This window comes from Hordeum vulgare, chromosome 5H (assembly GCF_904849725.1).
Source record: "Hordeum vulgare subsp. vulgare chromosome 5H, MorexV3_pseudomolecules_assembly, whole genome shotgun sequence".
Lineage (NCBI taxonomy): Eukaryota > Viridiplantae > Streptophyta > Magnoliopsida > Poales > Poaceae > Hordeum > Hordeum vulgare.
This window is the reverse complement of record NC_058522.1, coordinates 559,070,886-559,142,974: the sequence shown is the minus strand read 5'-3', so window position 1 is coordinate 559,142,974 and position 72,089 is coordinate 559,070,886. Positions and strand designations below refer to the sequence as shown.

The 72,089-nt window shown below is 47.2% G+C and overlaps 1 protein-coding gene across 1 annotated transcript; it reads left to right on the top strand.

Annotated features, from left to right (window-relative positions):
* The first annotated feature begins 47,053 nt into the window (after positions 1-47,053).
* On the top strand, positions 47,054-50,939 carry LOC123397299 (protein transport protein SEC31-like). Its single transcript, XM_045091906.1, has 3 exons — positions 47,054-48,047; positions 48,488-48,777; positions 50,505-50,939. The coding sequence occupies exons 1-3, from the start codon at positions 47,054-47,056 to the stop codon at positions 50,739-50,741; spliced, it is 1,521 nt and encodes a 506-aa protein (XP_044947841.1). The 3' UTR covers positions 50,742-50,939.
* Positions 50,940-72,089: the final 21,150 nt, after the last annotated feature.

The following is a 72,089-nucleotide window of genomic DNA, read 5'->3' as shown; positions in this document are numbered from 1 at the left end:
CCGGACATCTTCACCGACATCGTCGAGCCGGGCAGGTACGTCCACCCTGTTGCGACACCAAATCTAACCCGCCCGGTCTTTGTTGGTTTCACACAGGGATCTGAGGAACCAGAACGATCGATGACTCAGGAGACCACGCCAGTCAACACTGATGACGAGTCATCCATGGGCGACTCAGATTCAATTCAGTCTCTACATGGGGGCTGCCTCGGAGGCGTGTCACTAGCAATGGACCCTGAGGTTCTCGACCGAACCCGCCGTCAGATCGCCGTTTACATGGCAGGGGCGACTCGGCCCTCACCAAACCCGGCAGGCAACGACGGGACTGGCGAAACATCCAGAAGCCCGGCTGCGATCTTGGTGGATTTGGCGGCAGAGATAACAAGGCTCATGGCGACCCCTGTAACAGCAAAAAACCAGGACACGATAAACGCCGAGTTAAGAAAGCTAAGAGATGGGGTGGCAAAGGCCCAGCGAGACGCTGAGGTAGAAGCCGCCAGAATCGAAACCCGGCAAGCTCAAATCACCGCTGAGGCAGCTCGCCTGAACACCGAAAACTGGCGGCTCGAGAGGCATCAGCGCACATCTGACGTCGTCCATCAGCGGAGGCACCAGGGGCGTTTACCCCTGATCTCAACCCGACCCGCCTATTCGACACTCCACGTAATCCTGGAGCAGGAGACGCTCGAGGAGGAGGGCCGGGCCAGCCGCCAAACCTGCCGCTTCAGCCAGCTGTTGATCGCGTCCCTCGATTCCAAACACCTCGAGGTCACTTTTCCAACCCGGTGGACAACGTCCTTGCCGCGAATCGCCATTTAGAGTCCCTTCCGATTCATGGCAACACCCCGGCTGAAATAGAAGCAAGGAACGCCATTGAGATGTTGAAGATGGCGTGGTTCAAAATGCCCAGTTCTCGCACAGCCTCGATCGGCTACACTCCACCCCCCAAGCAAGCCGCACCAGGAGCCGGCCAGAGGACCAGCCCGCCATAACCAGCAGACCGCGACCCTTTCCCCAGGTCAACTCGCCTGATCACCGGGACCCGTCGGGTCGGGATCACCCGGACATCCAAACTGGCCCAGCGCTGCTTGTTGGAGGCGGCAGGCAGGTAGGGGTGCCATGCTTGGCCCCCGCCCTTCGCAACGTGCGAATGTCGAAGGATTTTAAGGGACCAAGAAAGGTGCCTAACTACACCCCGAACCTTGAGCCAGCATCATGGGTTGAGAGTTACGAAATCACCATGGACATGCTGGGTGTCAGTGAAGCAATCTGCGCCAGGTACTTCACAATGATGCTCGAGGGAACGGCGAGTACTTGGTTAAAAAACCTGCCCCCCAACTCCATCCAGACTTGGGCTGAATTGAAAGAGCGTTTCATCAAAAACTTCTGAGGAACTTGCGAGCGCCCGATGACAATAGTCGATTTACAGCACTGCGTTCACCGCCCTGATGAGTCGGCTCACCACTAGACGCGGCGGGTCGCGGAAATCATTCACTCGTCGGACGGTATCACGGCGGCTCAGGCTGTGCTGATCTTGGAGCAAAACTGCCACTATGAGCCCTTGGTACAGAAGTTGGGACGACTCAAGCGAAAAGTCCAGGATATGGGGGAGCTAACGGACACCCTCACTAGGTACGTCGAGGCGGACGACACTAAAGATCCAGGAGAAGATGGCGGCAAGGCCAACTCGCCAAGGAAAGGCAAGTCATCCAAAAATCATACCCGGTTTCAGGGACGCGCCCGCCATAATCACGGAGGGAACGGCAAGAGAAGGCAGCAAGAAGAATCCTCGGACTTAGTTGCCAACACCAATGCCAACAACGGCAACCAGCGCCAGAAGAAGAGGGGTTACAGTGGCAAAAAGCCGCGCAATTATAAGGAGATACTCAAGGGCCCTTGCCCGCGCCACGCCATGGCGGATGGACCGACGACTCACTCCTGGGAGGACTGTTACGTAATGCGGGAATTTCGGGCGGAGGCGATCAAAAAAGGGCAAGGCGGTGACCCGGACCAACAGCAGGAACAGTTCGGTGCACCTAACCAACGCCAGAACCCGTTCGGCGGCTTCCCCAAACTAGGGGCTCAGGGCGGCTCACAGCCAAGCAGCGACCAATATCTAGTGCATAACCAACGGCGGTATAATCTGTCGGGAGTTTTTCAACAGCCACCCCCGCAGGGACAAGATGATAATGGTGGGTTCCGCAACAATCCCAAACAATTAAGCAACGGGCAATACCACGTCTTCACCACCAATGCCTGTAGGCGTGATAAAAAGGTGAATCATCGAGCGTACAGTGTATCAGAGCCGGCACTCCCTAGGTACCTCCACTGGTCCGAGCAGATTATATCGTGGAGCAGGGAGGATCACCCACCCAGAGTTGACAACCCCGGCGACTTAGCGTTGGTCGTGGCTCCTCAAGTCAGGGGATATACCTTATCGAAGGTATTGATGGATGGTGGTAGCAGCATCAACATATTATACTTCAACACTTTTCGAAGGATGAACCTGCTGGAGAAATATTTAATGCCTTCAACCACGGTATTCCACGAAATTGTCCCAGGTAAATCGGCATATCCCATAGGTCGGGTTAAACTCACAGTTGCGTTTGGAACAACATCCAATTACAGGAGTGAGTCGCTTATGTTTGAGGTGGTCAAGTTAAAGAGCCCCTATCATGCGTTGTTTGGGCGACCGGCTTACGCCCGTTTCATGGCTCGCCCTTGCTATGTTTACCTTAAACTCAAGATGCCCGGTCCTAAGGGACCCATCACGGTTGATGGTGACAGGAGGATCGCAAGAGAGTGTGAAGAAGGGGATGCGGCTTACGCAGAAGTCGCTTGCGCTGCAGAAGAGCTGAAATATCACCAGGCCAATGTTGATCCGGCTGATATGTCACCTCTAAAGAAGCCAACAACAGACGCCGAGCCGCCCCTCAAGTTCAAACCAACAGACGACACTAAGATAGTGGATTTCGTTCCTGGCGACTCAACCAAGCAGTTCACTATCGGGGCGGGTCTGGACCCCAAATAGGAAAGCGTGCTCATCGAATTCATCCGTGAAAATCGGGACATCTTCGCATGGAAACCTTCTGACATGCCTGGTGTACCGAGAGAATTCGCTAAGCACCATCTTAATGTTGACCCAAAAGCAAAACCGATTCAGCAATATCTTCGCAGGTTCAATGAGGAACGACGCAAGGCAATCGGGGAAGAAGTCGCCCGTCTTTTGGCCGTCGGGTTCATCGTAGAGGTCTTCCACCCCAAATGGCTGGCTAACCCGGTCCTGGTGCTCTAGAAGAACGACACCTTCCGCATGTGCATTGATTACACAGATCTTAACACAGCCTGTCCAAAGGACCCTTTCGCCCTTCCCCGTATCGATCAAATCATTGATTCAGTGGCGGGCTGCGAGCGTTTGTGTTTCCTGGACGCTTATTCTGGGTATCACCAAATCAAGATGGCTGTGGAAGATCAGGAGAAGACAATTTTTATAACCCCCTTCGGGGCTTTTTGCTATGTGTCCATGCCATTTGGGCTCAAAAGCGTCGGGGCGACTTACCAGCGCTGCATCCAAAATTGTCTCCGTGGCCAAATCGGACGCAACATCCATGCTTACGTTGACGACATTGTGGTCAAAACTCATAGGAAGGAGACGCTCTTGGAAGATTTAAGGGAAACTTTTGACAATCTGCGGGTGTACCAGATGAAGCTTAATCCCACCAAGTGTGTCTTTGGCGTTCCCGCAGGAAAGTTGTTGGGTTTCGTGGTGTTTGAGCGTGGCATTGAAGCCAACCCGGACAAAATCGAGGCGATTACTTCGCTTGGGAAACCAACAAATATCAATCATTTCAACGAATGGTGGGTTGTATCGCGAGTTTAAGTCGCTTCATAAGCCGCCTAGGAGAAAAAGCTATTCCCCTTTATCAGTTGCTTAAGAAATCTGACCGTTTTGTTTGGACAGACGAGGCCAATGAAGCTTTTGAAGCCTTGAAGCAGCAGCTGGTCAACCCGCCGGTTTTGGCCGCCCCGATTGAAAAGAGCCTATGCTTCTGTACGTTGCGGCAAACTCCAAGGCGGTGAGCGTGGTAGTGGTCGTCGAAAGGAAGGAAGAAGGGAAGGAATATCCGGTGCAACGCCCGGTGTATTTCATTAGTGAGGTGCTAACCCTCTCCAAGCAACGATACCCGCACTGGCAGAAGTTGGTCTATGGGGTCTTTATGGCGAGTCGAAAGCTCAAACACTATTTCCAAGAGCATCCCATCACGGTGGTTAGCTCCGCTCCTCTCGGAGACATCATCCAAAACCGAGAGGCGACAGGGCGAATCGCCAAATGGTCGATCGAACTTGGGCCGCACCACGTGCGATACACCCCTCGCACGGCTATCAAGTCTAAGGCCTTGGTTGATTTCGTCAACGATTGGACCGAATTACAGATTTTGGAAGACATGCCCGACCTCACGTACTGGACTATTTACTTTGACGGGTCTAGGCAATTGGAAGGCTCGGGGGCGGGCGTGGTGTTGATTTCGCCCCAAGGAGACAAATTCTGCTATGTTCTCCGACTCATGTTTCCATGCACCAACAACGCTGCAGAATACAAAGCCTTGCTTCATGGTTTGTGACTCGCCAAAGAGATGAATCTCACATGGGTCAGATGTCTCGGCGATTCTGATCTGGTGGCTCAGCAAGTTTCAGGTACTTGGGATTCTCGGGACCCCCTGATGGCGGCTTACAGAAGGGTTGTGTCTGATGTGGCGGGTCATTTCCATGGCTATCAAGTTGATCATATCGACCGACGCCTTAACGAAGCAACTGATGCCCTTTCGCGTCTCGGCTCACAACGTAAGCCGGTTCCTCCCAATGTTTTTCTAGATATTTTGCATAATCCTTCCGTAAGGTTGCCCTCAGAAGAGGAGTTGGCAATACCAGACCCTGAGTCCCAGTTCGTGGCGGCTCTCCGTGTTACACCGGATTGGGTTCTTCCGTATCTGGCATATCTCGCCCGAGGCGAGTTACCTTCGGATGAAGTGCTGGCTCGCCAAATTGTTCGTCGAAGCAAATCCATGGTCATCATCAATGGCGAATTATATAAGCGAAGCACTTCTGGGGTATTCCAACGATGCGTTTCTTCCGAAGAAGGATGCGTGATTCTGAACGACGTCCATGCCGGAGATTGTGGGCATCATGCCGGGTCACGTTCCCTGGTTTCGAAGGCGTTCCGTCATGGTTTCTTTTGGTTGACGACTCATGCAGATGCAGAAGAAATAGTTCGTTGATGTGATGGTTGCCAGCGTTACGGACGACACGCTCATGTGCCGGCTCAAGAACTAAGGATGATACCTATTACTTGGCCTTTCGCGGTTTGGGGGCTAGATATGGTTGGCCCCTTTAAGATGTCGTCCAACAAAAAAACTCATCTGCTGGTGGCGGCTGATAAATTTACCAAGTGGATCGAAGCAGAACCTGTTGGTGCTTGTGATGCGGAGACAGCGGTCAAGTTCTTGAAAAAACGGATCTTCCGGTTTGGATATCCACACAACATTATTACAGATAATGGTACTAATCTATCACAAGGTGCGATGCAGGAGTTTTGCCATCGTGAGCACATCCGGCTTGATGTGTCTGCAGTGGCTCATCCACAATCTAATGGGCAGGCCGAACGGGCGAATCAGGAAGTATTGCGAGGAATCAAACCCCGACTTATGGTTCCCCTGGAACGCACCCCAGGGTGTTGGGTTGAGGAGTTGCCTTCAGTACTATGGAGCATCCGGACCACCCCAAACCATTCTACGGGTTTTACTCCCTTCTTCCTGGTATACGGAGCAGAAGCTGTTCTTCTCACTGACATTAGGCATGACTCGCCCAGAATTGCTGCTTATGTGGAACAGGACAACGAATTGGCGCGTCAACATTCTTTGGACGCTTTGGAGGAAGCACGCGACTTGGCTGCCGCCCGATCGGCGATCTATCAGCAGGACTTGCGGCGTTACCACAGCCGCCGGGTCAAGAGCCGAACCTTTCAGGAGGGCGACTTAGTGCATCGATTGATCCAAGATTGCAGTGGCATGCATAAATTATCACCACGATGGGAAGGACCGTTTGTTGTCAGCAAAAGACTTCGCAACGGGTCATACTATCTGGTGGATCTTCGGCCTGATCGGCCAACCACGGAGGCTGAGTCAACTCCCCCGTGGAACATAGCCCACTTGCGGCCTTATTACACTTGAGCTATTAGCTCTGCTTTTTGTAAGTTTTTCATTTTTTATGAAGCAATAAAATTGATGCCCACAAACTTGGGGGCTTTCCTGCTATTTCATTTTATTGAAAGTATGGATATTTTATTTTGCTCCTCAACAAGTCGCCCAAGCATGGACGCTATCCATACCAGAGAGCATAAGTCGCCATGATGCACTTATTACAAAACTGGGTATCGATAAGCCAAAGAGGATCAAAGTCGCTACAAGCGCGCGATTCAAACATAAGCGCCTTATATGATTCTGTGGATTAGGCCGCTTACTTGGGGATAATCTGTTCCCAAGTCGTTTTGTGGTAATAGCGTATACGCTTCTACAATCCTATGACCGGTCTTTCCCCTAATCATAGGTCACTTGGGGGCTTCCTCTCACTGAGATCAGCCTTACTACCCATTTGGCCTAAGGAAAATTACCGCATTACAAATAGTTATACTGGACTATGTGTTGGCCGAATCGCCATATGGACCCATGTACTCTTGGCGAGTTACTCCGCTTTATGGACCCTGAACTCGCCTTGGTTAAAACATGTTTGGTACCGGCTAGCGCCCCACATGGAAAATAGAGAAACCATTGGTTCACTGAACGTGCTTCACTGAAGCTTGACTCGTGCCTGATCAGCCGGTCTAAATACTTGAGCTTTTTATACAAAAAGTCTCCCTTGGGTAGCACTTGAGTTTATATAACTCGTCCTATCCTGTCGCGACTTGAATGAGCTGACGCAATTCTTATCTTTTACCTTCCTGGCACTGCCACAAGGTTTTTCAATTTTTTCCGACTCACCTTAACATCTGGAGTCGGTTATTATTTTATCATCCATTACTCACTGAGGTGGTTTTGATGTATGTTTTTAAGCCTAACAGGTTGATGATCGAAATCATTATTGCCATGACGGATCAAGCATCATAAAACGCCCTGAGGGCGGGTCAAGCATCATAAAACGCCTTGAGGGCGGGTTAAGCATCATAAGGCGCCTTGAGGGCGACACAAGGGTTTTAAAGACATCTCAAGACAGGTTTGTTTTCTACGAATGACTTATTACATGGCTCTGATGGCCAAATCCATGAAGGATTACTCTGCTGGTGTCCCCGGGTCAGCCTGCTTTGAACTTTGACCGACTTCAATTTGCAAGTCGCCCAATACCCAGTTACACTTGGATAAGGCGGCAAATTCATCTTCATCATTCAGAACTGATGAGAGATCCACCTCCAAATCAAAAGGGTTCTTGGGTCGATGCGGAGTCAAGCTGGTCGTCACAAAGGTTGGCGGATTAACTTCCTTATTCTTGTCATCGTAGGCATCCTGATACTTTGATAAATCCAAGCTTGCTGCAAGCTGAGTCGCCGCCAAGCGGGATTCTTTGACAACGCGCTGGTAGTCCTCTTGAGCAAATTCTGACCCATCGTCCTTGAGCTGGGGAAAGCCTGCTGCTACTTCTTCGGGTTTTAATTCTGGAGCATACGCCAAGCACCGACTCAACGAAGTCAGCACCCCTTTTCGGGCAGCTGACCGGGTTAGCTCGCCGATCTGAGGCGGAAGGGTAGATAAGCATCCAAGCATCTTTTTGATTGATGTTATGGGTTCCTTGGCATCCATCACTGCTTTCACTGTCAGCACGCTTCCGGTATACAGTTGCTCTGTTAATGTGTAAATCGCCTTCAGCATCAGGACGCAGTAATTCTTCATGCTAAGTTATTTATTTATTTAAGGGATAATGATGGTCAGTAACTTCTTCATGCTAAGTTATTTATTTACAAAGTGCAAGGTCAGGGTCTTGTTTCTTACCAAAGATAGCTTGTGCCATGTTGGAGATATGTTGCTTTAAGCCGGCTAGCTCTTGTTGCACGGTATCCAATTTAGCTTCAGCTTTTTCTGCTCGCTTTACCATGGCGTCTTGATCAGCTTGAGCCTTTTTGAGGGCGGCTTTCAGCTTCTCCATCTCAGATAAGATTATTTGATATTTTTCTTCTGATTTTGCCCGTGCATCTTGCTGATCGGCTAAATTTTTCTTTAAGTCGCCAAATGCTAACTCAGCTTGGGCAAGAGATTCCTGTCAAAATATATTATCAAGGGGCAAGTCTCAGAATTATTGCAAGCAACATCTCTGACACTTGGGGGCTAATGTATAATTTTTTAGAAAAAATGATACAGTATCAAGACCCAGCTCGTCTTTCAACAAGACGACCCAGCCCTTGGGGGTTACAGGTCGAAAGATTTCTTCTACTATCAAGACCCGGCTCATCTTTTCACAGATGACCCGGCCCTTGGGGGTTACAGGTCAAAAGATTTCTTCTACTATCAAGACCCGGCTCATCTTTTCAGAGATGACCCAGCCCTTGGGGGTTACAGGTCGAAAGATTTCTTCTACTATCAAGATCCGGCTCATCTTTTCACAGATGACCCGGCCCTTGGGGGTTACAGGTCAAAAGATTTCTTCTACTATCAAGACCCGGCTCATCTTTTCACAAATGACCCGACCCTTGGGGGTTACGGGTCGAAAGATTTCTTCTACTATCAAGACACGGCTCATCTTTTCACAGATGACCCGGTCCTTGGGGGTTAACGAGGATAATATAGTATGCAGTAAGACGTACCTCATGTCTGTTCTTCATCATAAGGAGTAGGCTTTTTTCCATTTCATAGCTCGCCTCCAGGCGACTTGCAAAACCGGAGCAGAGTTCTTTAAATTTAAGATTTTCATATTGTGATAGCTTAGCCTTGGAAATTTCATGTCCAACAGAAGGTTGAGCTGATGATGATACGTGCTTCGACAAAACTGCTGAAGCCGGCTTAGAAACGCGAGTGCCAGTGATGATCACATCATCTGGATCTTCTGCCGTTTTCAACAGACTCGGCGGATTGGGCGTTTCCATGCCTTCCTTGGGCGAATTCGGGAGATCCGCTTGACCTTCAGATTTATCCTTGGCCGGATTATCCTGAATCGGCGCCAGTTTTTCAATAAGCTCCGGAGCTGTAGTGGAAGTTGACCCGCCAGTTTTCCTCTTCTTTGCTTGAGCCCTAAAAGAAAAGGGGGTGCGCTTAAAAACAGACATGATCATCATCAGAACAATGTAAGTATTATAAGAACTTACCCTGGAACGCGGATCATCGGTGGAAGGGGTGACATTACTGAGTCGCCTGACGAAGGAGGGGAATTCTGCAAAAATAACACCTCAAGATGTGAGCGAGTTATAAACATGATCCAAAAGGAAAACGAAAGGAGATGCTACTAAAAGGATACCTCATTCTGCCTCTTCTTAGTTTTCGTTGGTAACCCGGACACCAAGTCTCCAGAATGACTCCGAGTTTTCCGATTGGAAGCATTTTGCCTTTTCTTCAAAAGGAAATTAGGATCCAAACAAGCATTTGGGTGAGACATGGGAACTTTCCCACAAATCCGCCTGGCCGGCTTAGGCGGAGGAGAAGATGAGTCGGAGGAAACATAAATTACCTCTACGAAGTCTTCCTGGCTTTCGTTGTCCTCATTCTACACAAGAGATACGGAGGCGTAAACACAAAACTATAACAATGAATGGCGAGTCAAAGAAGGTAGAATTTTACCTCTGAAGGTACATCGCCAACTTGGGATTCATCTGCGTCAGACGGTTCAGTAACGGCGGCTTTGCCTTTGCCCTTGGATTTCTTCTTTGGGGGCGGCTTGGCTTGCTTCAGGGCCATCTTTTTTGGCCTCTTGGACCATAATTTGTCGCCTTTCTGAAATGGCATTTTTATTATGAGAATCATAATCCAAGTAAGTCGGAAGGAATAAAGTAAAGGCGGGTTAAGTTATTTACCTTTGGCGCCGGGTTGATCTTGCAAAATGACTTAAGACCTATTTGACCACACTTGGCCAATGGCTCGCCGGTCAACTTCTTGATGATGGATACAATGTCGTTTTCTGTCAGTGCTGTACGGAAGTAGCACTGGGAATGGTCCAAGGTGCCATCAAACTCACACATTAGGCCATCTCGGCGACTTAAGGGGAGGATGCGCCATTCAACCCAGCAGCGGATCAAATCGATGCCAGTAAGACCGTTCACTACTGGAATTGAGAAACTTGCCATCTGCCATGCCTTTGCCGTCTGCTGACGCATGGCAAAGATCCTCTTTGCCGTCAGCTGGCACAAAGCAGACGGCAAAGAGGTTGCTGATGGCAAAGGTTTTATTTGCCGTCGGACACCTCTTTGCCGTCTGCTGACGCATGGCAAAGGCCCCACAGGCGGACGGCAAAGAGAACCCAGACGGCAAAGGGGCGCCACCCTAACGGCCGAAGCCCGCCCCACCCCACCCACCCCTTTGCCATCTGCCTCCCAGCTTCTACAGACGGTAAAGGGGGGCTCCCCCTAACGGCACCCAGCCCCCACCCCCGCTCCCCTAACGGCACGCTCCACCCCCCTCCCCTTGATCTCCTGCCTCTCTCGCGCGCGCCCCTGCCCACTACAGCGCCGCCGCCACCACCCCCTTCACTGCTTCGGCCCACCGCCGCCGCCCACGACCGGAGCTCCCCGCTCCCCTCCTCCCCGCGTCCCTCCTCCCTGTAGCCCTCCTCCCCGTGGCCCTCCTCCCCGCCGTCCACGACCGGAGCTCCCCGCTCCCCTCCTCCCCGCAAAGGGGTGCCACCCCCACGGCCGGAGCTCGCCCTCCCCTCCTCCCCGCGCACGTCCTCCCCACGCCCCTCCTCCCCGCCGCCCAGGGCCGGAGCTCGCCCTCCCCTCCTCCCACTGCAGGTAAGTTTTTTTTTCTTTTTTTCTTTATTTCCTGTTTTTTCTTTTAAACTAGTAGATAGTATATATATAGACATATAGCGTGTCAGTTAAATGACACTTTTGATTTTACATACACAATAGATAGTATATAGTATAGACATATAGTGTGTCATTTATTTAGGCTTCACATGTCATGTTTAGGCTTCACATGACATGTTTAGGCTTCACATGACACATAGTGTGTCATTTATTTAGGCTTCACATGTCATGTTTAGGCTTCACATGACATATAGTGTGTCTGTTAAATTGGATAGTTAGTTTTTTTCCGTTTTTATGTGAAATTAGATAGTTAGTTTATTAGGTAGAAAAAGTAGATAGAGAAGAAAACAATAGATAGAAAAAAAACTTAGAAGAAAATAAGAGAATAATAAACTAGAAGAAAAAGGAAGAAGAAGAAGAAGAAGAAGAAGAAGAAGAAGAAAGAGGAAAGGAGGAGAAAGATAAAAGAAAGAAGAAGAAGAGGAGGAGGAGGAGGAGGAGGAGAAAGAAGAAGAATAATAATAATATGATGATCAAGAAGAAGAAGAAGAGGAGAGAGGAGAAGAAGAAAGAAAAGGACCCCGACCCCCGGCCCATGACCCCCGACGCCTGACGCCACCAACCCCCGACCCTCGACCCCCGACCTCCGACGCCACTGAGACCCGACTCCCGACCCCCGACGCCCGACACCACTGACCCCCGACCCCGACTCCCGACCCCCGACTCCACTAACCCCCGACCCCCGATGCCCGACGCCATTGACCCTCGACTACAGAAGCCACTGACCCTCGACCCTCGACCCCCGACGCCCGACGCCACTGACCCTCGACTCCCGACGCCACTGACCCTCGACCCCCGACCCCCGACGCCCCTGACCCTCGACCCCCGCCCCCCTACCCCCGACCCCCGACACCATTGACCCCCAACCCCCGACACCTCTTCGGCCTCTTGTTGACCAAAGAGACCCCAACCCTCGACGCCAGTGATCCTCGACCCCCGACAACACTAACCCCCGACCACCGACACAACTAACCCCCGACCACCGACGCCACCGACACCCGACACCACCGACTATCGACGCCACCGACACCTGACACCACCGACCATCGACGCCACTAAGCCGACGGGGTCATAATTTTGTAAATTATGAGTTAGGTCACATATTTTCCGATTATGTTAATTATAAAAACATCATATTTGTGTTGATCGGCTGAATTTCAATGTGCAGTTGTTCGACGACCTCCACGTGCGTTGGACGAGCTCCGCCCTTGCGTTTGTTGGTGAGCACAAATGACTTCTCCTCCTACCCGCTTAATTTGCTCTGTCCCGGTCTTCGTGCCGATGAAACTTGCTAGCTATAGGTTTCTTCAATCATGAGTATGCGTGACCAGTATGCGTCTCCCGTTCGAAAGGGCGACATCTATAAATATGCATTTCTTTGCATATTTATAACCGCCATCCTTTCGAATTGTCCAACATTATCCATGGACAGCCCGAGTATGTGTAGATTGGGTTTGTTTTCCCGTATGCTGTGCTCCGGATCCGATGCGGAATTTCGTCAGTGCCTCCCCTGTTGTTCTCCGGGTACACATCCTCTCTGCTTATTGCCGAGACGTGTATCAGGAGAACAGCGGGGAGGTGCTGCCAAAATTCTGCGTCGCATCTGGAGCAGAGCATGGGAAAACGAACCCAGTCTACACATACTTGGGTGGGATTAGGACCTATCTTTACCTATTAGCGTGTAGGTTGCATGGACGTAATAAAACTGACAAACTTGATTAGCGTATGAATATAGATGATGAATTATATATTTATTTCTTGTGCCCCCATAGGTAGCTAGGCAACATGAGTGATCATGCTTGGATGTACACTAGTGACCCTAATCAGAAAGACATGACCCATGAATGGTTAACAAAAACCAGGGTGTTTGTGAGAGTCGCATTTGCAAATGGCCAGCATAAAACATGGTGCCCCTGTCCCAACTGCGACAACTGGAAAAAGCAGACAGAGTTTCAAATGGGTAAACACCTGCAGAAGTGGGGTTTTACGTCTAATTATACGGTGTGGACTTTTCATGGTGAGTCTGACCAACGTGCCAGAGCTGAGGTGATTCGTCATCGCACCGACGAGCATGGTACCGGGATTGAAGACATGGTGCAAGACTTTGATGATGCTCGTGATTCGGACGATGAGATGGAGGAATCAACAAAGGCCTTCTATGAAATGCTGGAGTCTTCAAAACATCCTCTCCACGAGCAGACTGAGCTTTGTCAGCTGGATGCCATCTGTTGGGGCATAGTTTATGCCTAAGTAATTTTGGTGATTGATGACAGTACCGTACAGGACTAACCGTGTGTGTCAAGGTTTCAGATAACACACATCAACGGCACAAGAAGACACGTCTCCTCTCTCATGGAACGGAAGCACGACGCTCTCTACGATTCTCTTTATTTGAGTCATAGGAAAGCTGTACTATTAAGAGGGGATCCGTAGTGGAAAGGTTTGGGTGGAATCTATCTTTACACACGCACACTTCACATTCTCCCTTTCCTTTATCTTTGGAGCGGCCCTCGCCTATTTGTCTTTAGCTCTCTGCAAAATGGTCCCCAGCGGTAGTACCGCTGGTTCCAGCGGTAGTACCGCTAGCTGGCGGTAGTACCGCCCCTGGTCAGCGGCAGTACCGCTCCAGGTGCTTTGTTCCACCTACCTAGCGGTAGTTCGTGGACGGACCCTTTTGCGAAGACTTTCTCGGTGGTAGTAGTGTTTGTGCACTACCAAGGGGCCAGCGGTAGTACCGCTGGTGTCAGCGGTAGTACCGCTGGAGGCCCAGCGGTAGTACCGCTGCATCCAGCAGTAGTACCGCCAGGCGGCGGTAGTACCGCTCCTGCTCAGCGGTAGTACCGCTGGAGCTCGGGCAGAGAGTGGGAAAACGGTCTGAATTTTCCCCCCACTATATAAATGGTTCTTCTAGCTGAGGAACCCTATCTCTTACCTCTCTAAGCTCCATTGTTGCTACAAGCTCAAAAGTGCCCGATCTCTCTCCCTAGCCAATCAAACTTGTTGATTCTTTAGGGATTGGTTGAGAAGGCCTAGATCCACACTTCCACCAAGAGAAAAGTTGATTCCCCCACCAATCCCTTGCGGATCTTGTTACTCTTGGGTGTTTGAGCATCCTAGATGGTTGAGGTCACCTCGAATCCATATTCCATTGTGGTGAAGCTTCGTGGTTTAGTTGGGAGCCTCCAAGCTTTGTGTGGAGTTGCCCCAACCTTGTTTGTAAAGGTTCGGTCGCCGCCTTCAAGGGCACCTATAGTGGAATCACGTTACCTTGCATCGTGCGAGGGCGTGAGGAGAATACGGTGGCCTTAGTGGCTTTTTGGGGAGCATTGTGCCTCCACACCGCTGCAACGGAGACGTACTTCCTGTCAAAGGGAAGGAACTTCGGTAACACATCCTCGTCTCCATCGGTTCCACTTGTGGTTATCTCTATCCTTTACTTTGTATTTGCTTATGCTTGTGACTATATCTTAGTAGTCTTAATAGCTCTCGTTGTTAGCTTCTATAGGGTTCATCTCATTGTCATATTATTTGTGAACCCGTATAGTGTTTACCTTAACTTGCTAAGATTAATTAAAAAGTGGTTGTTGTCTATTCACCCCCCCTCTAGCCAACCATATCGATCCTTTCAATTGGTATCAGAGCCACGTCTCTTTATTAAGGGTTTAACCACTCGAAGTGTATGGAAGGCGGAGAGGAAGTTAACCATGGGCAACCCGAGGACATGGACTTGACTTCGGTCACAAGGGAGGACTTGAATACGGCTATGGCAACCCTCAAGACGTCCTTGACGAGCGAAGTCAAAACCATGCTTAAAGAATTAATTGAGGGTCTTAAAAGTTCACCCGAACCGGCTTTAGTGGTTAAACCCACCATTTCCGATTCAGAGGCCAACTCCTCTAAGGAAGCGGCTAAAGGTATGCGACCCGCTTCACCTCACGAAAAGGATGGGACTGGAACATATGCCTCAGTTCCACCTCCCATGGCCTATGGAAGACCCGTTCTCGCACCTCGTCTTAATCCTGTTGGTCCTCCTCCTAAACTTGTGAAAGGTGACTTTGCTAACTGGGTATTTTCTATTAAGTCTCATTTGAATCACAGCTCAACAAACTTGTGGAGAATTATCGAGCAAGGATATTATCCCCATGACCCAAGCAACCTCACTCCAAGAGAAGATGCAGACAATCAATATAATCACTCTGCGTTGTTTATTCTCCAGTCTGCTGTGCCACCTGAAGATCTTCCCCACTTACGTCCCTTCACATTGGCCAAGGATTGTTGGGAGCATATTATGGTGCTGTACAAGGGAAGCTCAAGTATTCAACGATCCAACTATGAAGTGATACTTGATAAGGCCGATGAGTTTGTGATGAAGGAATACGAGGACCCTCGTGATCTCTATCGGAGGGTGACTGCTATTGCTGTGGCACTAAAGGATCATAGGAGTAAGGATGTGTATGATACATGGGTCAAGCGCAAGTTTCTCAAAGCCATCATGCCTTTCAATAAAGCCATGTCATCTGTCATTCGTCAGCGGCCAAACTTCCACTCCTTGTCTTCCAGTGAAGTGTTGGATGAGTTTATTGCAATGTCAATCATGAACGAAACAGCCGACAATGCACTGGCTCGTGTTCGATCAAAGACAACTTCACCCAACCTTGCGTTGAAAGCAAGAGCAATGCTTGAAGAAGAAGAAGAAAATGAGGAAGAAGAGAGCTGCCCTGAAGACACAAAGTATGCTTATCATGAGCACATGGCTCTTGCATCAAGGCAATTCCGGGGAAATAAAAGGAACTCAAGACCCACCTTCACCAAGAACAACTCGAGTGGATTCAAACCCAAACAACGAGTAAGGACATGTTATAACTGTGGCAACATGAGTCACTTCGTGGCAGAATGTCCCTATGAGAAAAGGGAAGACAACGGAGGCAAGCTCATTCGCAAAGACAAAACCAAATCATTTCCAATCAAGAACAACTTTGTGAAGAAACCTCACCCAAAAGGGATGGTGGCCCTGGAGGAGTATCCTTCTGACGATGATGGTGATGATGATGATACAGTGGCAACGGCAACTGTTGCTATTGCCACTACCTCTTCCCAGAAGGTGTCTCTCTTCAACGCCCCCAACGAGAACCACATCACCAAGTGCCTCATGGCAAAAGGTACCAATCAGGTAACTCCCATCATTAAGACTAACATTGCTTCTGCTCCTTCATTGTTAAATTGTGTAGAAGATAGTGATGTTGGAGAACTTAATGAGCATGATCTTGATAAGTTTCTGTGCACTATTAAGGGAGAACCCAAGAAGCACTTTGTTGCTCTCTTGGAACAACTGGGTGAGGCCACTGACCTCATTGAGTCTCATGAGGAGACCATCTCCGAGCTTCAGGGACATAGTCGTGACTATGCCGATGAAATTGCCGAATTATCTAGTGCCCTAGGAGAAGAGCGCACTCTTCGTTTGGCTCTTGAGGAGTCATATAACGATGACTGCGCTAAAATGCAAAAGAAACTAGATCATGATGTTGTTCTTACTCACATGCTTAAATCTGAAAAGTATGCTCTTGAGGTTGGCCGTGACAGACTCAAAGAAGAGTTTGACATACTTGACAAGGCCCACAAAGCCTTGAAAGGTGTTCATTTCTCTCTGAAAGAGTCTCATGATCAACTCCAAGCAAAACTTACCAAGGAGATGTTGGAATTATGCCCTAGAGGCAATAATAAATATAGTTATTATTATAATTCCTGTATCAAGATAATAGTTTATTATCCATGCTATAATTGTATTGAATGAAGACTCATTTACATGTGTGGATACATAGACAAAACACCGTCCCTAGCATGCCTCTAGTTGGCTAGCCAGTTGATCGATGATAGTCAGTGTCTTCTGATTATGAACAAGGTGTTGTTGCTTGATAACTGGATCACGTCATTGGGAGAATCACGTGATGGACTAGACCCAAACTAATAGACGTAGCATGTTGATCGTGTCATTTTGTTGCTACTGTTTTCTGCGTGTCAAGTATTTATTCCTATGACCATGAGATCATATAACTCACTGACACCAGAGGAATGATTTGTGTGTATCAAACGTCGCAACGTAACTGGGTTACTATAAAGATGCTCTACAGGTATCTCCGAAGGTCTTAGTTGAGTTAGTATGGATCAAGATTGGGATTTGTCACTCCGTGTGACGGAGAGGTATCTCGGGGCCCACTCGGTAATACAACATCACACACAAGCCTTGCAATCAATGTAACTTAGTGTAAGTTGCGAGATCTTGTATTACGGAACGAGTAAAGAGATTTGCCGGTAAACGAGATTGAAATAGGTATGCGGATACTGACGATCGAATCTCGAGCAAGTAACATACCGAAGGACAAGGGGAATGACATACGGGATTATACGAATCCTTGGCACTAAGGTTCAAACGATAAGATCTTCGTAGAATATGTAGGATCCAATATGGGCATCCAGGTCCCGCTATTGGATATTGACCGAGGAGTCTCTCGGGTCATGTCTACATAGTTCACGAACCCGCAGGGTCTGCACACTTAAGGTTCGACGTTGTTTTATGCGTATTTGAGTCATATGGTTGGTTACCGAATGTTGTTCGGAGTCCCGGATGAGATCACGGACGTCACGAGGGTTTCCGGAATGGTCCGTAAACGAAGATTGATATATAGGATGACCTCATTTGATTACCGGAAGGTTTTCGGAGTTACCGGGAATGTACCGGGAATGACGAATGGGTTCCGGGAGTTCACCGGGGGGGGGGGCAACCCACCCCGGGGAAGCCCATAGGCCTTTGGGGAGACACACCAGCCCTTAGTGGGCTGGTGGGACAGCCCACAAGTGCCCTATGCGCCAAGGAGAAGAAAATCAAGAGAGAAAGAAAAAAAAAAGGGAGGAGGTGGGAAGGAAGGGGGACTCCCTCCCACCAAACCTAGTCCAACTCGGTTTGGGGGGAGAGTCCTCCCCCTTGGACTCGGCCGACCCCCTTGGGGCTCCTTGAGCCCCAAGGCAAGGTCCCCTCCCTCCCACCTATATATACGGAGGTTTTAGGGCTGATTTGAGACGATTTTCCCACGGCAGCCCGACCACATACCTCCACGGTTTTTCCTCTAGATCGCGTTTCTGCGGAGCTCGGGCGGAGCCCTGCTGAGACAAGGTCATCACCAACCTCCGGAGCGCCGTCACGCTGCCGGAGAACTCTTCTACCTCTCCGTCTCTCTTGCTGGATCAAGAAGGCCGAGATCATCGTCGAGCTGTACGTGTGCTGAACGCGGAGGTGCCGTCCGTTCGGTACTAGATCGTGGGACTGATCGCGGGATTGTTCGCGGGGCGGATCGAGGGACGTGAGGACGTTCCACTACATCAACCGCGTTCTCTAACGCTTCTGCTGTACGGTCTACAAGGGTATGTAGATCACTCATCCCCTCTCGTAGATGGACATCACCATGATAGGTCTTCGTGCGCGTAGGAAATTTTTTGTTTCCCATGCAACGTTCCCCAACAGGAGATCTCTACTTGTCCTCCCTTTGTGTTAATTGATAATACTTGTGCAACTAACCCCTGTTGTGAGCATGTTCATCTTGTGGAGGAAAATGCCAAGTTAAAGGAGAAACTTGAGAAGGGCCTTGTGGCATGCAGACAAGGTGAGAAGAGTCTGAACGATCTCTTGAGCACTCAAAAGGGTGTTGTAGGAAAGGAAGGACTTGGACTTACCTCCAAGTCAAAAGGTAAAAGGAAGAACAAGAACAAACGATCTCTCACCCTCATGGACATCTTTGTCAAAGAGGGTGAGGGGACTCAGAAGGTGAACAGGAACAAGGTGGACTATGGGAACCCCAAGAAGGGCAAAACCGTTCCTACTAACACAGCCGGCAAACTCAATTCTTCTTATGTTCTATGTTGTGCTAGTGATGGGCATGTTTATGCCAAATTTGTTGGTTCCTACGATGAAGATATTGAATGGGCTATCTGGGTTCCTAAGACCCTTGTCTCTAACATGAAAGGACCCATTAAAAAATGGGTACCTAAAACCAAGCCTTGATCTATTGCAGGAGTTTGCTTCCGGTGGGGTGTCATGGTTGCTCGATAGTGGAGCAACAAATCATATGACCGGAAGCAAGGACTTAGTGGTGGATGTGCATCCTTCTCCATCTATGCCCACCCATGTCCAATTCGCCGATGCATCCTCGTCAAAGGTATTGGGATTTGGTAAGGTGGTCGTCTCTCAAGATTTATCTATTGAGAAGGTCATGCTTGTTGAGTCACTTGCCTACAATTTACTTTCGGTTCGTCAACTTGCAATCATGGGTTTTTCCACATTCTTTAATACTGACACTGTGGTCCTCCTAAGGAGCAAGACTCTTAAAGTAGCCTATGTTGGACATGTCGAAAATGGTCTCTATGTGGTGAACTTCTCAAAGCGACCCACTAAGACTGCGACATGTTTAATGGCTAAAGTTGACGTGGGCTGGCTTTGGCATCGCCGTTTAGCTCATGTCAATATGAGATCTTTGCAAAGTCTTCTGACAGGGGACCATGTTCGTGGACTAACAAATGTGAGCTTTGCTAAAGATCGTGTTTGTAGTGCTTGCGTTGAAGGAAAGATTCATGAAACTGCTCATCGTCCAACGATTCTTATCTACACTAAGAGGCCATTGGAACTTCTCCATATGGATCTGTTTGGTCCTCCAACATTTGATAGTCTTGGAGGCAGAAAATATTGCTTAGTTATTGTTGACGACTACTCAAGATATACCTGGGTATATTTCTTTAAAAGGAAGAGTGGAACTCAACAAACGGTCATCAACTTTGCTAATGAAGCGCAACGTCAACATGAAGCAAAGATCTTGATGATTAGGAGTGACAACGGCACCGAGTTCAAGAACTACACCCTAGATGAGTTTCTAGGTGATGAGGGAATAAAGCACCAATATTATGCACCATATACCCCTCAGCAAAACGGCGTGGCAGAAAGGAAGAACCAGACCTTGATAGACGCTGCAAGAACAATGATGGCAGAATTCAAATCTCCATACAACTTCTGGGCAGAGGCCATCAACACAGCATGTCATGTGTCCAATCGGCTCTACATCCGCAAAGGCTTGAACAAGACTCCGTATGAGATTCTAACTGGAAACAAACCCAATCTCAAGTACTTCCGAGTATTCGGTTGTAAGTGTTTCATTCTCAAAAAGGGAGCTCGGTTAGCTAAATTTGATTCTAGAGCGCATGAGGGTATCTTTGTTGGTTATGCTACAAACTCTCATGCTTACCGTGTCCTCAACAAGTCCACCGGACTAATTGAGGAGACGTGTAACGTAGAGTTTGACGAAAATAATGGCTCCCAAGTGGAGCAAAGTGGTCTTTGTGATATAGGTGATGAAAGTCCTCCCAAAGCCATAAGAAGAATGGGGATTGGTCAAATACTCCCCATTGAGGAACCCCTTGTGGCCGAAGGAGAAGGACAATGCTCTACTCAAGTGGAGCCATCACCCCCACAAGCCCCACACGCTTCCGATGAACAAAGAGAAGACTCTCAACAAGCTGATCAAGCTCACGGTCAAGATCAATTGCCTAACAATGGTAATGTGCCCCATGATATTCAAGCACTACCCCAAGTCCCCGAACCTACTCATGATCAAGATCAAGTGCAACCCCGAGATCCAGAACAAGTAGAAGCACAAGATCAAGATCAAGAGCAACCACTAATACAAGATCAAACTAGTGAACCTGCTCAAGTCGAAGGACAAGATGATCAGGAGACTGTCTCACAATTCCCGTCTGGAGCTCCAACAACCGGCTCAAGACGCAAGGGCAAACAAAAGAAACAAGTCGATGCTCCCCCGTTATCTAATGAAGAACTCTTGGAGCGTCGAGCAGCCAAGAATGTGAACAAGCTGAGAGTCAAGTCACATCTTATGAAGAATGTTCTTGGCAATTTAAAAAGGGGAGTATCCACTCGTCAACAGCTCTGGAATTATTGTGAGCATCACGCGTTTGTCTCGTATTGTGAACCTCAACAGGTAGAGGAAGCGCTCGATGATGAGGATTGGCTTATGGCCATGCACGAAGAACTTAACAACTTCGAGCGCAACCAAGTCTGGGATTTAGTGCCTCGGCGAACGGAGGAACATAATGTCATCGGGACCAAATGGATATTCAAGAACAAGCAAGATGCCAATGGAACTGTGATTCGAAACAAGGCAAGATTGGTGGCTCAAGGCTACTCCCAAGTCGAGGGTATCGACCACGGTGAAACCTTTGCCCCTGTTGCTCGTCTAGAATCTATTCGCATGTTACTTGCATTTGCTTCTCATCATAACTTCAAATTACAGCAAATGGATGTGAAAAGTGCATTTCTTAATGGTCCTTTGAATGAGTTGGTCTATGTCAAACAACCCCCGGGATTCGAACATCCCAAGCTCCCCAATCATGTGTACAAACTCAATAAGGCACTCTATGGCCTTAAACAAGCCCCACGCGCGTGGTATGAGTATCTTACTGAGTTGTTACAAGATCGTGGGTTTGAAATTGGGAAGATTGATCCCACTCTTTTTACTAAGAGGGTTAAAGGGGATTTGTTCATATGCCAACTATATGTTGATGATATTATCTTTGGCTCCCCTAACATTTCATTCAATGAAGAATTTGCTGCACTAATGACTGAGAAGTTTGAGATGTCCATGATGGGAGAGTTGAAGTTCTTCCTCGGGTTCGAGATTAGACAAGGTCTAGAAGGGACATTCATCAAACAAGCCAAGTACACTCAAGACATGCTCAAACGGTTCGAGCTCGAAGATGTCAAACCGGTCAAGTTCCTCATGCCAACCAGATGCAAGCTTGACAGTGATCCCAATGGTAAAGCAGTGGATCAAAAGGTATACCGCTCCATGATTGGATCCCTCCTTTACCTCTGTGCATCTAGACCGGATATTATGTTGAGTGTAGGGATATGTGCACGGTTTCAATCCGCACCAAAAGAAAGTCATTACATGGCTGTCAAACGAATCTTTCGATATTTGGTTCATACCCCAAACTTTGGCCTCTGGTATCCCAAAGGAGCAAACTTCAATCTTGTTGGCTATTCTGACTCAGATTGGGCTGGAGATTGTGTGGAGAGGAAGTCAACGTCTGGAGGATGCCAATTCCTTGGTCGCTCTTTGGTAAGTTGGTCTTCAAAGAAGCAGAACTGCGTCTCCTTATCATCCACCGAAGCTGAGTATGTGGCAGCTACAAGTTGTTGTGCACAATTGCTATGGATGAGGCAAAATTTAAAGGATTATGGTGTCAATTGTGACAAAGTGCCTCTTCTATGTGACAATCAAAGCGCCATCAAGATTTCCCTCAACCCAGTGCAACATAGCAAAACCAAACATATTGATATTCGTCATCACTTCATTCGTGAACATATCAAGCTAGGTGATATTGAGGTTCACTTCATCCACACTGAAGAGCAACTTGCAGATATTTTCACTAAGCCTCTAGATGAAGCAAGGTTCCGGGAGTTAAGGCATGAGCTAAATATCATTGATTCAAGTAATGTGGATTGAAACTAGGCTCATTGCACCTCACTTTGCATTTCATCTTGGTCTAGATGTAGGCATGGACATAGGGGGAGTGTTGTTCTCTCAATGAACTTTCCCTCCCCCCATTATGCGTCAATCAATCTAGTCTTTCACTTTAGCCATTGTCAAATGGCACTTGTGCTTCAAAGACGAGCATTGGTCATGAACCCAAGGATAATTCTTCGCGGTGTCATACCATTGTCTCAAACATAGGTGGCCTCGGCCACCGCCCCTCCATCCTTTCTTGCGCATAGAAGAAAGGATATACAATGACAAGTCAGTATATTTTCTTGAATGCTATCTCTTTTTACTCACTTGTCATGTGCCCAAGTTCATCCCTTCTCCTTAGCCGTGTTGGAACATTTACAACGGTACTACCGCCAGGGTAGCGGTACTACCGCGAGGACCCCAGCGGTACTACCGCCAGGACCCCAGCGGTACTACCGCCAGGATTCACATCTAAACACGACCGGCTAGGAAATTTCTAGGGTTTCAAGGGGGGAGGGGTGGTACTACCGCCAGGGGGAGCGGTACTACCGCTGCACCCCAGCGGTACTACCGCGCGGCCAGCGGTACTACCGCCAGGACCCCAGCGGTACTACCGCTGGCCCGTACCCCTTGGGCTATATAAAGGGAGGGGGAGCCCGATTTTCTCATCTGTTTCTTCTTCCTCGTGGCTCCTCCCTCCCCTAGCCCGAAAACTCCCTGGTTGGATCTCTCTTCGTGGAGCTCCTTCTCCTCGTTGGTTTGGAAGGGTTGCTTGATCTCTTCTTCCTCCTCCAAGAGCCATGAATCCCGGTAAAGCTCCTCCCTTCTTCTATTTGGTTGATGTTCGTGTTCTAGGGTTAGGAGCATTGGGGATTGGATCCATATCTTTGATCTTATGGCTAGTTCTTGGATGGCATGAAGGAGATATTTGAGGGGAGTATAGGTCCTATGGTTTGTTGTTGATCTTGTTGCCATGCCCTAGGATTTACTCGTTTTAGATCTAGCACTTGAACTTTTGGATTAGATCTAAAACATGCTCTCTCTTGCCTAGGCATGTACTTATTTCGTGTTTCTAAGTGTTCCTCATGACAAGTAGGGCTGGGGTGTAGGTCTTAGTGTTCATAATCAGCCCATGCCCTCGAATACGATTTTTATCTGTCAGATCTGAAAGTCAAACCCCCAGCGGTACTGCCGCCAGGGGTAGCGGTACTACCGCTAGGACCCCAGCGGTACTACCGCCAGGGGTAGCGGTACTACTGCTATGACCCCGAGCGGTACAACCGCCAGGGGTAGCGGTACTACCGCTAGGCCCCAGCGGTACTACCGCCAGGGGTGGCGGTACTACCGCCATGAACATTCACTATGTATTTTTCTGTGTTTTGTGCTTAGCAATGAGTGTTCACTTGTTTTGCGTTTTCAAGATTCATTGCCTTGACTCTTCTTGTCGCCTCTTTTTCGCTATGTGTTCTGTGTCACAGGTGGCTCTTCTCGCCGTTCGAACCCCCCACGGGACACGCGGTCCAAACAGTATTGCAACCAAGAGGCGCCCGAGGGGTCTGCCACCTCGGGTCTACCACCAAAGAAGAAGTCCTTCAAGAAGGTCGCTCACAAGGATAAGAGGGTAAATGTCCGAACAATGTCCCCCAAGGACTTTCTGCAGTTTCGCACCAAGAACCACTATCTCAACGAGAGGGATGTGATCAAGGATGTTGACCATGTCTGGGCAAAGGACCAGTGTAGGATCTATCGTGATGTTATTGCTCATTTCAAGAAGAACTATGTCTCTGTTCAGTGGATTGACCTGACACATCTTCAGCGGAACATGGACTACTTTGGTGATGCCCTCTCTCTGGTTGACAAACTGGGCATCAAGGACATCATCACCTTCAAGACGGATTTTGATCCCACTGCAGTTGCTCAGTTTTATGTCACAGTCCATTTCTCTCCTGATGCAGAGCGTTCCATGGTATGGATGACTGGGTCAAAGAAGATGACAGGTACCTGGCACGAGTTCATGTAATTCCTTCACATTGACTTCCAGGGTGCTGACACTCCTCTTGGGCTGCGTCCTCATGCTGCAGCCCCCGCCGATAGGGCTCCCGCAAAGGACAGACTGCAGAAACTGTATCTGAGGAAGGGGGTGCTTCCCAAGCACCTGGACATCATGCATCGGATCTTTCGCAACACCCTCTTCCCTCGTAGTGGTAACTTCGATGAGGTCCATGGCTCCTTGGCTGAGATGCTGCTACTTTGTGAGGAGGCTATGTCTCAGGAGTCTGCTCAGCTGGATATTTCTGATGTGATGTTCATGGAGCTCTGGAACTGCATCATCATGTGTAAGGTTCCCATCTACGGGCCTTACCTGTTCGCATACATTCGTCATAAGTGGCAAGAGGCTTTTCCGGAGGAGCTGCTCTATGCTCAGTCTGACTACATTGTGCACGACCCGATCAGGCTTCGCGTCAAGGACAAATGGGCCAACCCATCTACTTCCTCTCAGCACATGGATACTGATACAGAGACTGCTGCTGACAGAGGAACCGCCTCTCAATCCCGCTCGTCTGCCATGCCATCTTGGGCTATCAAACTGCAGGACAAGATGAAGACTCTTTTCTGTATGCAGGCCAAGGGACAGTACCAGACACACGTGGCTCAGAAGGAGAGCCGCCAGAGGCATAAGCGTGTTCTCAGGACCCTGGATGTGGACATCTCCAGCGGCTCAGAGGACGACATCACTCCTGAGGCTACTTGGATGCAGGCTCAAGGGTACCAGTGGTCTGGCGATGAGGCGGAAGAGGAGGAGCAGACCGATCAGGAGGGGACAGATGAGTCTGGTGATGCTGAAGATGAGGAGTAGCTACCTGTGGCATTAGGTGTGCCCCTTTTTGGTTTCTTGTGCCAAAGGGGGAGAGAGTCTAGGATTTGCTTTCATATTCGAACCTTGCATTGCTTTGCTTTATTTCGTGTGGTTTGCTTCGAACTTGGTTTGCTTCTAGTTTGCTATCTTTTGAGAGACATGAACTTATGTGAGATTTATTTCCATCATATGTTGTGAGTCATATGCCCCGTATTGTCATATATCTCTATCGTTTTGTTCTCATATTATTCTCTGTGCAAATCCGGTATTGTCATCAATCCACCAAAAAGGGGGAGATTGTTGGGGCATAGTTTATGCCTAAGTAATTTTGGTGATTGATGACAGTACCGTACAGGACTAACCGTGTGTGTCAAGGTTTCCGATAACACACATCAACGGCACAAGACGACACGTCTCCTCTCTCATGGAACGGAAGCACGACGCTCTCTACGATTCTCTTTATTTGAGTCATAGGAAAGCCGTACTATTAAGAGGGGATCCGTAGTGGAAAGGTTTGGGTGGAATCTAACTTTACACACGCACACTTCACATTCTCCCTTTCCTTTATCTTTGGAGCGGCCCTCGGCTATTTGTCTTTAGCTCTCTGCAAAATGGTCCCCAACGTTAGTACCGCTGGTTCCAGCGGTAGTACTGCTGGACTGCTAGTGGTAGTACAACTGCAGCCAGCAGTAGTACCGCTAGCTGGCGGTAGTACCGCCCCTGGTCAGCGGTAGTACCGCTCCAGGTGCTTTGTTCCACCTACCTAGCGGTAGTTCGTGGACGGACCCTTTTGTGAAGACTTTCTCGGCGGTAGTAGTGTTTGTGCACTACCAAGGGGCCAGCGGTAGTACCGCTGGTGTCAACGGTAGTACCGCTAGAGGCCCAGCGGTAGTACCGCTGCATCCAGCGGTAGTACCGCCAGGCGGCGGTAGTACCGCTCCTGCTCAGCGGTAGTACCGCTGGAGCTCGGGCAGAGAGTGGGAAAACGGTCTGAATTCCCCCCCCCTATATAAAGGGTTCTTCTAGCTGAGGAACCCTATCTCTTACCTCTCTAAGCTCCATTGTTGCTCCACAAGCTCAAAAGTGCCCGATCTCTCTCCCTAGCCAATCAAACTTGTTGATTCTTTAGGGATTGGTTGAGAAGGCCTAGATCCACACTTCCACCAAGAGAAAAGTTGATTCCCCCACCAATCCCTTGCGGATCTTGTTACTCTTGGGTGTTGGAGCATCCTAGACGGTTGAGGTCACCTCGAAGCCATATTCCATTGTGGTGAAGCTTCGTGGTTTAGTTGGGAGCCTCCAAGCTTTGTGCGGAGTTGCCCCAACCTTGTTTGTAAAGGTTCGGTCGCCGCCTTCAAGGGCACCTATAGTGGAATTACGGTACCTTGCATCGTGCGAGGGCGTGATGAGAATACGGTGGCCTTAGTGGCTTTTTGGGGAGCATTGTGCCTCCACACCGCTCCAACGGAGACGTACTTCCTGTCAAAGAGAAGGAACTTCGGTAACACATCCTCGTCTCCATCGGTTCCACTTGTGGTTATCTCTATCCTTTACTTTGTATTTGCTTATGCTTGTGACTATATCTTAGTAGTCTTAATAGCTCTCGTTGTTAGCTTCTATAGGGTTCATCTCATTGTCATATTATTTGTGAACCCGTATAGTGTTTACCTTAACTTGCTAAGATTAATTAAAAAGTGGTCGTTGTCTATTCACCCCCCCCCCTCTAGCCAACCATATCGATCCTTTCACCATCACACAAGTAATGGCTCTGAAGGCTCAATTCAACCTAGGCGGAGAATGCTACGACGCGATGATGGCGATATTTGGACGCTTTCTACCCAAAGGCCATGTAGTGCCTGCAAACCTGTACCAGTCAGAGAAAATCCTCCGTGTACTTAAGATGCCCTGTGAGAAGATACATGCCTGTGAGAATGGATGTGCCTTATTTAGGCTTGAGTATGCGGCCTTGAACTATTGCCCCATTTGCAATTCTTCCACGTATATTGTGGTAGACAACAACATGGGTGAGAAGAATCAGACCAAAATCCCCATTAGTGTTCTTCGATATCTGCCAATCGTACCAATACTTCAACGTCTTTTCATGGTCGAAGAGACAGCCAGACAGATCACATGGCACAAATTGGACAAAAGAACCGAACTAGATGCGGATGGGAACAAGATGTTGGTACACACTTCAGATGGTTTTGCGTGGAGGCACTTCGATGCATTACATAAGGATAAATCGGAAGATCCAAGGCAACCTAGAGTTGCCATCAACACGGATGGGTTCAATGTGTATGGTATGACGGCAGCACATTACAGTTGTTAGCCTGTATTTGTCATTCCACTAAAATTGCCACCCGGAGAGATTATGAAAAGAAAGAACATTTTCCTGACGTTGATAATTCCAGGGCCCAACTATCCGGGGAAGAATATGAATGTGTACATGCAATCGCTTAAGGATGAGTTGCAAGAAGCCTGGGATAATGGGATCAAGACCTACGACGCGGCTACCAAAACAAATTTCAAAATGCATGTGTGGTACATGTACTCGACGCATGATTATCTGGCGTTTGCGCTATTCGCTGGCTGGTGTGTGCATGGAAGGTTCCCGTGCACCACATGCAAGGCAGCTCTTCAGTTCCGTTGGCTGCAGGCTGGTCGCAAGTATTCTTGCTTCGACATGCATAGACAATTCCTGGATCCTGACCATAAGTTCAGAAAAGACAAGAAGAATTTCATCAAAGGTAGAGTTGTCAAAAACACTCCACCAGCTGCGTTGACAGGCCAACAGACCCTTGATCAGTTAAACGCTCTCGAGCCTGATCCTTTGCGTCCAGGATACTTCAAAGGGTAACGGAACACGCCTGGACTCACAAGTCATGCTTATGGGATCTCCCTTACTTCAAAGACCTCCTTTGCCCACACAACATTGACGTGATGCACACTGAAAAGAATATTGCGGAGGCCATTTTTGGGACATTGTTCCGTATAGAGGGGAAGTCAAAAGTTAATCCTAAGGCTAGAATCGACCTGGAGGCTCTATGTGATAGACCGTTGCAAAACTTGCGACAACGGAAAGGAAAGCAAAGCATAGCGAAGCCAAAGGCATGGTTCAATCTTGAAAGGCCAGCTATGAGGGAAATGCTATTGTGGGTGAAAATGCGGTTGATGTTCCCCGATGGGTATGCTGTGAATCTAAAGAGGGGAGCGAGTCTTGAGAAATTGAAAATATTTGGGCTCAAGAGTCATGATTGGCACATATGGATTGAGCGGGTAATGCCGGTGATGTTGCGTTGCTTTATCCCTGAGCATGAATGGCTAGTACTGGCAGAGCTGAGCTATTTCTTCCGTTCTCTTTGTGTGAAAGAACTATCGCCTGGCGTGCTAGATGAAATGGAAGAGTTAGCGCCGAAGTTGATCTGCAAATTAGAAAAGATCTTTCCACCGGGCTTCTTTAATCCAATGCAACATTTGATTTTGCATCTCCCGACCGAGGCAAGAAGACGCTTCGAGCTAAGTGTAAAAATGAACGTAGAATTGAAGCATCGATGGCCGAGGCATTCATTACTGAGGAGGCGGCAAACTTCGTGACATCACACTACGAAGCCAAAAATCATCATTTGCATAACCCTAAGCCTCGGTACAATGATGGCGATCGAGAAAAAGTTCGATCCAACCTCAGCCTATTCAAAGGTAAGCTCGCACCATCCGGTGCTTCGAAAGGGAAATCGTTGGATGTCGAAGAATGGCGGACCATTTCATTGTATATCTTCACCAACCTAACAGAAGTGCGGCTGTACATCGAGTAAGTTCTCGGTAATTTATTGTTCCGCAACTTCTAATTGCTTTGAACTACTCTTATTCCCGGATATTTGATATAGTCGATACATTGCCGAATTCTCGGATGGAGCGGTCATCGAAAAGGATTCCGTCGAAGAGTATGAGCTTCTCGCAAAGCATGGAGGCGACTATCCCGGTTTCATCTCTTGGTTCAAACAAAGGGTAATTTATTACCATTAAGGGCCCATTTGATTTATTGGTCTAATTTGCGGCTAATGCATCCATTCTTTCGTTTTAAACTTGTAGGCTGATGCAGAGTCTATGGACGCCGAGTTGAGACAAGTCGCTAATGGTTTTGACTATAAGGTCCGTTCATTTGACAAATACAACATCAACGGGTATCACTTTCGTACCTTTGGCAAAGAGCTATCTATGCCCAACCTAAAGACTACAAATTGTTCTGTCTCTGCTATCGGCGAAGGAGACACCGAGTATTATGGAAGAGTTGAAGCAATTTATGAACTTCTATTCTATGGTGAATACCCACCGACCGTCGTAGTCTTCAAATGTTATTGGTTTGAGCCGAGGGAGACTAGAAGGACTCATGAACATATAGGACTAGTTGAAATCAACCAAAACACCCACTTAGATGTTCCCGATGTCTATATTACGGCTCAACAGGCGACACAAGTTTTCTATCTACCGTGGGCCTGCCAAACTGATCCAAATCTCAAAGGTTGGGATGTCGTTTATGAAGTGCCACCACATTTTAGACCACCTACCCTCAATGAAGAGGATTACGAACCTCACATTAACCCAGACACATATGAAGGAGAATTCTTCCAAGAAACACGTATGTCCAAGAAACGTTTCAAGAACCGCTCTACTTCACCCCAGAACATTGAAGTAGACAGCGACAGTGAATCCGTCTTAACCCCTGAGCCCGAACAGGAAGAGCTGGAAGAAGAAGAGGTTACTGCTGCGGATGACCTGTCACTTCTTGACCGATTACATAATGGTGGCCTTCCACATGTTCTTCGTGATAGTGATGATGATGATGCATTTATTGGTGATAGTGATGATCATGATGCATTTATTGACCCCGAAGCATATATAGACGAGTACGATTGTTATTAGTTCATGTCAGGTATTCAACTATTATACTATATATAAATTTTGAGTTCATTTAGGTATTCAATTTTTATTAGTCATGTTGGTATTTATAACGATGATACACTTAAATTATATACATTTTATTACTCCTGTTGGTATTTATGTTGTACTAATTTCATTTACTCTTTGTCATGACACGTGTTGAAAGATGGTGGGAAAGGGTCAAAAGCACTCCGCGGCTGCTTCTTCGTCGGCGGGTGATGGGATGGGTACTTCCATTCCTGCCTCGCCTCTTCGGAGAGTGTTGCTCTCTACTTTGCAAGGAGCACCCCCCGTGAGAGGAGGTCGACCCCCCGCGAAGCCGAGAGGCACTAAAGGTACACGTTGTATTCATGTTGGTATTTATGTTGTACTCATGTTGTATGCATATTGGTATTTATATACATTTTATTACTCATGTTGGTATTTATGTTGTACTAAAGGTACACGTGGCCGCGGGAGAGGTAGGGCTACACGGTCTCCGCCACCACCCCAAGCTGATTCACCTGAGCACATGACTTCTAGGGTGGATTCGTCTGAGATGGAGGCTACACGGTCTCCGGTTCACGAGCCTCGGGTCGACGAGCCTCAGGTCGACGAGCCTTCGAGCCACGAGACTCGTGTCCTAGAGGCTTCCTTCCAGGCGACTCCGGAGCAAAGCAGGGATGAGGGTACGCCCCAAGAGACCCAGTGGGATACCTGGCCTGAGGCAAGTGGCCATGCTGGTAGCGACGAGGAGCTGGGTGAGGGGGCTACCGTCTACCAGCGTGGTAGTTCGGGGCTCCCGCTCGTGCCAGCGACCCCCAAGCAGAGGTGGTCGACTAGGCCAAATGGGGACAAGTAAGTTAGTTTACTCTTATTTAACCTTTTTCCTTCGTGTTTTCTCAAATATCTAATGTTTTGGCTTTAATTTGTCATACTGTAGGGGTTGGATTGTTGCCAAGGGTGTCCGCAAGCCCAACAACGTCCTTGCTGTTCTTTGCCATCAAAACTTCTGAGGGTTTGTTACGTTGCCCGGTCGGGAGCGAGAGGTAGGAATGACCTGGGAGCACTACTTGGGTGCCCCGGCCCTGCCGGAGGTGGAGATCGACGGTGTTTTGTGTGACACGAGGGGGACATGGTGATCCGAAAGTTCTGGGTAATTTCACTTTCACACAATTATAAATCAACCATAGCTATTTATTGTACTAATCGGTGTTGTCTCATTTGCAGACCTACTACAGGTGTGAGGAGGGATACGAGGAGGACGCGACAAAGGTTATCGAAACCGAATGTCGCCGCCTACTTCAAAACTTTCGGCACGAGGCTCGGGTGCAGACTGTTCGAGACTACTATGCCACACGGCGTATTAGGCTTGACAAGGTGAAGTGTCGTGATGCTAAGATGGAGAAGGAGCATTACATGAAGGTAATTACATATTATTAAGGCTTTGTAGTTAGTTTCCTTAATTTGGTTCTTACGCGCTCAAATTTCTCTTTATTAACTTAGGTGCCCCCGAGATGGTGTGTGGATAAGATGGATTGTTGGGAGGCCTTGGTGGATCAGTGGTGCTCCGAAACGTGGGAGGCCAGCCACAACAACGCCAAGGAGAGGCGTGGCAAAATGGTTGGCGTGCCACACCATCAAGGGAGTGTCAACTTAATCCAATTTGGCGAGAACTGGGTATGTGGTTTGCTTCATGCCTCATGCAATTCATTCTTAATGCTATCTTGAGCCCTTTACCAATACAATTTTGCTCTCTCTCTCTTTTAGGCGCGTCACAATAAGACGGAGGCGCCACAGATGTACGACCTGTATGCGATGGCCCATACTGCCTCGTACAAGAAGGTCAAGGCATTCTCTGAGTCTGACCTCGAGCATCCAGAAAACTTCACCAACATCTCCTCCCACGACAAGCTCGTGAAGTACAGAGATCACAGGAAGGCGAGGAAAGGGGAGGACTTTAACCCGAGCGAGGGGCCTATTGATCCAGAGCTGGTGATGATAGCTGGCAACGGGAGACCCCATGGCTCGATCGCCATTGGAGACGGCCTTATACGTTGTCCTAGCTCTCTCCGGCAGATAAAGGCACGCCAAACGAGCTCTTGTTCGGAGATAACACGTCGTCCACGACCAGTCGAGCTCGCCATCGAGGTTAGTTTAATGGACTCAACTATCTTTTCGCATTATGTTGTGCATTGGAACCAATATGATTACATTGCTAACAATGAGTTGTGTTGTAGGCTGCTATTCAGAAAGAGAGAGAGGCAATGCAGGCGGCTATGGCGGAGAAGGATAAGGAAATTAGGGAGCTGGAGGAGAGGACGGCTGCATTGGTGGAGGCGGAGAGGGCACGGAATGATGCGTCTACCAGGGCCATATACGAGCTCTTCGTGGTAAGTTTCTTCTTCATGTTATTTCAAATCTTGCATTTGAATGTTCGTTTTATTAATAAATAAAAAGTTTGACTTGTCGAAACCAAATGTACAGTCTATGTGCGAGAAGAACGACCAAGTCCCTCCACCGATGCCAGTCATTAACGTGGCGGGGACGGTGAGTTTCATTTCAGTGGAGTGATCTTAAGAGTGTCCTCATGCTAACTACACATTGCAAATGATGTTTGGTGCAGAATATGTCCCGAAATGCATCGCACGACCCTTCTACAGTTGAGCCTTCTCTAGGGCAGCCTTCTCCAGGTGAAACAAGCCAGAGCCACCGTGCTTGACCCTAACTTAGGTATGTTATTTCTAGTGTTTTAATAAAAGATAGCTAGATGACATAATTAGCTTAGTTAGCTCCAAAATGACGTATTTAATAAAAAATGATCTATACTTAGCTAATTATCCTTGAAATGACATAATTAGCTCCAGAAAGGCATTCTTAGCCAATTTAGCCCGAAGAAGGGGACAAGAGGAGAAGAAAGAGGAAAAATGAAAGGAAGGAAGAAGAAGAGGAGAAGAAGAAGAAGGAGAGGGAGGAGGATAAGAAGAAGGAGAAGAAGGAGGAGAAGAAGGAGAAGGAGCTCCTCCTTCTCCTTCTTCTTCCTCCTTCTTCATCCTTCTCCTTCTCCTTCTTCTTTTCTTTTTCTTCTCCTCTTCCTTCTCCTTCTCCTCCTCCTCCTCCTCCTTCTTTTACTTCTTCTTCTCTTTCTCTTCTTCTACGTAGCTTAGACTCATCCAACAAAGCCTAAATTGGCTAATTATCCATCTAAATGACATAATTAGCTTAGTTAGCTCCTAAATGGTCTATTTAATAAAACATGACCTATACTTAGCTAATTATCCTCGAAATGACATAATTAGCTCCAAAAAGGCATTCATAGCCAATTTAGCCCGAAGAAGGGGATGAGAGGAGAAGAAAGAGGAAAAATTAAAGGAAGGAAGAAGAAGAAGAGGAGAAGAAGAAGAAGGAGAGGGAGGAGCATAAGAAGAAGGAGAAGAAGGAGGAGAAGAAGGAGAAGGAGCTCCTCCTTCTCCTTCTTGTTCCTCCTTCCTCCTCCTTCTCCTTCTTCTTTTCTTCTTGTTCTCCTCTTCCTTCTCCTTCTCCTTCTCCTCCTCCTCCTCCTCCTCCTCCTTCTTTTACTTCTTCTTCTCTTTCTCTTCTTCTACGTAGTTTAGACTCATCCAACAAAGCCTAAATTGGCTAATTATCCATCTAAATGACATAATTAGCTTAGTTAGCTCCAAAATGACCTATTTAATAAAAAATGACCTATACTTAGCTAATTATCCTCGAAATGACATAATTAGCTCCAAAAAGGCATTCTTAGCCAATTTAGCCCGAAGAAGGGGACGAGAGGAGAAGAAAGAGGAAAAATGAAAGGAATGAAGAAGAAGAAGAGGAGGAGAAGAAGAAGGAGAGGGAGGAGGATAAGAAGAAGGAGAAGAAGGAGGAGAAGAAGGAGCTCCTCCTTCTCCTTCTCCATCTTCTTTTCTTCTTCTTCTCCTCTTCCTTCTCCTTCTCCTCCTCCTCCTCCTTCTTTTACTTCTTCTTCTCTTTCTCTTCTTCTACGTAGCTTACACTCATCCAACAAAGCCGAAATTGGCTAATTATCCATCTAAATGACATAACTAGCTTAGTTAGCTCCTAAATGGTCTATTTAATAAAACATGACCTATACTTAGCTAATTATCCTCGAAATGATATAATTAGCTCCAAAAAGGCATTCTTAGCCAATTTAGCCCGAAGAAGGGGACAAGAGGAGAAGAAAGAGGAAAAATGAAAGGAAGGAAGAAGAAGAAGAAGAGGAGAAGAAGAAGAAGGAGAGGGAGGAGGATAAGAAGAAGGAGAAGAAGGAGGAGAAGAAGGAGAAGGAGCTCCTCCTTCTCCTTCTTCTTCCTCCTTCTTCCTCCTTCTCCTTCTCCTTCTTCTTTTCTTCTTCTTCTCCTCTTCCTTCTCCTTCTCCTCCTTCTCCTCCTCCTCCTCCTCCTTTTACTTTTTCTTCTCTTTCTCTTCTTCTACGTAGCTTAGACTCATCCAACAAAGCCTAAATTGGCCAATTATCCATCTAAATGACATAATTAGCTTAGTTAGCTCCTAAATGGTCTATTTAATAAATAATGACCTATACTTAGCTAATTATCCTCGAAATCACATAATTAGCTCTAAAAAGGCATTCTTAGCCAATTTAGCCCGAAGAAGGGGACGAGAGGAGAAGAAAGAGGAAAAATGAAAGGAAGGAAGAAGAAGAAGAGGAGGAGAAGAAGAAGGAGAGGGAGGAGGATAAGAAGAAGGAGAAGAAGGAGGAGAAGAAGGAGAAGGAGCTCCTCCTTCTCCTTCTTCTTCCTCCTTCTTCCTCCTTCTCCTTCTCCTTCTTCTTTTCTTCTTCTTCTCCTCTTCCTTCTCCTTCTCCTCCTCCTCCTCCTCCTCCTTCTTTTACTTCTTCTTCTCTTTCTCTTCTTCTACGTAGCTTAGAGTCATCCAACAAAGCCTAAATTGGCTAATTATCCATCTAAATGACATAATTAGCTTAGTTAGCTCCTAAATGGTCTATTTAATAAAACATGACCTATAGTTAGCTAAGTTCTCTCCTAAATGACATAATAAGGATTACGTAGCTGCAACATGACCTATTCCCCCTAACTTAGGTATTAAATGGCCTATAATTAGCCTAGCTAGATCAAAAATGGCTTAATAAGCATAGTTTGCTCCGGAATGACCTATTTTACCCAAGTTAGCTCCAAAACGACCTATAGTTAGCTAGGGTTCCACCTAAATGACATAATTAGCTTAGTTAGCTCCTAAATGCTCTATACTTAGCTAATTTCTCTCTGAAATAACCTATATATACACTACTTCATCTAGTATTATTCTTCTAACTTTCTTATTTGTCATTTTGCAGATTACCTTCACTTCACGGGAAGCTTGGAAAATATTGATGGAATACTTGAAGATGATTTCTTGTACCATGGGTTGTATTGAAACTATTGTAGTATATGAATATATGAAACTTTGTATGCACGTGAATGAAACTGGTGTAATATATGAAACTTTGTATGCACGTGGATGCAACTTGAAAGTTGGATATAAGAGGTTATTTTAATATGGTTATGAGTACGGAAAGAAAATTTATTTATGTCAAATATATATATATATGTATATATCCTGATTATTGTTAAAAATGCTGGATATAACAAAAAATAAATAAAAAAAGGGCTGGTTCCCCTCTTTGCCGTCTGCCCCCACATGGCAAAGGGGGAGAGGCAGACGACAAAGGGGGGAATCTGCCCCCTCTCTCTCCACTCTTTGCCGTCTACCCCCACATGGCAAAGGGGGGGAGGCAGACGGCAAGGGGGGAATCTGCCCCCCCTCTCTCCCCTCTTTGCCGTCTGCCCCCACATGGCAAAGGGGGGAGGCAGACGACAAAGGGGGGAATCTGTCCCCTCTTTCTCCCCTCTTTGCCGTCTGCCCCCACATGGCAAAGGGGGGAGGCGGACGGCAAAGGGAGGAGGCTAGCCGTTAACACTTAACGGGGACGTTGCAATATATGTCGTCCCAGTTAATTTGCCGTCTGCCCCCTCATGGCAAAGTTTCTTTGCCGTCTGCTTTGGGAAAGCAGACGGCAAAGAACCTCTTCACCGGATTTTTTTTACCGTCTACTTTGTCGTCTGCTGACCGACGGCAAAGCCTTTGCCGTCCGTGGTTGCACCCTTTGCCGTCCGCTTTGGCAGACGACAAATTTCTGAATTTCAGTAGTGGTTGTTTGTCAGAGATCTTAACTCGGATAGCACTGGGATAAAATCTGACTCCTCTTCTTCAGTAAGCTTGTGTGGGAGTTTGAAGTTTGTCGGAAGGCATTCCTCCCTATAGCCAAGGAGCTTGTTCTCACCCTCAGGAGAAGTTTCCTGACAATAAAACGAAGACTCGCCCCAGCCTTTGGGATGGCTTGGCATGGTGAGTGATGGGAATGGACTGTCCCTGCGGCGTTGAACGTTGACGCCTCCAAGTTCCAAGCTAGGGCCATTGGAAAATTCTGTCTCGCGATTCAAATTAAAGAAATACCAGAACAAAGGAACTGAAGGTTCCATCCGCAAGTAGGCTTCACAGAACACTTGGAACTGACATAAATTGCTAATTGAGTTAGGTCCTAAGTCTTGGAGGCGGACATTCATGAAGGTCATGGCGTCTCTAAGGAATTTTGACCCTGGCGGCTTAAATCCCCGTTCGAGGTGCTCAGCAAAAACAACTATTTCCCCTTCCTTCGGGTTGGGAATCTCTTCTCCAAACCCGGAACGCCATCCGATAACCTCTTTCGGGTCAAGATTTCCCGTCTTCACACAGTCGTTGAGAAAAGCTTCATCAACTTTGGTCGGGAGCCAATCGGCTTTGAAAACGGTACCCATGCTACAAAGGGAGAGATTACGGGTAAATTAACTCGCCGAGCGCTTACTAAGTGGTTAAAAGATCAATTAACTCGCTGAACATTTGTCAGGTGACTAAGGGAGTTTGTTGACTCGCCAACAAAGGGCCGGGTCAGAATACCAGGGCGATTTATGAATTTCCTACTGCTTAAGAGAGATGGCTCAGAGCTTCAGGGATGTTCGCTAAAATGGTGAAGTATGGATCTATAAACATGTTTTATACAACAGGCGGTAACATATAGATCTACAGAGCAGGCAAAAATAGATGAAAAAGCCTGGATAAAGGAAAACAGCCTATGGCTAGGGTGAGAACAGTGAACCTGATATTGTCGAAAATCTTTCTAGATCTTCAAACCAAAGCTAGTCAGCTAAGGGTATGGTTGATGTTACTGTGCCTACTGTTATCGTCATGAACTAACCAGCGATTATGGAGGCATTCAAGGTGTTCTAAGAAACCGGCAGGCATGAACTTCAAAGAATTGAGATCTACCTCTAATGGCGGAGGACTGACCTGGTGATGACGACCGGAGGTGACCGAGGAAGATCCGCGGCGAGTGTTGCGCGTTTAGCTGGCGTCGGGATGCGTCGGATACGACGGGCGGAGACGGAGGTCTTCGGGCGGCGACGGAGCTCTCGGTACAGTCGCAAGGAGGAAGGGGACGATAAGATGGGTAGGTGGAAATGTGCCCTGTCTCTTCCCCCAGCCTATTTATTAGGTCAGGCGCTGGAATCAAGGCGCCACGCGCGTGAACTGCCAATGGGATAAAGATTCGCTATAATGGCACCCAAAATTTTCGGGATATCGGTGCCGAAGGATCCGTTGGGGATTGCGTCATTATCTCTTCCGAGATTAAAGGGAGAAGATGATGTCAACAAGAAGTGGTTCGGCGACTTAGGTATCTCCGCAATAGATGGTTTAAGTGTATGATGCATAAAAAGGAGCAAGATGAGTCGCCCTTTAACTAGGTAAGAATATTGGCGTGAACAGGTTCAAGTCAATTTGGGGCCTAATGTTGGGGATATTATCTGCGGTGTGACCCACCCTAGTTGGGCCGGGTCACCAAGTGGGCGACTCATCCTTTGACGATTTAATCTTTGACCCAATAGGTCCGGGACGTAGTCTTTTACCTCCTTACGAGGGGCCGAACCTGTATAAATCTCTGTCTCGCTTCCGATCAACCCCTTTGAGTCGCCACTAAGGTGCGATGACTCCAACACTAAGTCCTTTCACGAGGACATCTGCCGTGACAAAACCACGACACATAGATCGTGGGCCACGCATTGCGGATCGTAGCTAAGCAAAAGGCCTAGCAGGCCTAATAGGATTCGAAACAAAATATGATGAGACAATAAATAAGATACAAAGCGCGTGATGGATGAGACAAATGCCTTGAGAAAAATGAAATCCTAGTTGAGGTTGGAAATCATATCTGCACAGCTACAACAGAAGTGTTTCGTAGCCTGCATACAACCCAACCAGACGTGCTGAATGCAATTTTTTTCATGATGAGTTATTTGGTTATATGCAATCATTGCTAGGCTTGCATCTTACATTGTTTAAAGCAACGTTTTGCCTACATCGCTGGAAACATTTAAATCGATGGTTTCCAGCAAGCCATGCCTGGTTGATGCCCTCGATGGCTCTAGCGAGCCATGCATGTACGTGGTTAGCGTGTATTTTTTTGAAGTATCTCTGTAATCTCCTTCATTCCTTTTGCTTGCCGCGCCTTGCGCCCTCTACGCCGGGACCGCAGTCGCGCTCGTCACCTGTGCACCGGCCGACGGAAGAAGCCCCATGGCCACGACCATCACGCTCGCCGCCTTCGTGCCTACCGTCGAAAGGAGCCCCATGGCCATGACTACCTTGCTCGCCGCCTGCGCATCAGCCGTCGAAAAAGCTTCCACGGTGACTGTGCCCGCGGCATGCGAGCCACCCGCGGGAGCCGCTGCGTGCTAGTAGCTAGTAGCAAGCACGCAAGCAACGGCCGGCGCGCAGGCGACCAGTGTGATGGCTCTAAGAGCATCTCCAAATACATGTGCTAAATAAGCAGCGCGTCTGAAAAAAAAAGGTTTTTGTGTGTCCACGACCGAATCAATAGCTCTAGCAAAAGCGCAAAAATCGCCGCGCGCTAAGAACCACTCCGCTCGTCTAATAGAACTGTATGCGCATTGATTTTTTCCAGCGTTCGCTCCCGCATGCTGAACAATGACTCACCCGCGCGAATGTTTACCAATCACCGGATTCGAAATATCCACTCGCGCGCACGACTTCTCCATCCTTTCCGGCGACCCGTCGGCGTTCCCCCCATGCACGCCTCTTCCCCCTTCCCCGGTGGCCGCCGCTGCTTACTTCGCCGCGGCTGCTCGTGGAGCGCCCCGTTCTACTGACGAACAACGCCCGGCGGGAGTTTGCAGCTGTGCAGCTCAGCGCCCACAAGGTGTTTGACAAAATGCTTGCAAGGTATGTATTTCTAAACTTCATTTTTGTAGATGGTTTGGAGTATGTTGTTTATAGTGTTTTTCAGTATGAGTTGTTGGGACATCGCGCGTGAGTGTGGAGGAGGGCCGAGAGAATGACCCGTTTGTTACCTTCTATCATGTCATTCGACGTGTCAAAACGCATGATGATCTTTAGAAGGATATAATGGAGGAGTGGTGGGCATGGAATGAGCGACAAAACACATGATATTGTATGTTTGTTGTGCTAAACATTTATTGTGTTGGTCATAAACTATTTGTTGTATTGAAATTTAATTATTTGTTTCAGTTGTAATAATAATTAAACTATTTTTTACGAATTATTTTGTGTTTGTTTGATCTTCTTTATTTTACATTGAATGCAAAATGTTGTTTCTGCTGGGTGCGCATGCTTAATTTTAGAGTGCCTGCTGAAACGGCACGCTGACGCGCTATAAATTTCCAACGCCCAATGAAGCAACTGACTATTCACGCACAAAAACGGCCATTGCGCGCTCTAAATTTTTTTTTGCGCGCCTCGCCTACGCGCCTCTATTGGAGGTGCTCTAGCCATTGCCATCCGCGAGCAGTCGTGTTCCCCTGTGCGACCGTCGTCGCAGCCATCCACCGCGCACTCGCGCCCTGCCGCCCACTGCTCGCTGTGGCTGCAGTCGCAGTCGCTCATACGTCTCAAACGTATCTATAATTTCTGTTTGTTACATGATTTTTTGGATGATATTGTTATATATTTTGCTACCCTTTTATATCTTTTTATATATATTTGGACAAACCTACTAACTCAGTCCATCCAGTGCTAGTTTATGTATTTTGATGTCTTTTTTACAAGAGCTTTTACCCAATTTTTTTGAGCTTCAAAAATTCCGAAAAAATATATAAAAATCAGCGCACCAGAAAGCTTCACGAAGCACGAATGGGGGCCAGATGGGTGCCCGGGGCCGCCCAGGCGTCCTATGGGGGCGACCTATGGGCGCGGCCCACCCCCAGGCCGCGCCGGGAGGCCGCCTGGGTGGATCCCACGCCCTCTGGTGCCCTCTTTCGTCTATATTTATCCCTCGACGAGGAAAACCCTATACGGGATCCAGAATCGTGAATTTCTCCACCGTTACACCGCCGCAGCACTTCGAGATCGGAAGCGTCAGAAGACCTATTCCCGGCACCCTGCCGGAGGAAGGATTGACCTCCAGAAGCTTCTCCATCGTCATGGACGCTTTTCCGGACGTGCCGTGAGCAGTCCTCCTTGCACCATGAGTCCATGACCAGTAGCTATGTGATGTCTTCTCTCCAATCTTGCGCTTCAACTTGTCACTTAATAAATAAAGCTCTTGAATTCTAGATAAAACTCTCCGGATTGATTATAACGACCATGTTGGGTCTTTGTCAACTCTCGTGGCCGAGATTATAGAAATAATCATCGAATCAAAAAACGTGCATGACAGTGGTGTGTCAACGGGGAAACCAGCAAGCTCAAGCGGTTATACACGTAGCCAGCTCCTCAAAGCTACTGCACCTCCAAAGAATCGAGGCGATAGTCAAGAGTTGGGAGCCATGGGAGAAGGGGAGAGAGCTAGGCATGAGGCGCCGGCGGCTCGCGTGCCGTTGTACCGGTTGTTCGCGTTCGCGGACGGGATGGACGTGGCGCTGATGACGGTGGGCACGGTGGCCGCGGTGGCCAACGGGATGGCGCGGCCGGTCATGACCCACATCTTCGGCGACGTCGTCAACGCCTTCAGCTCCACCGGCTTTTCGCCGGACTCAGACGTGCTGCACAGGGTCAGCAAGGTGCGTGCGCGTATTCTTCTCGCCGGATTCACACGTGCTGCGCAGGGTCAGCAAGGCAAATCTCGCCTCCCCCGCTGTTCAGATTCAGATTAATTTCCTAGGGCTGGGCGCTGTTCTTGGAGCGTTTTATTCAGTTTCTAATCAGGCATTTCTTGCTTTTCAGATCATCATTAACTTTGTTTATCTGGGCATTGGAGCAGGACTTGTTTCAGCACTTCGTATGAGCAATAAAATTTAGATATCTTTTCCGGTTGTGTTTAGAACTCATGTGACATAGAGGCACCACTAGCGATCAGACTACTGATCCTAGCATCTTATCAGACCACTCCGTCACCGTTTGATGTGAGCATGTGTGAATGATGGATGAAGCAACGCTGCATGCTGCCCATCCCAGTTTGGACTTTTCAAAACTAAAACCAATTAATGTGGAGTTTCCAAAACAGATCCAATTGACGTATATTGTGGTTTGATTGCTTCCAAAAATCACTCTTGGATGCTGAACTTTTAAAAACTGATTTTGTATTTGAAGGAAACAAATTAATTACCTTAGCGCACTAGGCTTTCAAGGTTCTCTAGTATGCTTCGTTATGAACGGCATTTTGCTGCCAATGTATCCTCCATTGCTTCTGAAGCAACAAAAAATTACATCGATGTAAAGCATTGTGACTGAAGTTTGCTTCAATTTGATAGATATGTGTGTCGGTGGTCTCTATTACATGCTTCAACTTTTAGTGTGTTATGCTTCCTATTATCAATAAATGTGCTTCTATTCCGAAACAACACATGTATTACACTTCCCTTAAAGAACATGTATTACGATTCAACCTTGAATACGTTATGTCTCCTAATACCTAAATATATGCTTCCTTCTATCCATACAGTATAAGTTGGCTTGGACCAATTTTTCTTTTAATTTTCGACGGAAAATTCCCCGTGCTTCACTATATGGTTCAGAATTCTTCAAATCATGGAAGCATCCAGATGTTAGGTGCATTAGTCGATGGCATCTGATGGATGCATGCATTGGCCATCCCACGAAGTAGTAGCTTCAAGTGTTGTCTTGATCATGCGCATCTAGATGTGTTAGAGGAGCACACTGATCACCTTGACAAGAAATATCTTCATGAATAGCTTGCACCCACGACAGAATGCTCAATGATGGGACACCATGACCGCTTTGACGAGGCTGCCGGCGGTGCTGTTCACCACGATGGGATGGATATGGTGGGCTAGGCATCAGGCAGACTAGGAGCTTCTTCTTCCATAGCTGCTACCTTGGGCTCTAAAACATATACAAATTTCAAAGTTAGAATCACTTGTAATATTTCATGGAAACATCAATGAGAAACAATGAAGGGTGGAGAGTAGGGACGATGGAGCTTCTTCTTCCATAGCTGCCTACCTATATTGAAAGCATCATAACATTACAAAGTATAGTGCAAAAACAGTAGGGCTCGACTCCCTAATGCGTGGCGTACTTGCGATGTTGCCTGGGTCGCATCAGTGGAAAGAAAGATGGGGTAGGGAGGAGCAGGTGAGCAGATCTGGGCGGTGGGGTAAGCCCACTACTCGACGACGAAGCAAGAAAGATGCTGCTGGTGTGCAGCAAAATCGGAGAGGCCGGGTGGCCGGTGTGGTTGACGGCGAGCTCGGTGGAGTTTCGTGCGAGGCGAGAGGAGAAGGGGGCTGGGATAATCGACGACGAGGTGAGATGGTGTAGGAGGCGAGCGCGCGGCGAGGTCGAAGCGGATGGGTCGGCGATTGGCGGCGAGGTTGGGGTAGGCAGTGCGGTTGGCGGCGAGATCGGGAAGGTTTCCTGCTACGCGAGTAATTAGGGAGAGGACTATGCTCGGATGGTGTGGTGGTTAGCTCCTTGTTGACAGGATTTTTTTTTTCATATCAAGCAAAATTGGGACCGTGGGATTTAAAGGGAATCAATGACGGTGGACAGGTCTGACTATTGACTTGTATCAGACTACAGATATAAAGTCTTTCCCATAGATTAACACCATCAACAGTTTATGGCTTTTCGTTATTTGTCTTTTTTCTTTAGTCCATCGGCTGGGCCTCGTTTTTTTCTAAATGAGTTTGGCCCCCAGGGCGTGAAATAGCGCCGTTTGCGGACGCACCGATGAAAAAAATCGACGTGTGGTCTGGGACCGTCGAGGCCAATTCGTCCCTAACCGGCGAAAAATAGACTCCGAAGACGCGACTGAGACGTTTTTTCTCCGCCGACGAAAAAATGGCCTCGAGAGGCCTGTTGGAGGCGCGGGTGAAAATGCTCTAAGCTCACATGGCCACGCCCAGCGTGGCTCGGGCATTTCTAACCAATCCCCTATCCGCCTAAAAAAACTAATTCCTTATAGAATTGAGGAGTATCCGGACGAGTAAACCTTAGTGAAGTATATCTTCATCAAATTTTGGTCGGTTCTAATCAAAATCCCCTAAAATTAGCGGGCCGGCCCCCCGGCGTGCCTCGTTGTCTGCTGCGCGGTGAGGAGGAAGAGCAGCTCGGATGTGGGGCGGCGGCGCCGATGGCGTGCCTGCAGCAGCGTGAGGGCGGGAGCTTTACGGGCCTATGAGGGCTCGACCGGGCCTGTGGGACCACAGGCCTGGTGTGCTCCTGCTATTGCGTCCGGATGGCTATCGTCGTTGACAGTGGAGGTTGAGCCCTCCCGCGTGCCTACGGTGTTGTTGCCTAGTCTCGGCTCCGAATCATCGTTGTGCTGTCCTCACTTCGCGGTGTCGTGGTGAGACGGCATGGGGGCCTCATGACCGCGTTGGCGCAGGGTGGTGGTTTGTTTGGTGGCAGGCTCCGGAGTGCCCGAGGTGCGGGTTGGGATCGGGGGAAACCCCTGTCGGCATGGCCGACACCGGCGCGGTGGCGCCTGTGGGTGCCACCTGACCTTCCGGGACGGCGTCGAGGGCTACCCTTCCTCTCGCCTCGTCGTGTACTGGAGGAAACCCTTGGCAGTAGCGTCGTCATCGTCGCGATCCTTCTTGGAGGTGTTGATTGGTGTCGGCGCTTCAGAGTCTTGGAGCCTAGTGGAGGATCCCCGGTGGGCGCAGCGGTCGCGAGGCTTCTTCGTTTTTGTTGATCCGCCGTTCTTGGCATTTATTTCTTTTGCTCTTTTTTTATCGTTTTTTTGGGCGTGACTGTGCTACTTCCGCTTCAGCACCTATTCCTGAATGATTCAGTTGGTTGCTTTGTAATATAAAGCGGGAAAAAACCCTTTTTCGGAGGACGGGAGGAAGCGATGCCTGTTGGTATAACCACTTCGCTGCCCGATTGGAGCTCAAGAGGACCTTATCCAATTGTGCGGGAGCCTTGGGTGAGCAGTTGGAGTATATTTTTGTAGGTCTCGACCCCTGCTTCATCCCTTCCCATGTACTAACAGCGTGTTTGGCAATATTTGGAAAGAGGAATGGGAGTTTAATGTAGGGAGTTGTATTGAGATTAGACATGGGATGAGTCATTTTACTCCCAATTCCCTATTTGGCACATGATAGGAATTATATGTGAGAATTTGAGGAGAATTTGTATTCCCTTGTTTGGTTCATGGGAATTGACGAGGGATTAGACTAAGGGAGTGGATATAAGTTATGATGAAGGGTTAAGATTGACTCACTAAAACAATTCCCTTCCAACTCCCACCCCCTCCCCTGTTAATAAAACGGTGGAAGTTGAAGTCTCAATTCCCATGCCTATTCCTTTATAAATTCTCAATCCCCTGAACCAAACAATAGATTTAAAGTTTTGTATCCTTTTAATTTCCATTCCTCAACTCTAATTACCCCCAACCAAACACGCTGTAATGAGATTTTGACCCAACAAAGATGATTCTCCTATAACTGATTCCACCAAGTAAGTGGATAACTAGAAAAACTCAAGAAAAGCAAGCTTGACTCTCTTTGGATCTGTGAGGTTATGAATGTGCTAAATCATATCGCACTGCTCTTTCTAATCAAAATATGCATCTGGGTCTTTCCTTCATGATTTTAAAATGTTCCCAATTTTTAAAAATTCCTGATTTTATGTTTTGTGATTTTTTTCTGATAATTCTGAAAATGTTTGCAAAATTTATAAATAATATCGGTTACATAAAAAATGATCGCAAATTTCAGAAAAATATGAATAAAAGAGGTTACAAAAGAACAGTGGAAAGAAAAATGGAAAGCATATAAAAGCCGACAGAAAAGAAAACCAATGGAAAGAAATAAAATACTGCCTCCCGGTCCTAAATATAAGTCCCTTCAGAGATTTCATTATGGGACTACATACAAAATAAAATAAATGAATCTATATTCTAAATTATGTCTATATACATTCATATGTAGTTCTCTAGTGAAATCTTAAAAAGACTTATATTAAAAAACGAAGGGAGTATATGTTAGAGCATCTCTAGCAGATCCATATAATGCCCTGAACTGTAAAATAAGCGTCAAAATACGGGACCACGTGAAAAAAGTTGTCAAATCAGACCACGCATGGGGCCGCGACTGTAAATTCTTTTAAGGGGCACTGAAAACATCCTCATCAAACCCGTAAAAATAAGGATTTCAGAGACAATCCGAAGACGACCTGTAGACACGAAAGACTATCGACGGAAGTCCAACTATCATCGAAACCTTCATGACTTGGTCCGTTCGCCCGTCCCCGGCTGCGTTCCGGCCGCCCACCCGGTCGTCGCGCCCGCTGGCTAGCCGGCCACCCGGCCGCTGCGCTCGCTGGCCATGCCTTTCTGCCTAGCTAGCTGAATCGATTCGATTCAAAGAAGATAGCTAGCTCTAGCTGAATCCATCCGATTTCAACGACGCTAGCTAGCTAGCTCTCTTGAGTCGATTCGAACAACTAGCTAGCTCAAGCTCCTGGAGGAGTCCGGCCGCTTCCTGCCCCGCCTTAGCCGTCGTCCGGCGACGGCCGCCGCCTGCTCCGGCCTAGCCGTCTGTCCGTCGACAGCCAGATTGACGTGAGGAAGAAGATGACTAGAAGAAAAAATGAACTAAAATCGATATATTCAGAGAATATTTATTTTTACGAGTTCACTTTACGGGATCTGACTTAATTATTTTTCGCGAACTATAAACGTGTTTCACGGGTCGGTGTTATATGCAGTCTGCCAGAGATGCTTCTAAGGCCCTTACGTTCGGAGGTCAGGCCCAGAAGCAATTGTTTTTAGAGATTGACTACAACACCTCGTTTGTATAATCGCAATATATATAGTTTAGTCCGCACCAGCCTTCCGATTCTGTTAATCGGGAGTTTTCCTCCTCTACGTCATCAGTCGTTTGTCTCCTTGGCGAGTACACCTAAACTCGGCAGGTACGCACGCCAACTCCCGCTTTGCCCTGATTAATTCATTCCATATTATTTTTTGGTTTTATTACAACGTGATTCCACGTACGCGCACTAAATTGGAACATACTCCAGTTTCTAATCTTGTTGCTGCATCGTAAAACCTCTGATTCGAGATGTTGTTGACAAGTTATCGATCGATTTATTACGATGGTATGATGGTGTTAGAACATTTGATGTAGATCGGCAATGGCGACGAATTGTCCTTACGAAAACGACGGTGTGCCCGGCGCCCCACCACCACCACCGGAGCCCACCCCGCCGTTCTCCAACTCATTGCCGTCGACGTCGCAGCAGCCGTCCCCGTCCTCTTTCTTGCCACCGCCGTATCATTATCGATCGCAACCAGATGAATGGTGGAACATCCCTGTCCTCGACAACCAGGACGCCATCAATGGCAGCCTTTTCGGCTATATCAATTATTTTGACGCCTCGCCGCCGCCGCCGCCGCCGTTGGGGTTGGGCGCCTCCCCGTTTGCACCCTTCGTGCAGCCGGCGATGCCCCCGCCGTCGCAACAACAGCTTCGTTATCCATCGCAGCCAGATGAAGAGTTGAACAACATCCCTGCGCTCGGCAACAACGACGCCATGAATGCCAGCCTTTTCGGCGATTATTTTGACGCCTCACCGCCGCCGCCGTTGAGCTTGAGCGCTACCCCGGTTGCACCTTTCGTGCAGCCGGCGATGCCTCCAGCGCCGCACTACAGCCAGCAGCCACCGGCCATGGTGACCATGGGAGAAACTCAGTACTGCTACTCGGGAGCCGCTCCAGAGCACGCCCTACTCCCGGAGGCGCCACCACCGCCGGCAGCTGAGCCGGCCAAGCCAGCAGGACCCCGTCGTCGTGGCCGGCCTCGTGGGAGCACCGCAAAGTCCAAGTCCAAATCGAAGGTCGCCAACACCGCCGCCGCAGCTGGGCGCCGGCAGCAAGAAGCTGCTACCGCGTCTGCCATCATCGTCCGGCAGGATACGGAAACCGTGGGAGCCGGCAGCGCGGAGGAAGAGAAGGAGGAGGAGCAAGAAGTGGTGGAGTACGCGGACACGAACATCCCGGGCGTCCGGTTCGTGCCGACGGACGTGGAGATCATTTGGTACCTAAGGAGGAAGTATCGCGGCCAGAAGATGCCCGTCGACTTCATCCAGGAGTTCGACGTCTTCGAGGACCATCCCGACAAGATCCAAGGTAATGAACTGAGCACACGTTGCCATGCTGGATGCTCGCTTACTTTGAGTACACGAATTGCAAATAGTAGTTCTTTTCTTTTAGATAGAAAAGGAGGAGTACCTTCAGCCTCTCATCAAAATGTTGCATGCAGCCTCCTTATTAGTGAATACAACAAAATAATCTTCAGTTTAAAACAAGCTCATTAAAAACTGCAAAATAATCCAAAAATAAATAAAGATGTCACAATCGGTGAAAATGGGACTAGATGTCTAACCACTTATCATATTACTGGACCGTTATTTAAGCCGGTTGTAGATATACCAAGCTTCCATCTCCGATCGAACAGACCCAGTAACCAAAGGATTTTTGATTTTCGTAGGAATGTGAGTAACGACCACGTACGGATCAAAGCAAATACCTTGTGATATTTCATCAACTCTCTTTATTTTTTGTTACAGAAAAGTACGGGAAGGGCCAGGAAGGGGTATGGTACGTGTTCTCATCCAGGAACCGGAGATACAAGAATGGCACCCGGCCGGGTCGGTCTGTCGGAAAAGTGGGCTTTTGGAAATCCACCAGCATAGAGAAGGATGTAAAAGATGAGAATAACAATAATGCTAAGATCGGGAGAACGAACGAGCTCACATTCATGCTCGGCCACCAGCCAAAGGGGACGTCGACCCCCTGGAGGATAAAGGAGTACCGCATGGAGGAATACCAGAAATACCCTAATCCTTCGTCCATGCTGGTAACCTTTTATGTCTCTTTTTTTTTCTTTTGCAATTTGATGATTCGTCTGCCAATGTCGTAATTCGGAGGTTCATAACTAATTTGCGCGCAGTGGTCTGGTGCTAGCTGTTTTGAAAATTGAGTTTGCATTATGTTTATATCTAGTAGGAAATATAAAGGATTTTTATACAAACTCACGTCAGATTTTTAACCATAGCAAATCTGACCTTTTTATACCACATTATGTCGTTGGAAGAATGAGAAATTATGTCGTCGGGATATCCGGTTGTTCCGGTAGTGAATTCTTTCAGCGGAAATGACAAATCCCGGCAGAAACCTAAGCATGGCAAGGATTTGTCATGTTTGTTGAAGGAAGTTAATGTGCTCCCAACAACGTAATTTGCCATCAAAAGCATCAGATTTGTTATGGTTAAAAATCAAACATCAGATTTTTAACACTACCGTATATAAATCTCTAGGATAGAAAAGACCGCAAGTTTACATTACGTTTCTCTAGCTAGCTTGTGTATTACTCTCCACATAAGCTAGACCCAAGGTAACAATGTGGGTGTTGTTTTTTGGTGTTTAAAGGGATGGATAGAGTCCTCACTCTTGTTTCTTATGCATGACAAACATCTGGGCCTTATTTCAACTTTTTTGAAATGGTTCGTAGGATTGAAATTATTAGAACATTTCTATCCGGATTGACTAAAGATCATGGATCCGGCGTTAGAAAAATATTTTGTAGGAAAATATTCTAATATACCCATATTAGAACAACTCCCAACAAAAAAAAACTTTACACTGCACCTCTCCCAATAGAAAAAACAAACCCACGCACGGTATTTTGAAGGGGAGATCCCATCACCCCTTTTTTTTGGAAAAAAGAAATCCCATCGACTCAAACATACTACTCCCTCCGTTCCTAAATACTGCAACAACATACGAATAGAGGGATAAGAATATACACATTCACTCATCGTATGTAGTCTTTTAAGAGATTTTACTAAGGGTCTACATACGAAGGAAAATGAGTAAATTTATACTCTAAAATATGTCTATATACATTCGTATGTAGTTCACTATGAAATCTTTAAAATGATTTATATTTAAAAACAGAGGGAGTAGTATATTTGTACGTGCAAACGTCCAAGTTGCATCTATTAGAACAAATCGTTGTTGTATAATAACAAAGCCTTGTTGACACGATTAATGTGTGCACTGCTTGCTAGTGCGTGTGTGCATAGTGAGAGGAGCGGCACAAATAGATTGGATGGTAGCAGCAAAGCATACAGACTCTTTCTGTAACATCAAGTATGTGGGTGGTTACTGTAGCTGTACAATTTAGACTATCGGATGGCCTCCATCAATGGGCCATATTGCTTCTTGGATTTATGATTTAAAAGTTTAAAACTGATACACTTATAGTACTAGTATAAATTGAAATAATTCATTCTTTTTCCACACACAAAACTCATGTTTTTCTGCGGTACAGTCAAGTGCCCCTGGCACAAATTTTCATTGTCGTCCTTTTTTGTGCCTTTTTCAATTGTCGTGCTTCAGAAATCTTACTACTAATTCAGATATGCCCTTAGAATTTTACATATTTATTTTTTACATAAATTTTACATATTCTTGGTATGGCCATCTCATCTTTGCATCATTAGTCTTTCCTTGTTTAATCCTCATGCGCTCGTGTTCCTCCAGTATACCTGCTCTGCTGAAAAAATGTTCTCTTTGCTGCAGCTTGACCCGTGGGTGCTCTGCAAATTGTACCGTACTAAAGATAAACCAGCAGACCAGCATGACGTCGATCAACCAGATGAGGGTGATGAACACGTCGGCGACGCAAATGGCGGCGGAGGCCAAGACACCATTGATGGGATTCATCCACCGAATGGCCCCGAGCAAGAGTTGGGCACAGAAGAACACTGCTACTTTTCACTTGATGACTTTATACATGGAGATCCCAAAGATCAATAGATCGCCCGGGCCATTGGATAAACGGGTGGAAAGTACAGATTTTATGTGAGAGATCTTATGGCTCTGGTGCCGTTGTCCTGGGAAAACCTACCTTTTCAAAAATAAATACTAAAATTAGGAACCATAGTTTAAATCCAAATGCATAGATAATAAGTTGTGAGAATTTTGTTTCTATGTTGTTACTAGAAGCAGGATATATTCTTTGTTCTTATTATTGTGGTGGTCAGTCTATACTCCCCAAGTTCATCCATTGCAGCGGATTAGATTGAGTTGAACGTAGATTCATGCATGTCGGTTCCTCAGAACGATGAAGTTAGTGTTTCTCGCAAGGTTTATGCGACGACAAGAATTGGTGTCAGCTTTGTCGGATTGGTTGATGGGTTCAACAACGACAAATTGTGGCAATGGGACATTGGTCCTTAGGGGCACATGCGTAAAGTCTTTTCAGCTGTCATTGACAAGGTCAGGCTGGCTCTGGTGTAAGAGTGGTGACATGAATCGTTCTGGCGGCAGCGCTGGTCGTCTGGTGGTTCAGGGCCCGGTGTAACTTTATGTTTAAAAAGTGCTTTAGAGTATCTACAACCAGACCCCTCATACTCGTCTCAAACGTCCGGGCAGGCTATTAATACTTGTGATATGTGTTGGATTTTTTTCCGAAAAGGAGGGGATGATGCACCACATTAGAGGAAGTATATCCCTCAGTGGGAACCAAGGTTATCGAACCAATGGGAGAACCACGTAATTTCCCGTCCTCAATGGCTACACACAAAAGAGATACATTTGCACCCAACACGGACAAGAGGGTTGTCAATCCCCTTGAACTCGGTACTTGCAAGCGATAAGTAGTGGCAGATGTACAGTTTGACAAATATAAATTAAAAATAAAAGGAAAGGCACCACATGGGTTTTTCGTCGATACAGAGAGTTGCAGTGGCGGAGCGGAAGTTCTTTCTTTATTTCCGGGGTTTCTGATATACATAGGATTTTTCAGTGTTGGAATCACGCCAAACGGAGCCACGTGAGCCTCACAAGCCACCAGTAGGTTGCGCCCTGTTGGCTTGTGGCCCACATGTGGCTCTCCTCCGGTGGTTCTTCGCTCCAATATTTCTTATTTCCTTTAAAAAATATATAAAAAGTTTCGACCGATTCCAAGACCTTTCATTTTCTGCAAAAAACAACACCATGATAATTCTGCTGAAAACAACGTCAGTCTGGGTTAGTTCTAAATAAATCATATAAAGTGCATAAAAAACATATAAAATTATTGTAAGCATAGGTAAACATGGCATGAATATCATAAATTATCAATACGTTGAAGACGTATCAGCATCCCCAAGCTTAATTCCTATTCATCCTCGAATAAGTAATGATAAAAAATAATCTATGAAGTGTGAATGCTAGCATAGTATATTTGATCGATTTTAATTACTTTTTCTAGCATCATAACCATCAACTTTTCATAAAAATCATCATGGTTGAGTAGCAATCAATTCACATGTCATGGTTCAAACAATGCATTCTCTTGAAAGTTAGCAATCCATGTTCTTAGTCACCAAACAATTTCAATTCGTTATCAAGTCAAAGTAAAAAAAGGATGAGCGGTACGAGCGGTACCATGAGGTGAATAAACACTCAACCCATGTTCTCCTTCGCTCCATGAGCGGCACGAGCACACAAAACGGATGTTTATTTGAATTTTTAGAGGTGACACATACAAATTTACTTGGAATGGCAGTGAAATATCATATATAGGTAGGTATGATGGACTCTCATGAAAGAAACTTGGTTCAAGGATTTGGATGCAAAAGTAGTATCTCTACTTAGTATGAAGTTTTGGCTAGCAAAAGGTTCTAAACAAGCACCACATGTTGGAGGATCCAAAACAATATAACTCCTATGCAAATATATCCAAACATAACCATTACGTTGTCTTCCTTGTCCACCTTCAACTATTTGATCATGTTTGAAAATAATTAATGGATATTCACAATAATAAAAAATGTCCAAGATAATATATTTGTAAAGAGACGATTTTTTATACATGGTGGTAGCTACACACCCTCTAGCATAAGTGTCTTTTCTGATATATGAGGTGTCGGTTTTCAATGGCATTGGCACAAATGCATGCCATTTGGCATAGAAATGACTTTTTCTCTCTTCTATTTGTCTTTTCTATTTATCTTTTTTAACGCAAGTGTCTTTTCTTTGTGTAGAAATGACGTTTCTCACTTCTCTCAGTCTTTTTGCTGGCCATCTATCTTCTATTATATATTAAAAGAAAAATAAGGAGGAAAATAGAGAGATTTGCTAGAAAATCCCACGTTAATCAGAACATATCAGCCCTTCATCTGATGGACCGTTATATATGGAAGTATTGGAGCCGTTTGATCTTTGTAACGTGTAAAGTTAAAAGAAAATTACCAACCTGTGACATCAAGCTTGAAACACGTCCAACATACGGGCCCGTCTTCATTAGCTTACGTCGAGGAATGTTATATCTTTCCTAACTTTTACATCTGATCTATGGTGCTGTGGATCAAGGGCTCTAAACCTAAAAGAGCTAGCGAACCCACTCGCGGACAATCGGAGGGCAAGAAGAGCATGAATACCTACGTGGCTAGATCCGTGGCAAACTTGAGGAGGCCCTCAACCAATGCTAATCGATTCAGCTTCCGTCCAAAGTAAGCCTCATTTAGGCTACCTCTGTCACAGTTTAAAAGACACACACGTGTATCTTGATCGTTAATTTAATTTATATAAAATTTATTGTTTAATATAAAATTATGTTATTAGGAAATAAAACATCTAAAAAATTTAATGATATATTTTTTGTAATATGTGCTTATCATTAAGTTATTAAATTAACGATTTAGATACACGTGCCGGACTTATAAACTAAGATGGAGTACTCTCATGCAAACCTAGCTGGCTGAATAATTGCGGCCGGCCAAACGTAATCAATTCTGTTCTCATGCAAAGCCAACTGAATGATTGGCCGTCGGCCAAACTTAATTGATGTTAGAATAAATTTAAGGTACGCGGTTGATCCATCAAGGAACAAACAAGCATAACATGATGACGACATCGAGATTTGTTAACGAGGTTCGGCGAACTCGTCTATTCCCCGAAACAATGACTACGGGTGTTCCTCCCCGAGATACCTCAACACCGACCACCCGGACGTTGGCACAAGCCGCCGGCTCCCCATTGCGATCCTGTCGCTATCTAGTCGTCATAGGTTACAACGTGGGGTGCCTCCTCATATATAAGAGGCCAAGGGTACGACGTGTCCGACTACGACACTACATGTATCCTACCCACACTACAACACCAAGTTCACATGTGACCCAACTCGTACATCAATATTCGACACAACTCTAACAAACTTCATCTTGACGAATATTTTCACCACTTTGAATTTGTCCATGCATCAAACTTCCATGTACTCCGTACTTGTGTTGTCTTCTTTGTAGCTTACCGAGAGCTATCCGACGAGTCTACCCCAGACCAGCCGCCTTCGTGGGATCCCGCTGCTACTCCTGCAACTCCAGTCTTCGTGACTCCACCTGCAATAGTGCTTCCTTGCAACTTGTAAAGATGTGAAACCGTCCTCGCTCCAATCATCACGGTCACCTCATCTTTTATGATTTCCACGGTCTTCTTATCCCGATCACAACGGAATACCATACCACCATCATGAAAAACTCCAAGCGAAATTAGATTTCTCCTTAGCCCCGGCACATGCCTGACTCCCCGAAGCATCCGCTCAACTCCGTCAAACATCTTGATTTTAATGTCACCTACTCCAGCAACACGATAACCAGTGTCATCGCCCATATAGGCTAAACCAAAATCATCAGATTTGTACAAAGAGAACCACTCCTTGTTGGGAGTCGCATGAAAAGAGCAAGTTGAATCCAACATCCACGCTTCATTTTTGGTTGACCGCTTGTCTGATACTATAAGGGCATCACTACTGTTGTCTGAGTCATCACCATGAATTGCCATATTAGCACTTGACCCACCATTGAGCTCTGGACAGTCCTTTTTAATATGTCCCCTCTACTTACACTTGTGACACTGTATGTTCTTTTTTTTTCTTGTTCTTCCCTCCTTGTCGTGCGTCAAAGTAGTGATCAAATGGTCATAGGATGATGGCAATGAACAAAGAAGCAGAATTGCCCTATCCTGGCCGTCAATCGCTGCACTCAAGCGTGCTAGATCCGTCACGACTTGATTAAAGGCGTTCATATATTCCACAAGATCCGACCCCTCCTGCATCTTCATCCCATACAAATTTTGCTTCAGATACACCTTGGTCGTCGCAGTCTTGAGATAAATTGACTTTCCATCTTCTCCTAGATCTGCTTCGGCGAATTCTCATCCATCACATGATAAATAACCTGATCCAACAGACACAGCCGTATAGTTCTGGTTGTCCTCAACTGTAACTCCTCCCAGTCCTCAGCCTCCATCTTAGCTGGCTTGGCTTCCTGCAACAACGCCTTCAAGCATCCCTGTTGTGCCAACAAATCTTTCACCCTTGTCTACCATAACCCAAAGCTTCCAGTCCCGTTGAACTTCTCCACCTCAAACCTGGTACCCACTGGCGTCATGGTTCTTTGTACGACTGACTGTGTGAAAAGAAATACATGAGTTATCCCCGTGATGCCGAACTACACTAGCAAAACCCACGTGGTCTCGCCTCCGTGCACTAGTAGCAATCCACCAAAAGATAAATTGGCCTTCCACGTGGTCTATTCCTAGGCACAAATTAGGACGCTTGATGCTACTTTGCTTTACCAAAGCCTGATGCTTTCCGATGTACTGCTGCGTATCAATGGACTTTTTCCTTTTGCCGATTGATCTGTTGCGTCTCTCGTCTCGTTCGCCTGCTGCTTGCTTTTATACTGCATGTTGAATGTATTTTGTATGCATGAATGGAGATGGGAACCAGCGTGTGTTATTGATCCTCAGGAAGTACATTATATAGAGGTACAGAGGATGGGAGGGAAGACATACACACGCACACAGTAGCTACAACGGAATCGGTTAGCGATCCTAAATTGTAGGCATGACTGAGAAGATGCCTTGCATGGATAAGCCATGCATATGGTAGAAGTGGCTGCCAAGTTATCTTCTAACACCCCCCCCCCCACAGTCACAACGGGAGGTTCACGGATGGTGAGACTGTTGCGAAATTCCAGGTATGCCGAAGAGGGGAGGCCCTTGGTGAGGACGTCGGTGAACTGCATGGATGTTGGTACATGAAGAACAGGAACTTCACCAACCTGAACCTTGTCGCGAACAAAATGAATGTCGATCTCGATGTGTTTCATGTGGCGATGCTGCACAGGGTTGGCACTGAGATAAACGGCAGACACGTTGTCGCAATAAACCACGGAAGCTCTGTCGAGCGGTCGGTGTAGTTCCTGGAGTAGTTGCCGAATCCAGCATGTCTCAGCCACGACGTGGGCGACGGCGCGGTATTCTGCCTCAGCACTAGACCTGGACACGGTTAGTTGGCGTTTGGACGACCACGAAATAAGATTGTCACCGAGATAGACACAGAGTCCTGTAGTGGAACGGCGATTGTCGGGGCAGCCAGCCCAATCGGCGTCAGAATAAGCGACAAGGGAGTGTGTCGATGCTGGGGAGATGAAAGTACCGTGATGAAGAGTGTGGTTGACATAACGAACGATCCGGCGAACGAGGTTTAGGTGGGCGGTGCGGGGAGCATGCATGAACAAACAGGCCTGCTGAACAGCGTAGGTGATGTCAGGACGGGTAAGGGTGATATATAGGAGAGCGCCGGTGAGACTACGGTATTCAGAGGGTTTGTCTAAAAGATCGTCGTCGTTGATAGAAATCTTGGAGTCAAAATCGATGAGAGTCGAGATGTGGTTGCACTTAGCCATACCGGCGCGCTGGACAAGCTCAAGAGCGTACTGACGCTGAGAGAGATGCAGGCCGCCGGATGTGCGAGAGACGGCGATGCCAAGAAAGTGGCTGAGAGGGCCAAGGTAAGTCATAGAGAACTCGGAGCTAAGAGTGGAGATGATCTGCTGTAGGAAGTCGGGGGAAGAGGCGGTGAGAACGATATCGTCGACATAGAGCAGGAGATAGATGGTGGCAGAGGTGGAGTGTAAGTAAAAGAGAGAGGAGTCAGATTTGGATGCAGAAAAACCAATGGTGGAGAGGAAGGAAGCGAACCGGGTGAACCAAGCGCGGGGAGCCTGTTTTAACCCGTATAAAGTTTTTTGAAGAAGGCAAACATGAGTGGGGTGACTGGCGTCTTCAAAGCCGTGGGGTTGCTGGCAGTAAACGGTTTTGGACAAATTGTCGTGGAGGAAAGTGTTTTTAACGTCGAGTTGATGAATCGGCTAGTCGGACGAAACAGTGAGAGAGAGGACGATGTGAATGGTGGCTGGTTTGACGACGGGGGAGAAGGTTTCATCGTAGTCGATCCCGTATTCTTGAGAGAAACCGCGGACGACCCAACGGGCTTTGTGGCGAGCGAGCGAGCCATCGGAGTGGAACTTGTGGCGAAAGACCCATTTGCCGGAGACAACGTTGGCGCCGGGAGGCTTGGGAACGAGCGTCCAAGTGTTGTTCTGTTGGAGAGCGCTGAACTCGACGCGCATGGCGTGGGACCAGTTGCTGTCAAGCAGAGCGGCGAGAAAGTTGCGGGGAATGGGAGAGGGAGGCGTGGTGACGGAGAGATCGAAGATCTTCCTGGGGCGAAAGACGTCGGCCTGCGAGCGAGTGCGGATCGAAGAAGGAGCGGGCGGCGGCTTAGATGGGTAGGGGGGCCGGCGCACATGATGGTCGCGGGGTGGTGAAGAGGATGCACCGGGAGGAGGAGAGGCAGGAGTTGCATGGCTGGGAGGAAGGTGGTGATGCGGTGCCAGGCTCGTGGGATGGGGTGGGCGGGAGATGGGTTGCATGGGCGCGGGAACCGAAGGCATGCAGGGGAAAGGCGGGACCGGTTGGGTGGGATGGGGAAGGGGGCGACGTGGCGTGTACTGGGTGGGCTGCATGGGTGTGGGAACCGGGGCCATGCAGGGGAGGGGATGCACCGGACGCGGGGGAGGCAGGCGCTGGTTGGGCTGCATGGGTGCTGGGACCGGGGCCATGCAGTGGAGGTGGTGCACCGGACGTGGGTGGAGCAGGCGCGGGTGGAGGAGAGGCAGGGTCAAGCGAGGGGGAAATGGCGCCTGGGAGAAGGGAGTTAGCGTGGTGGTGAGGAAAAGTGTAGGAGGAGGGCTCGGGAGTGTAGGAAGCGGAGAAAGGAAAGATGTGCTCGTCGAAGGTGACATGACGAGAGGTGTAGACGCGGTTGGATTGCGGGTCGAGGCAGCGGTAACCTTTGTGTTCAGTGGCATAGCCGATGAAAACGCAGGCAATGGAGCGAGGAGCGAGCTTGTGGGGGGTTTGGGCGGTGATGTTGGGGAAGCAAAGGCAACCGTAGACGCGAAGATGGTCGTAACATGGAGGGACATGAAATAATGCTTCATGCGGTGTGGAGAAAGATAAGGGTTTGGTGGGGCGAATGTTGAGAAGGTGAGTGGCGGTGGTGAGGGCTTCGGCCCAATATGGTGGAGGCATAGAAGCTTGAATGAGGATGGTGCGAATGACGTCGTTGGTTGTGCGAATGGCACGCTCCGCTTTCCCATTTTGAGGAGAGGTGTAAGGACAGGAAAAACGAAGGGTAGTCCCAAAGGGAGCAAGATATGTACGGTTGGCGACGTTGTCGAACTCTTTGCCGTTGTCGCATTGGATGGTTCCAATAGAGTAGTGGAAATGGGTTCGGATAAAGGCGTGAAAGTGGGAGAGAGTGGGGTGAACGTCGGATTTAAAACGCATAGGAAAGCTCCACATGAAATGGGTAAAATCATCAACGATAATCAAATAATACTTGCAACCGGAAATACTGGGTACAGGGTCAGTCCATAGATCACAGTGTACAAGTTCAAATGCAGCGGAAGTGGTACTAGTTGATGAGTTGAAAGGGAGGCGCGTGTGCTTTCCTAGTTGACAAGCATGACACAAACCGTCGAGTTTATTACAAGGAAATGATTTATTGAAACTAGAGGAGGCGCCAGGATGGCCGAGGCGGCGGTGCCATATGTTGGAGGCGGCGGTGAGGAGCGCGACGGTCGGGTCGGTGGAGGCCGACGGGAAGAGCGGGTAGAGATCGCCGGTGCTGTTACATCGCAGAAGAAGAGCTCCCGTGCGAAGATCCTTCACAGAGACACCAAATGGATCAAAAGCCATAGAGACAAGGTTATCAATGGTGAAGCGACGAACGGAGAGTAAATTCTTGATGATGTGGGGTGCAACAAGGACACGTTGTAAGTATAGAGGGCGGGAGAGGGAGGGGATGGAGGTGTAACCAAGATGGGTGACAGGGAGGTGGTCGCCATTACCAACGATAACCGGGGAATGATTGTCAACATGTGTAGAGTGAGAGAGAGTACCTGGCGTGGCCGAGAAGTGAGCAGAGGCGCCGGAGTCGGCGTACCAGCCGCCGGACGAGGCGAGGGACATGTCCTGCAGGGCAACGATCAGGGCGGACTGCTCAAAGCTTGGTGCTGCCTGGGGATGGAAAGCTAGTGGAGGCGGAGCAACTTGTGGAGGCGCAGGTGGCGTGCCGGTCGGCAGGGGCGAGAAGCCCAGTGGTGCGGCGTAAGGCACATGGGGGTGGAGCGGGGCGTACATGGTGTACGCCTGTTGTGTGGGAGGGCGAGAGCCAAGGATCCCGGGGGCGCCGGCGGGACGAGGAGGATTGATCTGCTGCGGCCAGGCTTGAACGACGCCGGTCCAGGGACGAACGCCGTTGGGAGGAGTCCAGCCGGAGCCGGAGCCGTAGCCGCCATGGTTGCTGAAGCGCTTCCGCTTCGGTTTGCCCTGGTTCGTCGACGGGGAGCTAGGGCCGCCGGAGCCGCCGGTGTTGGGGTTGGAGGAGGCGCCGGATGGGCCATAAGAGCCCTAACCGCCGTGGCTGCCGGTGGACACGGGGCGATGGGCCACGAGAAGGGCGGTGTTGGTGGCGAGCCGATCGGAGGACTGCTCCATCGTCTCGTCCTGGACGAGCATGTTCTGCGCTTCGGCGAAGGAGATCGTGGCCGACTCCCGATGGATGATCTTGGCGGTCATCTTGTGACAGGCGTGGAGGCCGCGGATGAGGGCGACGATCAGCGCGTCGTCCGTCTGGGGCAGCGCGACGTCGGCGAGCGCGTTGCCGATGGCCTTGATGTGGCCGCAGTAGGAGGCGACGGGTTGTGTGCCTTGGACTTGGTGCAGGAGTTCGGTGGTGAGTTGCATCTGGCGAGCGCGCCGGTTGCCGGTGAAGATGGCGGCGAGAGCGACCCACACGTCACGGGCGGAGGAGTTGCCCTTGACCATGGCCTCGAGCTCGTCGGAGATGGTGGCCAGGATCCAGGACTTGATGTCGAGATCGAGGAGACGCCAGGTGGTGTCGCCGGGCGGGGCGGTGGCGCCGGGAGCCAGGTGGTCGAGGAGGCCGAACTTGGCGACCTGCAGCTCCATGTCGTCGTGCCAGGTGGAGTAGGGGCCGGTGTGGAGATCGAGCTTGTAGTCGATGACGGCGCGGATGCCGAAGAGGCCGAGAGCGTAGGGGTTGGGGCCGGAGGAGGAGAGGCCGGCGAGCTCAGAGGAGGAAGAGGAGGAGGAGGAGGAGAGGGATGCAGCGGTGGCCGCATCGGCGGCGGCTGTGGTGGGGGGCATGGAGGCGAGAGGACCTAAACTGATACCATGTTGAATGTATTTTGTATGCATGAATGGAGATGAGAACCAACGTGTGTTATTGATCTTCAGGAAGTACATTATATAAAGGTACAGAGAATGGGAGAGAAGACATACACACGCACGCAGTAGCTACAACGGAATCGGTTAGCGATCCTAAATTGTAGGCATGACTGAGAAGATGCCTTGCATGAATAAGCCATGCATGCGATAGAAGTGGCTGGCCAAGTTATCTTCTAACACTGCATCGCCACGGTCCAGCACTTCGACTCGGCGACGATTCCCTTCAGGACTCGGTCCCGTTTTGTCTTCAAATAAATCCTGAACAGTACCTGGTGTCCTGGTTGTATACAATCCTGGTCTTGCGCGCCTCCGTACGCCGTACACGCTCACCTGTTGTCCTGGTTGTACACGATCCTCGACTTTGCCTGCCTGCAGCCGTGCGGCTTCTTCTCTTGAGCCACAGCTAACAGCTCCATCTCGCGAGTCGCCGATCACACGGCCTGCTGCTGCAACTCACCACCGCCTAGACATCCAACCACCACGTGACTGCTTCTCCATCTCTAGATCAACGAACGACGACCTCCTCGTAACCTTGCTCATGATACCACTTGTTAGAATAAATTCGAGGTACGCGGTCGATCCATCGAGGAACAAACAAGCATAGCACGATAACGACACGGAGACTTGTTAACGAGGTTCGACGAACTCGCCTACTTCCCGGGGCAATGACTACGGGCGCTCCTCCTCGAGATACCGTAACACTGACCACCCGGGCGTCGGCACAAACCGTCGGCTCCCCCTTACGATCCTGTCGCTATCTAGTCGTCATAGGTTACAACATGGGTTGCCTCCTCATATATAAAAGGCCAAGGATACGACGTGTCCGACTACGACACTACATGTATCATACCCACACCACAACATCAAGTCCATATGTAACCCAACTCGTACATCAATATTCGACGCAACTGTAACAATTGATTCTCTCTCATGCAAAGCTAGCTAGCTGAATGATTGGCCGCCAGCCAAACGTAATGGATTCTGCTCTCGTGTAAATCTAGCTAGCCGAATGATTGGTCGCGGGGCGCCGGCTAAACGTACCACACACACGCGGTACACGAGAAACGATCGGGAATGCAATAGACAGCCGAGGTTGTCGTACATTTACATGCATGTTTAGGTGACTGCAGTTAGCTCTATGTGATAGAGAGTCGATCAGGAGGTTGGCTACGTGCATGTTGTTGTTGTAAAAAGTATCCACAAGTAGCAATCCACCATTGGAAATCTGTTTTGATTCATCACTTGATCAACTATATGGACGGGCCGGTGTACACGCTTGCTATTTAGTGTTACATATTAGAACGGTACACAATGCTACGCCCTTCCTATTCATCACTTGGTCAGCAATATGGACAAATACATTTGTAGTACTATATATACCTCGCAATTAGAAATACCTTTTTAGGTTTCTGTTATTTTATTGACTCGGGAAAATAAAGAGCACAGCTACGGTTCAATTCCTAACAATACTCTTAGTTATTGTGTACAATATATTTTCATATATGGGTCATATTGAAGCTTTAATCAGAAAATACTAGCCCTTGATCCCTATTAAAACTATTAATAATCTATGATCATTCAATATACGTAACATAACAAATGTATTAGCCTCCAGTAGGTAACAAATGGAACATATCGAGAGAGTAATATGATGTAACTTTGGACACAGGGGAGGTGTACAAGAAATTAACCGTGAAAATGAGAGAGGAATTACACACCCAACTATAAATTAGTGCATGAATGATTATAGGGTTCAACGTTCAACTTATTTTATTGGTCATAACCAAATATTTTTGGATAGTCCAGATTGGCAGGGTCGAACCGAACTCATACATTTTTGTTAGTTTAGGAAGGAGTTGCTAAACAGGCTTTAAGAACACTATATTATTCTGGGTAGTATATAGTAAATATACTAGTAAATATTTTATCAGATCAAGATATCATTTATACTATATAGAGTAGATTCAAGATCCTCCCCGCACATTGGTGCATGCCACTATGTTTTGTTTTTTGTTTTTTGGTTTATAAATCATAGGAACTTTTTCTATATATCATGATAAATCTCAAAAAATATATTTTTGGGAGTAATACCTTTTGAATTTTATTGTTGGAAAAAATGACTACCGTTCATGGGTCCCGCGCCTCTTCTACAACATCATGAACTGCACAATTTCTTTGCAAAGGTGTACTATTTAAGATTGCTTTATGTAAATCTTTGTTAATCATAATAATCATGCAATTGTGAGTATACATGTCGTACGGCAAAGCCGTAAGCAATGTTAATGACGGACTATGGAGCATATATTCATGATGCCATATAGATACAAAAATATTACGAGGGTGATGCATCAATGTAAAATCAGCAACGGGTTAGAAGATTTGATAACTATACCATCCCAAGCCAATATAGGCACGTTACATGGGGGAAAACATTGTTGAAAATATGAGCAATTTATCATAGAATTTTATTACAGGAAAAACTAGGAAAAACATAATCAACATAACAACAACGAAAGAAGGCAAGCTATATAGAGATGAGAAGACAAAAGACATGTGTACGTAGGATCCAGAAAAGAGCATATGTATAACTGTTCTACAAAGACAAGGTATCATATGGAGTAATGAGTAGAAACGGAACATATTTAGCAGAGAAACTATAGCAAAAAGGTGTGATAGGAATTCAAAGAAGAAGCACATGAGTACGTACTGAGTTGCAGCAGCAGGAGGATTGGTGTTGGCGTTGTCGTTGGCCATGGTACCGAAGAGGTGGTCGACGTCAGGGAAGTAGTCGTCGTCCGGGAAGAGATCGTCGGTGTCCGTGATGGAAGCCAGTAGTCGCGTTGAGCGCTCCCCAAAAACCTTATCGCCCTTCTCCCATACAGGACTCGAAGAGACGGAGTTTCGGAGGCCTACTGTCCCGACGAACGGTGCACGCCGCATGACGGGATGAGGAAGAATGTAGCAGCAGCACAGAGAGAAGAACCGGTGGCGAGTGGGAACTTCTGATGCGTTCTCTCTGGAGAGGAGCGACCTCTCTTTTATAGGCGCAGGAGAAGGAGGCGAGAGGCCAGCGACGGGATGTGAAGCGAACAAGAAGGTCCAACTCCCACTAAACTAGCAATGTGGGACTAAACATTTCCACCTCTTGCCTTGCACAAATGGGTTGCGTGGGCCTCTAGGATTTATTAGGAATTTCTGAAATTACATATTGGGCTGGCCCATAAATACACAAAATTTCAACAATCCCCCACCAGATCCCAGGGGCACACAAAATTTGCCTTTGGTTCCAAAACACTGTTTTATATACCGATACTGCAGTGGAGACTGTTAAGTTGAACTTCCACCTAGAACTCTATGCTACACTAGTAAGCAACTTGAACAGTGGACTAGGCCTTGAACTGCAAGTTTTCTGCGAATCTAGCTTCCCACATATCCTTGACCGATACTAGGCTGTCGTGGGACTTCCCTGCGGATGGAGCTTATGCGTCATACTCCGAGACCTTTCGTGAGTATACTAGAGAGCACCCTACTCTCATAGATTGCGACATTTAACAATCTGACTCATATAGGTATGTTCTTCAAAAGATGTTCTGCAGGACAACATCTCTACTTCAGTAAGCAACTTAGAACATATTAAGATGTATATCAACCTGCCATGCAGTTTAGAAAAGTATTGCATCTTCAGGGAGTGGTATCATTAATGATAAGGATACTTTCCTCTCAGTTGACCAACAGCTTGTCTTCCACATCTAATTCACGGGATCTCCGATCACAAAGAATAGGTTACCACTATGAACAACTCAAATTGTGGGTCTCATACCCATCTCCCTCGATGCATTATCTATCACATTACGTGATAGACCCTTAGTAAAAGGATCTGCCAGATTTTTAGATGTTTGGATATAATCCAATGCAATAACTCCGGAGTTTCTCATTTTCCTGACAGATTTTAACCTTCTCTGAATGTGTCTTGATGACTTCATGTTATCCTTTGAGTTGCTCACTTTCATGGTCACAGTTTGATTGTCGCAGTTCATAAGGATACCAGGTACTGGTTTCTCAACAACCGGCAAGTCACTCAAGAGCCGACGAAGCCAATCTGCTTCGACCGTAGCTGTATCTAGTGATGTGAGTTCTGCTTCCATTGTTGACCTTGTTAAGATCGTTTGCTTGCAAGACTTCCAAGAAACAGCGCCACCTCCAAGAGTGAATACATATCCGCTAGTGGCCTTTATCTCATCAGCATCAGAGATCCAGTTTGAATCACTATACCCTTCAAGCACCTTTGGGTTTCCAGTATAGTGAATTCCATAATTTGCAGTGCCTTTCAAATAACGCAAAACTCTCTCTAGAGCTTTCCAATGCACATCTCCTGGTTTTGAGACAAACCGACTCAGTTTGCTAACAGCAAAAGAGATGTCAGGTCTTGTAGCACTGGCTAAGTACATAAGCGAGCCAATAATCTGAGAATATTTCAATTGATCTCTAGCAATTCTTTGATTCTTTCGAAGCAGCACGCTCGCATCATATGGTGTGGGAGAGGACTTGCAGTCACTATACCCAAAGCGACTCAAGATCTTTTCCACATAATGAGATTGACGCAATGCAATCCCACCATCTTCGTCTCTCAACAACTTGATGTTCAGAATGACATCAGCCACTCCTAAATCCTTCATCTCAAAACATTGAGATAGGAAATCCTTGACCTCTTTAATAACATTCAGATTTGTTCCGAAAATCAGTATGTCATCAACATACAAGCAAAGGATAACTCCCTCGCCCCCACCATGGCGATAGTACACACATTTATCAGCTTCGTTTACTACAAAGCTTGCAGTAGTTAGAGTTCTTTCAAACTTCTCATACCGCTGCTTTGGTGCTTGCTTAAGTCCATATAGAGATTTCAGCAACTTGCATACTTTCCCTTCCTGGCCATGTACTACAAACCCATCTGGTTGTTCCATGTAAATTTCCTCATCCAACTCTCCATTTAGAAAAGCAGTCTTAACATCCATTTGATGAACGAGAAGACCATGTGAGGCGGCTAGTGAAAGTAGTACTCGAATAGTGGTCAGTCGAGCCACGGGTGTGTAAGTAACAAAGAAGTCTTCACCTTCCTTTTGGGTATAACCCTTAGCCACGAGCCGTGCCTTGTACTTTTCGATAGTACCATCAGGCCTAAGCTTCTTCTTGAATACCCATTTGCATCCTATAGGTTTGCACCCATAAGGACGATCAGTGATCTCCCAAGTTTCATTTGCCAAGATGGAATCCATCTCACTACGGACTGCCTCCTTCCAGTAGTCAGCATCTTCATACGCATAGGCCTCTGAAATAGAACTGGGAGTGTCATCTCTGAGATACACAAGAAACTCATCACCAAAGGACTTTGTAGTCCTCTGTCTCTTGCTCCTGGTAGGAACTTCATTGTTCTCCTCCACAATATTTTCCAAGTGTTCCGTCGAAATGATAGGTTCAGTAAATGTGACTAATTCATGGTTTGATGAATTAGGCATCTCCTGATTAGATGAGGTAGTTGTATCCTTCATGGGAAAGATATCTTCGAAGAAAGTCGCATCATTCGACTCCATGATTGTACCGACATGCATGTCAGATACCTCAGATTTTACAACCAAGAATCTATATCCAATGCTATGAAAAGCATATCCCAGAAAAACACAATCCACAGTGTTTGGTCCTAGAATGCGCTTCTTTGGGATTGGCACATTGACTTTTGCCAAACAACCCCAGGTTCGTAGATAAGAGAGTTTTAACCTTTTCTTTTCCCATTCCTCGAATGGAGTTACGCTCTTACCAAAGAAGAGAAGTAAATCTTCTTTGAATGCCTACTCAGTATGAAGGTCCCGTCTGGCTTCTCGTCGAATATAAAGGGAATATTAAATATGGCAGAGAAAAAGTTCTAGAACCTAAAGTCTCATGAGTGCCATGTGATTATGACGCAACTGCTTCCGGTTGCATTGAGGGGGCTTCTACCGGAAAACGTTTGATTAGACATTGTGAAGCTATGTGCATTCCTCAATGCAATCTCTCATAAGGTGATCGATCCAGTAATCCTGCCAAGGTTAAGGAGTGATTTGGTGCAATGTCTTGTTAGTTTCGAGCTGGCTGCCCATCATCCTTCTTCAATATCATGACGCACGTCCTAGTTCATCTAGTCGACGAGATTGTCGTTCTGGGCCCTGTATTTCTACACAATATGTTCCCCTTTGAGAGGTTCATGGGAGTCTTAAAGAAATATGTTCGTAAACGCGCTAGGCGAGAAGCAAGCATCTCCATGGGCCATCAAACAGAGGATGTCATTGGGTTTTGTGTTGACTTCATTCCTGACCTTAAGAAGATTGGTCTCCCTCAATCGCGGTATGAGGGGAGACTGGCTGGAAAAGGCACACTAGGATCGGACTCAATAATATGTACGGACGAGCATTCTTGGTCTCAAGCACACTACACAGTTCTACAGAATTCTACCTTGGTGACCCGGTATGTCGATGAACATAAGAATATTCAGAGCTCCATACACCCGGAGCAGTGTGGCGACTGGATTACATTTGAACACATCAGGACTTTCAGCAGTTGGTTGCAAAAATGTCTCATGTGTGACAACACCGTTTCTGATGAGTTGTACTCGTTTTCCAGGGGACCATCTTTGACTGTATTGACTTACCAAGGGTACGAGATAAATGAGAATAAATTTTACACGATCACCCAAGATCAAAAGAGCACCAACCAAAACAGCGGTGTTCGCTTTGATGCAGCAACCAAGAGGGGAAAGGACACATATTATGGTTACATAGTGGACATATGGGAACTTGACTATGGACATGATTTGAAGGTCCCTTTGTTTCAGTGCAAATGGGTCAATCTGTCAGGAGGCGGGGTACAGATAGACCCACAGTACGGAATGACAACAGTGGATCTGAACAATCTTGCGCATGCAGAGGAACCATTCGTCCTAGCCAATGATGTGGCACAGGTTTTCTATGTGAAGGACATGTCTACTAAACCGAGAAAAAGAAAATGTAAGGAAGCGAATACATCATACGATGAGCCAAAGCGCCACATAGTTCTTTCAGGAAAAAGAGACGTCATGGGATTGGAGGGCAAGACAGACATGTCTAAAGATTATGAAAAGTCCCATGAATTTCCTCCCTTCAAAGTCAAGGCTAACCCAAGCACCGTGTTAAATGATGAAGATTATCCATGGTTACGGCGCAATAAGCAAAGAACACAAGCTAAGAAAACATGAAGAAATGAAATGCCCTTTGTAACGGATGAGTTTTCGTAGTGCTTTTCATCCGCAATGTGGCTTTGAATGGTGCAATTGAATAGTTGAAAATTTATGATGTGTCTTTGAATGGTGCATTTTGAACACACAAAAAGTCTGGAGTTCAAATAAGTTCAAAAAATGAAATCCCTTTGTAGCACATGAGTTTTTGTATGAAACCATGATACTTCGAAAGAGATTGTTCGTTTTGTACACGAAGTGCATCCAGTTTTGACCGCAACTCTCTCAACTTTTTAGCACATGCTATGTGGATGAAATGACGATACCATGCCAACTTTCAACATTTTCAAAGTTCATTTGTAGTGCTTTTCAATTTAAGTGTCATTTAGCTCAATAAAATTAGTAAATGCATGAAAAATACCAAATGAAGTCAGAAATAGTTGAAAATTGATGATGTGTCTTTGAATGGTGCATTTTGAACACACAAAAAGTCTCAAGTTCAAATAAGTTCAAAAAAATGAATTTCCCTTTGTAACATATGAGTTTTTGTATGAAACCGTGATACTTCGAAAGAGATTATCCGTTTTGTACACGAAGTGCATCCTGTTTTTGCCGCAGCCCTCTCAACTTTTTAGCACATGCTATGTGGGTGAAATGATGATACTATGCAAACTTTCAACCTTTTTAGAGTTCATTTGTAGTGTTTTTCAATGTAAGGGTCATTTAGCTCAAAAAAATCAGTAAATGCATGAAAAATACCAAATGAAGTCAGAAATAGTTGAAAATTGATGATGTGTCTTTGAATGTGCATTTTGAACACACAAAAAGTATGGAGTTCAAATAAGTTCAAAAAAATGAAATCCATTTGTAACAGATGAGTTTTCGTATGAAACCGTGATACTTCGAAAGCGATTGTCCGTTTTGTACACGAAGTGCATCCAGTTTTTGCCGCAACCCTCTCAACTTTTTAGCACATGCTATGTGCGTGAAATGATGATACCATTCCAACTTTCAACATTTTCAGAGTTCATTTGTAGTGATTTTCAATTTAAGGGTCATTTAGCTCAAAAAAAATCAGTAAATGCATGAAAAATACCAAATGAAGTCAGAAATAGTTGAAAATTGATGATGTGTCTTTGAATGGTGCATTTTGTACACACAAAAAGTGTGGAGTTCAAATAAGTTCAAAAAATGAAAGCCCTTTATAACAGATGAGTTTTCGTATGAAACTCTAATACTTCGAAAGAGATTGTATATTTTGTACACGATGTGCATCCAGTTTTTGCCGGAACCCTCTCAACTTTTCAGCACATGCTATGTGGGTGAAATGATGATACCATGCCAACTTTCAACATTTTCAGAGTTCATTTGTAGTGCTTTTCAATTTAAGGGTCATTTAGCTCAAAACAAATCAGTAAATGTATGAAAATACCAAATGGGCCGGCGGACCTTTGGTCTCGGTTCTAGCCACCAACCGATACGAAAGTACTCTTCTTCCCGCACTTTTGGGCCAACAGAAGTGTGGCTTTGGTCCCGGTTGGTTCCACCAACCGGAACCAAAGGTTTCGTATATATTGCGGGAGTTGTCGAAATTGACCTTTAGGCTCGGTTGGTGTAACAAACCGGGACTAAAGTGATGCTTTGGTCCCGGTTTGAGCCAGCAACTTCCATTTCCCCCTTGTTCTCTCTTCGTCGCTGTCGCACCCGAGCCCATCGCCGCCGACCCGTGCCTCCTCCACGAGCCCGTCGTCGCCCCGAGCCCATCGCCGCCGCCGTCGCCCCTGAGCCCATCGTCGTCGTCGTCGTCCCCGAGCCCATCATCGTCGTCGTCGCCCCTGAGCCCATCGTCGCCGCCGTCACCGTCGCCATCGCCCCCGATCCCATCGCCGTCGTCATCGTCGTCCCCTAGCCCATTGTCGTCGCCGTCGCGCCGTCGTCGTCACCCCCAAGCCCATCACTGTCGTCGTCGTCGCTCGTCGTCTTCGTCGCCGCCCGTCGCCCGTCGTTGTTCCGAAGCCCGCCGTCGTCGCCCGTCGACGCACCGGTAGCACGTCCATCAAGCTCCATCTCCCTTTTGCGAATCCATGTGTGAAAAGACGTAATCTAATTGTGAATCCATGTGTGTGTATTTTAGTCGTATTAGAAAATGTTGGGTACATTTTTGAACTCCTCAATGTGACACAAGTTATAAAAATTATAAAAATAATTGGATTAGATTAAGTTACAATAGCAAATAAAGTTATAAAAAAATATTTAGATTAGATTAAGTTAAAAATTAAGCTTTTATGTTAATATTTGGGATTATGTATAAAAGTTAGTTTTTACCTTATTTTTATTTGAGTTTTAATAAAAAGTATTTTACCGAAAAAGGGCTTCCCCCACTTTGTAATATTTGCAGAAACAATGGATATTCCAAGAGACATGGAAAAAGAACAAATTTTGGGGGATATAATCCAGGGCGACGGTAATGTCGATTTTTTTCTGAGCGACACCGATGGTCTGGAAGGAGAGGATTACGGCTTCGTGATCGAACAATGGAGGAGGAACGACATTATCATGATGGCTTCGGTGACTACCGAATCCCGAAGGAAGGAGACCATGATGACGGCTCCGGTGACCGAACAGAGGAGGGAGCCATGGAAAAGTCCGGATCGAGCCAAACTTCGGTAACGAGACGAGGCCCGACGAGAAGGTTGGGCAAGGATCAAAAGTTAACGATCACAGAAATCTCGAACGATGGCCTACCGATTGAACCCAAGCACATCAAGGACGCATTTTCTGCTCAGTGCAGAGTTATTGTCAGGGAGAACATCCCGATCAGCATCAAGCAATGGAATAAGCCTAAGGGCGACAACGTCCCTTAAGGTGATTATCTCACTGATAGGCTGAAAGATGATCTTTGGACCGCGTTGAAGGAAAATTTCACCCTACCGCCAGAGGAGGAGCCGAATAAGCCAGTTATAGAGCCACTGGTCAAGGCTTGTGCTTTTAAGAAGATGGCAGAACTATTCAGGAGGTGGAAGAAAGAGTTGAAATCAAAGTATGTAGACAAAGGGAAGACTCCAGAATTCGTCGGCCGATTTGAGAAGATGAGAGATCACTAGCCCGCATTTGTGGCCTACAAGACATTGGACAAGAGTAAGGAAATGTCAGAGAGAAACAAGAACAATGCTGCAAAGAAGCAGTATCACCATCACACCCGGTGAGGTGGCCACCTCAAAGGCCGTTCGTTGTGGGACAAAACTGAGAATGACCTGATTGCTAAAGGGGTCCAACCACAGACATGGAACTCGCCCGACCGTTCAAGGGATTGGTTCTTCGGGGTTGGGGGAACTTTGGACCCTGAAACTGGGGAGTGTCGTTGGACGGACGAGCAACTTGCAACACCCATCAACAAGCTGGCGCAGTGTATCACCACAGCGCAAGAAGGGGCGTTCTTTTCCGAAAGAGAGAAGGACAATCTGACTGAGGCCCTAAGGAATGCTGAGCACCCTGGACGAGCACGAGGCACACCAAGCTCCATTCCGTGGAAGGTTGGGTTTCCAGACGCAGCCGGTTACAGAAGTCGATCTAGAAAGAGGAAAGCGGAGCTGAGCGACATGCAGAAGATCAATGCAAGACTACACATTCTAGAGGAACTTGAGAGCCACTAAGCTGCCGACCAATCATCTCAGCGGCATGAAACTACCACAGAATTTACGCCGCCATCTCAGCGGAGAAGCAGCGTGGCTTCCACGCAGCTCGTTCATCCTGACTTCACGGCTCCTAGCTACCCTGTGGATACTATCATGGAGTCTCAATCTTGCAAGCTTTTGATGAAATGTCGGAACCTCACTTTCAAGGCTGCTATCGGCGTTGTTGCACCTCCTCAATCCAATGAAACTTTTCACTACCTTCCGATTCCACGTGGCTTTGCTATTGTGATGGTGGATGAAGTAAAGGAGACATTTGAGCAGCTCGAGCTTGACCACCGTACAGGTGAAGAGGAGAACAAGCTGGTTCATGCTTTGAGTACATGTCTATGGTCGAAGGAGTACATCAAACTTTCAAACTGGATGCCTACTCCTCCTCCTCCGGCGAGTGATCAGGGAACTTCTCATCCTCCTCCGGTGACTGATCAGGGCACTCCTCATCCTCCTCCGGCGAATGATCAGGGCACTCTGGCTCGTCCGACGCGTGAGGGCACTCCTCCTTCTTCTTCGGCTCCTCCTCCGGCGCGTGAGGACACTCCGCCTCCTTCTTTGACTCCTCCTCTGGCGCGTCGGAGCAGTCCG

Bases quoted from the DNA above. Each gene is read 5' to 3' on its own strand.
- LOC123397299 (XM_045091906.1), top strand. From the start codon at position 47,054: ATGGCGACGAATTGTCCTTACGAAAACGACGGTGTGCCCGGCGCCCCA. The intron at 48,048-48,487 runs GTAATGAACTGA...TTTTTGTTACAG, and splicing joins CCATCCCGACAAGATCCAAG to AAAAGTACGGGAAGGGCCAG. The intron at 48,778-50,504 runs GTAACCTTTTAT...TCTTTGCTGCAG, and splicing joins CTAATCCTTCGTCCATGCTG to CTTGACCCGTGGGTGCTCTG.